The 72,089-nt window shown below is 42.1% G+C and overlaps 2 protein-coding genes across 3 annotated transcripts; one reads left to right on the forward strand and one right to left on the reverse strand.

The window, feature by feature from the left end:
* Window positions 1-2,197: 2,197 nt before the first annotated feature.
* On the reverse strand, window positions 2,198-21,475 carry LOC310870339 (mitochondrial adenyl nucleotide antiporter SLC25A24-like). Its single transcript, XM_083781522.1, has 10 exons — window positions 21,136-21,475; window positions 20,240-20,366; window positions 18,986-19,073; window positions 18,780-18,891; window positions 12,698-12,856; window positions 9,434-9,574; window positions 8,676-8,783; window positions 5,294-5,461; window positions 4,492-4,642; window positions 2,198-3,372 (listed from the first exon to the last, which is right to left on the reverse strand). Exons 1-10 carry the CDS (start codon window positions 21,334-21,336, stop codon window positions 3,191-3,193), a joined length of 1,437 nt encoding a protein of 478 aa, XP_083637648.1. The 5' UTR covers window positions 21,337-21,475; the 3' UTR covers window positions 2,198-3,190.
* Window positions 21,476-23,819: 2,344 nt separating this feature from the next.
* LOC310870065 (EEIG family member 2-like) lies at window positions 23,820-41,705 on the forward strand. Of its 2 annotated transcripts, none has more exons than XM_083781087.1 (11): window positions 23,820-24,041; window positions 26,552-26,672; window positions 27,041-27,070; window positions 28,268-28,384; window positions 29,696-29,742; window positions 33,494-33,591; window positions 34,364-34,468; window positions 36,032-36,227; window positions 36,709-36,848; window positions 39,096-39,159; window positions 40,115-41,705. In XM_083781087.1, exons 1-11 carry the CDS (start codon window positions 23,896-23,898, stop codon window positions 40,155-40,157), a joined length of 1,107 nt encoding a protein of 368 aa, XP_083637213.1. In that variant the 5' UTR covers window positions 23,820-23,895; the 3' UTR covers window positions 40,158-41,705. The 2 variants fall into 2 exon arrangements, with proteins under 2 accessions (XP_083637213.1, XP_083637214.1); XM_083781088.1 differs by lacking the exon at window positions 23,820-24,041 and adding an exon at window positions 24,408-24,497.
* Window positions 41,706-72,089: the final 30,384 nt, after the last annotated feature.

Consider the following 72,089-nt stretch of genomic DNA (forward strand, 5'->3'; position numbering starts at 1 on the left):
AACACATGATCTTGCCTGCCCAAAACGTAATTCCTGGATAATCCACTGGGCATGTGTCATTATTAAATCGTTAATCACAATTATTTGACCGGCAATTAAAGTAAAATGTGATCATGTCTGTGTCTATTCAGAGCTATAAGCTCACAAACAACTGTACGACACAACTGGGCGAAATTAGTTCTCAGGCCGGTGGCCGGCCTCCCAAGTCTCCATAGGGAGGTCCTCACTGCATGTCCCACTGGGAACACTTTCAAACTTCCATCAATATTGTGGGCATGATCAGATAGTCTATCTGATAGACCACAGCATTTAAAGGCAAAAATAATTTATTAGGGAATTCTGAATTTTAGTTCTTTCACATTTCAAAACGCAACAGAACAGTAATAATGACTTCAACCTTTTGCTTCCTTTCGCCACCAGATGGGAGTCAATGAGACTCCCTACTGACCTCAAAGTCAGAGCAGACTGCCACCCATACACATTTCTGAACCTAAATATAACGCAGACAGTTATGTCAAACAGCCATAGTAAAATATAAATATCATAACAGAATAAGAAGACATAATTGAATGACCACATTTTAACGATAAGCATTCGTTCATTCAAGCTTCGTACGAGATTGTTCTCCTTTTGTGTGTGTGCGTGTGTGTGTGTGTGTGTGTAGTAGTGCATGCTGAAATTCAATTACATAAAGCAGTGGTTCTCAAACCTTATTATTTGAAGGACCCTATAACTCTGCGATTGTACAAGAATGATGGGCTTCTGTTTGTACACACTCAGAGTCACAGACCTGTAAGGGTCTATTTAGAACCCTCTCAAGGAACCCTGAGGGTCCCTGGAGTTGACCCCACTTTATGAACCACTGAAATATCGTGAATATATAATACCTGTATATTAGTATTGAAGTCAAATGTTCATAACCAAGCTATACACTGCGCTGCCTGGACAAGATAGCCTGCATAACGACAATGACACACATTTAAAATAGTAAATAACTGTAAACAGAAAATGGAAATAAAAAGACCACATACAACAGTAACGCACCACAGCAGACGATATGGGTCAAATATGTAACATGTGCAATTGTTAATTTTCATATCTCAGCAGGATAAAACATGCACACAGTACAGTACTCATCATGTTAAGCGCTCACTGACACAGTCATGTGTCAGACACCTTACTGTATAATATCGCAGTGGTTCTCAACCTTTTCAGGCCATGAACCCCCCCGCCAAAATAATCATTTGAAATGACATTCACGTAGAATCTGTTAGCCTCACAGCATAATTTTAAACAAATTACTTAAGCAATTATGCCATTAGGCGAATCGTAATAACGTATTGTAGGAGTTTGACTCGGTTCCAAAGCATTTGTTTTTATGTCCGGATACCCCGTAGGTTCCAAAGACAACAGATACATATTTTTAAAATAGCCGCTCTACAAGCACGGCAAGGCCTGGGGATGTACAGTACAGTACCCATTTTCACAATTATAGCCTCTTTCTTGTATTATTTGACAAAAAAAAATTATATACTTTTTATATGTTGATTTCTTTTTTTTTTTTTTTATGCAGTAAAGGTGGTTGCACACTGGGCGCGTTTTGCGGAAAACCGACAGAAAAACGCAGCTAAAAATCCGAAAACGCGTCCAGTGTGCAGGGACCTTAAAGGAGAATGCCATGCTAGAAGGCTTTCTTACCTTTATTTGTAGTTGTTACGTCCCCACCAAAGAGGTCCAGGTGTTATTTTGTGCAAAAGCGCATTATTGGCTATTTCCCCTACCATAAGCCCTCAATGAATTGGGCTATGGGGTGTTATGCTAATTTGCTTATTTCCATTGCTCAAAAAACTATATTTTTTGTATATATCCTCTCTTCATAATGCAAATAGTATCCTGAGCGGCACACTTTACTACTTATTTCGATGGAAATAAGCGAATTAGCACAAAAACCCAACCCCCATTGAGGGCTTATATTAGGGGAATTTGGGGAAATAGCCAATAATGCACTTTTGCACAAAATAACACCTGGACCTCTTTGTTGTGGAAATAAAGGTAAGAAAGCCTTCTAGCATGGAATTCTCCTTTAATAGGTTTTTCCCTTTAAATAAATAAAGCACCCCAAAGTGTGAACTGAGTGGTGGGTGTGTGTGTGTGTGTGTGTGTGTGTGTGTGTGTGTGTGTGTGTGTGTGTGTGTGTGTGTGTGTGTGTGTGTGTGTGTGTGTGTGTGTGTGTGTTTGTGTTTGTGTTTGTGTTTGTGTTTGTGTTTGTGTCCCAATCAGGAGGTTGATGACCTGCAGGTCATGGTACAAACAGACATTCCATACTCAAACAGACAGACATACACGCAAAGCTGTTCCTTGGAGCGGCTATCACTGCTCAAAATAAATCACGTGGGGAGCCCCGTTGGGGTGACTACCCCCCTTTGTGTGGCGACCCACAGGTTGAGAACCAATGTCCTATATGTCCAAGAAGGTATCTTATTTGGAATTCTCATCATTTGGATACAAATGTTTCGTAAATACTGTAAACAGGATATGTCTGAACTTGAGATTAGGTTTACTGGTGTTAATAAATAAATAAAAACACACTCACCGTAACAGCATTAGCCGAAGAAGCGCTAAAACAACGGTTTGGTCACATTCTTAAACAAATAACAAAGCAAGACATTCTAAGAGCCATTCTGTTAACTCTTTTTTTCCCACCGGCGTCCATGTCAGTGTTGCATATGGTAATGTCTTGTCTACGTCACGTGTCAAGTCTTTTCCTTGGACAGATCAAGCTCAGACACTGAAGAGCGTTTTCAGTCGAGATCTAAATATAGAGTATATGCTTGGCTGCATGCTTATTAATTTAGTTCCTACAAATCATTAATATGCGGGCTGGTGAAAGGCAACTCTAATGTATTACGCATTCACATCATAGGCCTTTATAATAACCTATGGGCCATTTAGTTAAATCTGTGCCTGATATGTTTGGTCTCACTTGGCACTATTTAAGTCAATAATAATTCTTGAAAGATGCAAGTAATCACTCTTTTTCGCCCCACTGTCATGACAACTGTATGACAGGGTGCCCGACTATCCGGTTTGGCTGAATCCGTGCCCAACGCAGTCATGTTTGGTGTTGGTCTCGTTTTAAATGCAGAGACATTATTGCTCTTTTTCCTCGACTAACTCGTGGTTGAGGTTGTCACTTGGAGATTCCCAATCTGGTCTTCATGTGCTCGTACACTACGTAGCTGATGCTCACAGCAGGAATGACCTTCATGAAGTTGGGCAGGATGCCCCTGTAGAGTCCAAAGAATCCCTCTTTGGCCACAATGTCCCTGACCATTCCACTCAGCGACGACTTGTCCGAAGCATCCAGAGAGGCTGTGGATACACACATTTTAGATTAACAAAATCATAACATGACGGGGCAGAAACCTCTTATCTCCATATTTTAATTTTTTCATAAATTAACACCCTACTTGATCACACTACAGTGTCACACAAAAGCTTCAAAAGTAGCAGATATAAAAGCTCGAAATGCGGACCGAAGCCACAGTTCTGCTACTTTTGCGGGGGTAATTGTGGGTCTATAATCAAAGATATAAATTTAAAGCATGTTATGGGAGAACAGATCATTCATTTAAGCTGTAGGTCTTTCCAAGTGATTGGGGCATTAAAACAAAAGGCTATGTTCCCCAGTTCTATGTTTACTTTGGGGACCTTTAGTGTGAGCCAGTCACTGGAGCATGTCCTATGGTACAGGCAGGGATGTGCTGTGGATTTATTAACGTGCATGTGTACGTGCTTCCGAGCGACACCGATTGAAATGACCTCTTAAATGTAGACCTATTATTAAGCCACAATATTACTGTATATCAAATTGTATTCTATTTACTTGCATAATAGGCAAACTTTAGTGTTGTCATAATTATGCATTTACCCTGCAAACATCATCTCTGCAATTTAATTACAGTTTGTGAATCCATCAGCCACTGTTATACAACTCTTTTGACTGCTTCAGACAGAACATCTGACTGATGCCTACAGTAGACTACAGAATGAACCGTCACCATTGATATGGTTCCTATTGTTTCAAGCTGTGCCACGGCGATCGCCAGGTTTTATTAGCGAGGTGCGAAAACTGCGAATGACTGTGCGGGCTTGCATGTACACTACAGTATCTTCAAACTACCAGGGCGGCGCCCTGGATAGCCCTACCGTCAACCAATCTAGCAGAGATTTAATATACAACGGTAAAGTCCCATCAATTGCCTTCAAAATAAACAGGTACCAGTGTTTGTTTCGCCTGTCGGCCAAGGAAGGCCTTTGTCGCTGTCGGTTTAATAAAAAAATAAATGTACAATTAAATGTAATCAATCAATCATGCTAGTGACACTGACGGCCCTAGTGATGGTACTCACCATGTGCCTGCATGCATGCGCTTATGAGAGCCAGTGGGTAGCTGGCCAGCTGGCCACAGGTGCTGGACATGGTACTCACCCTGCGCCTGCATGCGTGTGCGTATGAGAGCCAGTGGGTAGCTGGCCAGCTGGCCACAAGTGCTGGACATGGTGCCGCAGCCCAGCAGCACCACCACTCCGGGGTTGGCCGAGTCCGTGGCGTAGCGGGACAGCCACGCGTTCTTCAGCAGCTGAGGCACCATAAACAATAAAGAGTACCACCACATCAGGGAGTTGTTGCACCACAAACCATAAAGAGTACCACCACATCAGGGAGTTGTTGCACCACAAACCATAAAGAGTACCACCACATCAGGGAGTTGTTGTCACACACACACAACAGTGTTCACTCCGTCAAATAAAACTATGGCGGAAAAATGTTGGTCGACTAAATTGATGCAGTAGAACTAAAAGACAAGTAATGTTATGTTTGGTTGCGCTTGGGCATTGCACTCTATGTAGATCGGAAAAGTGTAGATCGGCTATTTTCTAATTTCAAAGCTATATATACACATGGGTCTGAAGTGGTTTCGAAATAATAGAGTAGAGTAATAGAGTAGAAGAAAAAGTATTGACAAAACAGTCCAGTAAAGTAAAAGAAAATACCTCAAAAAGTACTATACAGTACTTCAGGAAATGAACTTAGTTAATTTACACCCCACACACACACACACACACACACACACACACACACACACACACACACACACACACACACACACACACACACACACACACACACACACACACACACACACACACACACACACACACACACACACACACACACACACACACACACACACACACACACACACACACACACACACACACACACACACCTCGTACACGGCCAGGTCTATTCCGGCGTAGGGAATGATGCCGATCAGGTTTGGAACGTAGCCCTTGTAGAAAGCCTTGATCCCCTCGTTCTTCAGGATGTTTTTGGCACAATCAAACATTCCTTTGTACTGGCCAGTCTTTCTCAGGGTCAGCCTGGTCTTCATTACCTGGACACAAAGCGCATAGAAAGGGGCAAAGAGTGTGTACTGTTAACTTAGGCTGCATTGTTTACCAAACTGTGTGGGGCGACTGGGGCGTGGACCCACGGTTGGGTCGCGGTCAGCGAAGAAAGGGGATATTTACTTGCGTCACATACAAATTGGTGCACGACCCATGGACCAACTTGTATGTGTCGCAAGTAAATATCCCATTTATTTTTTCATTTCCTACAAACAAATGTAATTAAACTTAATAAAGTATTTCATGAATAAAAATCGAATAATTTCCATAAAAATAAAAGAAAGTTTAAGACGTAGTAAACGATAGTCTGTACAATCATCTGGGTTCAAATAGGTTCCATAAGCACTCATGCCTGTGGTGCACGGATTAAGGTGGGTTTAATATCAGATATTGGGTATATTACTGTACATTTATGGTATTCCCATTTAGTGCGTTTCCTATTTAATATTGGATAGGAAATACACTAAATAGGAAATTGTACAATGTATTGTATTTAGATCAAAAAGAGAGATTGATTGTTGACGTAAATTACGTTTTTATTTTTTTTTCTATTTCCAGAGTTGAAGAAATGTCAACTGAACAGTCATCTTTCTGTGCAAAAGCAGGATATTTAATTGAAGTTAGTCCAACCAAGAGTTGCAGAAGAACTGCATCACTTCCCTTTAAAATAAAAAGATAATATATCTGCATTACCCAGTGCTGGAAATGGGCAGAATGTAAAGGGATAAGGGAAGACACTCAAATATGTAAAGACATTAGTATGTAAAGACATTAGTACCCATTTGTAGTCCATATGTTAGCTTTATCATGACTTATTTTTGGTGAAATATTTAAATAGTATATTAGTAAAAAATTCCCAATAAACATTTCTCATTTCCACATTGGGTTTTACAATAGGAAATCTGGCCAAAGATTGCTTGGGCTCCCTCTGCCTGATTCAATAACTAACACGGTGGTGTGTCATACGCTGAGAGTGTTGGCCCAGTTCAGGAAAACGTATAATTATAGAGACCTCTCCCTGGTCAGTCCTGTTGCTTCCAACCACCTTTTTGTTCCATCATTGCAAGACATGACCTTTCAGAGTTGGCATGGGAAGGGCATCAAATGGTTTAAAGACCTATTTATAGAAGGGAGCTTTGCATCCTTTGATCAAATTTCAATATAGTCTACCTAGAACACAGACTTTTGCAGGCCCGACATTATGTGAGCTCTATATACCTGGCTTCCCTAATAAGCCTAATGCTAACCCTATTGATGAATTTATGTCTTTTGACCCAACGATTAAGGGCGCCATTTCAATATTATATGATATAATTTCAAATTCGAGGCCAGCGCCCTTAGATAAGATAAAGGCAGACTGGGAACATGATCTGGGGCTCACACTGTCTGATGAAGTGTGGGATTCTATTTTTTCTTCTATACACAAGTCCTCTCTTTGTGCACGACATTGCTTAGTGCAGTTTAAAATAGTCCATAGAGCTCATATGTCTAAGGCTAAACTGGCTAGTATATTTGCCTTGTTGCTCGCTAGGCGTGCCATTCTGCTCAAATGGAAGGATGCTGCCCCGCCCGTGCTCCATCAGTGGCTTCGTGATATAATGTCCTGTCTCGAGTTGGAGAGGTTAAGGTTTTCAATTGCCGGCTCTGAGAAAAAGTTTTACAAGACCTGGGGTCCGTTTATGACATTCTACCACAACACACAAACTGCATAGTGTGCCGTGCCTATGCCTCGGCCAACTCCAAACCACAACAGAAACAAAATCCGCTCTGCTATGAAAAATCTGCTTTTTATTATTATCCTTTTATTTTTTTATAATTATGTATGCATGTATTTTTGTGTATGTGTGTATATAGATTTATTTATTTATTTTATTTCCTCCAGACTGTTTTTCCGACTATCCTTGGGATTGTGGGTGGGGGGAGGGTGGGATAGGGGATTGAGTTTTATTTTTATATTTTATATGTCTGTTTAATACCCCTGGGCTACTGTTACAAAAACCTGAATAAAAAGATTGCTTCGGCAATTCTTTACTTTTAATGTCACAAATTAAAATGAGCAAGTGCACAGCTGAAAATAAAGCGTCTGCTCCCTGCTTTCTAATGCATTATGTGCATGTTATGAGCGCATCTGGATGTTTGCGATGTTGAACTGTGCATTAGTGTGCAATTGAACTGGCAGCAGGAGTGAAGAAAATGTATGTGAACAGCATGGCCCCATTCCACATTAGCTTAGCTCTCCTCTACCACGTGGTAATGAATGACTGTGTTAGTGGCGCTCATATCTCGACCAACTAAACATTTGATTTTGGGACGCTGCCCCAGAAGTTCTTCTTATATTATAGAAACTAAGAACCTTTCCTCGCTCGCGTTGTGTAACATGTGTAACTCCTGACAGACTTCTCTGTAGCAATCTATAAGGGTCTTCATTTGCGTTTTGTCAGCATTAACAACGTTAAAATAAATGTGTTTATTTCCTGTAAATCCATTTTAACATTCAGAAAATCTCTTCAAATGGACTGTACTTGTGTACTGTTTATGGTGAGAGGTGCTAGTGGGTTGGGAGTCGGGACACATTTTTATGGGTCCCTTGGTTTGCTACATTTTTAATTATTATTATTTCAAAACATTTTCAAAAAACATTCCCCCCACAAAAGGAAAATCATTCATGAATTAAAAATAAAATTCAATGATGATTCTTCAGTAATTTCATAAATAAACTAGATAAAGTGCCCCTCGGGGCACAGGTCTCCACCAGGGCAGGTGAGGTTGTAGCCTCCTGGTGGCGCTATAATAGGCCAATGTGAAAAGGGTGCCATTTCTTCTTACGCCTTGGATGGCATTTGACTTTTGAGGCATTTTGTTCCAAAAATGTGTTTTGCAAAAATCCACCTGTTGGATTGGTGCTAAAACAGGCCAATGTGAAAAGGGTGGGATATATTCCTCAGCCTAGTAGAAAGGTCTGTGAAAGATTTCATGTAAGTTACATGCTGCAATCTGTACCATAATATATATTTTTATTTTTTTTACAAAAGTCGGCCTCCTGGTGGCGCTATAACAGGCCGTTCTCAAAAATTCGGGGCATCCAGGGAGTGTGCGTGCAAAATTTGGCATCGACCGGGTTAACGGTGACTGTCACAGACTTTTTGAGAACCACTGGTCTAGATGGACTGTACTGTACGGTGAGAGGCATGCTTACTGTACCTCCATGGGGTAGATGGCGGTCTGTGCTGTGGCTCCAGCCAGAGATCCAGCCATAAACCTTGTGTGTGTCTCCACTACCTGGCCCTCTGTTGTTAGCAGCTTCTTGTACTGTAAAGCACATTTACCGTACATTTAATAATGTAGTGACTTCAAATGTCCCCGGCAAAATTTGTTAATATACTTAACCGTATCACTGGCACCTGGTGGACGAAAGTGCCAGTGATTGGTTTTAGTATGACGCACGTCCACTTTGGCCCATTTTAGATGCTAAATATTTAGCGTCAATGTTAGCGAGCTAAAATGAGGCCATCCTTGCTCTAGGTCTAGAAAATGCCAATGTTCCGATCGGGATCACCGGACAATCAGAAAAGACCTCCAAACATCGGGCGTTTTGTCAAAACCATGGAGAGCTCCGTAGATTTAGAGTTATTCAGCTTTTCAGTCCACCTGTATACAAGAAATTAACAGCAGTGCGCATGAGGAAAACCGGTCTAGGATCGCTGAAGAAGCAAAGGCCAAGCAAAGAAAAACAGCAATCACGTTTGATATCAATAATAAAGCTTATACGACGGAGCGTTCCATCAGAAGCAGTTGACAGCATCACACTTATTTTCTAGGGGTCCCTGGCACAAAACAATTTCAGATGGGGGCTCCGTGGCCGAATACACCGCAGAATATACAGTATATATCAAGTTGTTACCTGTTTATAGGCAAATACACTGCAGTACTGTACAGTACAGTATATATCAAGTGGTTACCTGTTCATAGGCAAAGAATTTGATTGCAGTCTCTGGCGCGATCTTGAATATGTTGATGCCGTTGCCTCTCCACAGCGACCTTAATCCCCCTTCTCTGATCATCTGTTTGTAGCCTCCTAGCAGGGTGATTTTGGTGTTAACCTGGCAACCCATCAGTCTAACGATTAGTCCTTTCATATTTCGTCGCTGTCCGAGCAGAAACCTCTTATATACACATTGTGTTCTTTTTAAATAAAACCGTAAAATTTACACCCTACTTGATCATACTACAGCATCACACCAAAGCATCAAAAGTAGCAGGTCCGCAAGCTCGAAATGCGGCCCCGAAGCAACGCGTTTTGAGCGGTGTGTTTTTCAATTTGAATCATCCTGAAAAGTAAGCGTTTTGGACACCCCGTGTTAAAGGCTGAAGCTATAGCTATAGAGTTGCTATAGACTGTTTGTTCAGTAACAGGGGTCTCCCCGTCCCCCTCCAGCTCTTCGATAAACAGAAAATACAGTTTCAGGTACAGTAGCTGACAAACGTCCAGCCAGCCATAGTATCCATTTATCAACTTCATTTTTGTGTTCCAGTTCCAATTTTGCCTTATAATTTCTTTGTGTCATCACTTCCAATTGCACTTGTTACTTGCGCAAGCAGAGCGCGCAAGTACTAGTTTTGCCCGGGACGCATATGCACCGTCCCAGCACTTTTGATGCGTATGCAACGTCCAAGCACTTTTGATGTGTATGCACCGTCCCAGCAAATGACGTAATGACTACTTGTGCTTGATACGGCAGTGGTGCCAGATTACATACATGTATACATAGGAGCATTACCTTTAATCCTCCTGACACTAAAACATATCGTCATTACGTCACCACCATCGAAAACCATTGGTTTTATCAGGCACAACTAGTCATTATGTAATTTGATGGGACATCGAAAATGCTGGGACAGTGCATACGCATCGACAATGCTGGGACGGTGCATACGGCGCAAAGTAACCACAGTATACCGCTAATCAACTTACAAAGTACATATATAGAGGCAGTTCCTTTAATCCACCCGGCACTGGTATAACTAACTGCTATAACTAGCTCTCAATGATGACGTAGTAAAGAGGTGGATTAAAGGACCCAATGCCAGAGTGTAATTGGTTTTCGATGGTGACGTAAAGAAACATAATAACCTTACTTTTAAATTAAGAACAATGAACATGAATTACAATACATTCAGGAATGACAGAGAATATGATATAGGTGGGGGAGTGATGTTTGTTATATTTCAATTAAAATAATTCAAAATGAAATCAGGATATTAGAAAGAGTAGTAGATCTATACAGTATTCTTATGTACAGATCACCTAAAACTTGATAAAGTATCTATCCTCTTCGACTTCTTCCATTATGATACTAGGAGATTTAAATGATGACCATTATAGTGAGACAGATGGAAGTATAAAGACCTTCATGTCCAGATTAGGCTTTAAACAATTAATCACAAAGTTAGAGACACATACTCTGATCATGATTTAGGATTAATAACACTATAGTCCAAGATTAAGTAAATTTAAAACAATTGACAATTTATAATAAATAATAATACTGTATACGGGATGACATATTTAATTTCAGTATATATAACTTTTTTTTCATCGGATATCGATGATTTATTTTTCTTTGAGAAACTAAAAAGGGATCCAGAATAGTTCTAAATCGATAAAACTGTATAATAATACTACTTTTTTACATGCATAAAGTAGGTAGGTAGTAAATAGTTAAACCTAATAATTCAACATTTCAAACGTTCCTTCACAGAGAAACTGAGATTTGACCGTTTGTAGCGGTCGAAAGTACTTGCACGCTCTGCTTGCGCACTAGTAGGTCATTTATGGCCTACTAGTGTGCAACAAGCAAGTATGCACTCGACAGAGTGCAGTTCTAGTTGAATCTGTATCCTGACTGAGTACTCTATCCTGATTGGAAAAAATTGGTATCCTGACCTGAAAATACATTCTCTGTTTAATAAAGAGCTGGAGAGACAGGGAGACTGTTATTTAAACACTATAGCTATATAGCAATGAGTTTTATCAGAATATAGAGCACTTATTTTAAGTGAAAAAGTGTGCACTTTTTGCAATAAACACAACTCATAGTGCTGACTTGTGACTTTTCATTACACATTCATTTGCTAGATGTATTGTTGTTGATATTAGATATTTAGTATTACATCGTCAATATTTAGTTTTTGTTGTTACCAATTGGTTTGAACTTGGTACAGGGATGTTTCCCTGTATTACTATTTGCAGGCCTGGAACACAGGCTAAGGAATGTAATAGTCAGCATGTCAGGATAGAGCAGAGGAGTCTCAGCTGGGTATCTTTAGCCAAAGATATCATGTTGAAGTGAGAAACGAAATAAGATGCTGCCATAGATCAACTTGACTTAGCCTGGCTGCAAAACTGTGTATGTGATTGCAATGGCAGGAGAAAATTTGTGTAATAACAATGCATTGCTAACAATAAGCTAATCTTGATTCGTCAAACATAATAATAATAATATGTTTGATATATTAGGACCATATTATGGTCTGGTTTTAAGGAAAGACTTGGGTGTATACAAGCTCATGGGCTGAGGAGATGACCCTCTGCTCATAATATCAGCATAGGCCTACTATATATCCACATGGATGCTTCGCTTTGCTGTGGTTCAACTGCTTCCACTTTTTAAAGGGATTGTGTAGATTCAGTAGATTTTCTGTGGTCTTGCGTTTTCTGGCTCAAACAAGTGCTCTGATTTTCCTGATGTTTGTAATGTCACAGCCTGCAAAAACTAAATTCAAAATATGAAAAGGAAACATTTAAGAAAAGGTTTGGGCCTCTCAAGAAGCACAATAGGGTATATGCACAGCATCCATTTTGGATTATCCATGGTGTTACCGATGATACTAATTAAGGCTTGGGTCCATTTAGTGTCCAGTGGTTCTCAAACTATTACATTTTAAGGACCCCCATAACTCTGAGAGTGTACAATCTATGTTTCTTTTTTGGGGAGGGGGGGGTCGATTTGTATAAAAGATACTTCTCGATTATTCAACTGTTCGATTAAGATCAAGAATATTATCGATAGTTGCAGCTACAGTGTAGCTCCAATAGTATCTAGTACAGAGCTATGAGCCATGAATGAACCACGCCTTGGCACGCACAGTATGAAGGAGGCTTTTAGCGTCACTGGTGTCTACACAGTACAACCCAAGGTTTTGCTAATGATGAGCATACACACCTGCATGAAGACTTTGACCCTGTCCAGAGGTGCAGTGCCGGTACGGGAGATGGCCCCTGCCACGGCCCCAGCAACAAGCTGCTTCCACCAGCCTCCAGAGCTCTTCTCCTCTTCTGTGAACTCGTCTGGGATGGCAAGACTGTCCCCTATGTCCACCACCTAGTGACACATTCACTCTTTATCAGTGGTGGTAAAAGTACTTTTCACTTGAGTAAAAGTATCAATACTGCAATGTAGAATTGAAGTAAATGTCTGACTCTGGAATTACATTTTTTGTTGACTGAAAGTGCAAAAAGTATTAGCATCAAAATGTACTCATTATGCAGAATGTCCCATTTCATATAGGGCTGACGAGGGTAATCTACAAAGTAACTAGTAGTAACTAAAGTTTTCAAATAATTGTAGTGGAGTAAAAGTATAGATGAAATCAGGAACAGTTGAACCTCTTTTAACCCTATTTTATACTCGAATAGTCGATCTACAAGCTAGTTTTGTAAGTGTACAGACAATTGTTTTGATGGTCACAGTGGGTAGCTGTTATTATGGGCCATAGCACAGTGATTATAATAATCAACACATTAACAACTTCCAACCTGGCATCCCTGTTTTGGGAATGTCACTATAGGCTGATGTGCTTATTAATAATAATAATAATAATAATAATCTTTATTGTCCCGACCAAGATAAAAAACAACACATAGCACGTGACCTAGGTCTCTTCTCGCCCCCAGGCGTCTTACTGGTCCTGGAGGGATATGTTACTTGTTACTGTGACTATAGCGACATCAGTAAATGCATCCATGATGATGTACCAATCTCTGAGACCTGTACCAAACAGAAGCTGGTTGATCCTGGAGGTGTGTGAGCGCTCTGGGGAAAAACAGCCCTCAGAACAGTGAGAAAAAGAAAGAAAAACAAGGACTGACTGGGGAACAGAACTGATATGCACGAGGGCTGATTACAAATGAGATACAGCTAAACAAACATAGAACCAAGAAAACTAGACCAGGGAACATGCATAGAAAACACAAGACCTAGACTAGAATACAATCAATGACTGTGACACGCTGCGAGTGGCAAGGCCGCCAGTCCAACAACAACCTGCCCCACAAGCCTGTCGATGGTGACGTCCCCCCTCGCGAATACATTTAACTTCTACCACTAGCTACACACGATTCCATGTGACAGAAAGCATGATATACAACAATATTAACTACATTACTATAAAAGGTCATCAAGATGTGTGCGTGCGGTATAACTGCACTGTGTGTGTGTGTGTGCGCACGTGGGTGCGTGGCGTGCGTGGCGTGTGTGCGTGCGTGCCAGAAATGCTAGTAAAACAAAATGCTGTGCTAGCTGGCCACGTCCTTGAATGCGAGGACATTTAGTTAATTAAAAAAGATAACATTTTATCTGGCGCGACAGGCATACTCCTTTTTGAACAGAGACAAACAAGAGCTCTTTCATAAAAACAGGACCTCTTTGATTGCTCAAGCTCTCTTCAGAGAGAAACAGGGCTGTATTTTGCGTGTCTTAAGTACCAGGTCTTATTCCCTAACTTGAGTAAACTAAAGACCTGGAGGCGTGATCAATGCCATTTGGCCACTCAGAATAGCCAAATGGCATTGATCACGCCTCCAGGTCTTTAGTTTACTCAAGTTAGGGAATAAGACCTGGTACTTAAGACACGCAAAATACAGCTCGCAGTGTATTGTTTAACCAAAGGCATGTGAAACACAGTTGTGTGTTTAAAAACAAATAAAAAAGTCACCCAAAAGTCTAAATAGGAAAGTAGCAATTTTCCCGCTGCTCTATTCATGTGGCTGTCGTTTACTAGTCTTAACATGGATAAAACCAAACCATAATACGGTAACAATTCTTCCAGTAGTGAGTAGTCTCTCTATTTCACTGGTTGTCAAAACCTTTTTGACTCAGGGCACCCCTGAAAATACCTTTTTTTCCACGGCACCCATGAATTACAATTGAAATTTAGACATTTGCAGAAGCTCTTAAGCCAGAGCGATTTACAGTAACCAAGAACAACATAAGGTAATACATAAAATGCATAGAAATAGTCATCTAGGACAGTGGTTTTTTACCATTTTCATATCAAGGCCCATTATTGTCTCCACCAGGCCAAAGGCATGGGGAGAAAGTATGTTTTGCAGTCCGTGTGTGAGTCTGTCTGTGTGTCCATCCATTTGTTACCAGCTAATCTCCGGCACCGTTAACCCGGGCGATGGCAAATATTCTACACACACACTCCCTGGATGCCGACGATGAACCGCTGACCCAAATATTCCAGAACTGCCTCTTATAGAGCCACCAGGAGGCTGACTTTTGTAAAACACATTTTTGGATATTACTCCTCCAGATTCTGTCCAAAAATCCCGCAAATTGTTACACAGTATCTAGAGTCATGTGTTATATTTCATATTCCATCCTAATTGGCTAACATTGGCTTTCAAAGTTTGCAGGATTGTGTGTGCGTCCGTCTGTCCGTCTGTTACCAGCTAATTACCGGCACCATTTTTATATTACTCCTCCAGATTGCAGCATGTAATTTACGTGAAATCTTTCACTTTCACTTTTCTACTAGGCTGAGGAATATATCCCACCCTTTTCACATTGGCCTGTTATAGCGCCACTAACGGGTGGATTTTTGCAAAACACATTTTTGGAACAAAATGCCTCAAATCATCCAATTGCCATCCAAGGCGTAAGAAGAAATGCTCTGTCACTAAAGTAAATGCTGTAATTAGGGAATGTACATATGCCACTTTTAATACCCTGAAACAGTGGCTTAAGGCTAACCGAAACTGAAATTCTGATTTGGGGATTTTTACCTTTTAAGTACCTATGATGCTGTTTGAACTCCAAGTCTGCACTGCCTAATAAATATATCAGTAATATATATTTTGTTCATTCAAGTTGCTTCCTATTTAATACTTTTGGCCAGTTTTTGTGGCAACTGAGCCACGCGGTTGCCCCAGTTTGCTTCAGCACCACTAACATCATCCCTGTACCCAAGAAACCCACAATAGCCTTTCTGATCACCACTTGATTGTGCTCAAGCCAGACTTGTTGCCACAATAGACCCATACCAGTTTGTTTCTATAGGGCTCAAACAGGCGGAGCAGCTGGCAAGTTGGTTTGCAGACAACAACCTTCTGCTCAGAATAATTGAATCCAAAATCCATCATTGACATCAGAATAGCCCATGCATGTTGAACACTCAACCCTGCTCATCCACGGCCAAGTTCCTCTGCATTCAGAAGAAAAACACAGAGGCCAACTGGGTGCTCAAAGGAGCTTTTTAAAGGCTAAAAAGTATACAGAATTCTGGGTTTTTAGGTTTTGTTTAAACTTTACATCCTCTCCTCCACATTTGTGGGTGCTCGGCTCTCCATTCCTCCGTGTTCGGTTCCCATGACCTCAGCTCAACACTCAACACCACTGTCAGTCAAGAAAGACTTTGATGCTTTAAGAATGCAAAACTCCTACCCCAATAACCCCATCCTCACCATATTCTCCACAGAGAACCATCATAATAGAGTGTCCTCACCAGCTGCATCACTGCTTGGTGACGGGAAACTGCTCCACCTCTGACCGAGATCCTGCGACAGGTAGTGTGAACGGTAAACCACAGGATGCTCCCTGTGGTTTGCTACATGGACATCTACCACTCCCACTGCATACGCAGTGCCCCCAGCATCGTGGAAGTCTCCTCCTACCCTTCCCGATGACCATTCACATTCTGCCTTCCAGGAAAGGAGGAAACCCACTTGTCCACAATACTATGTTGTTTCCCCCCAGGCAGTGAGGCTACTGAACTCCCTAACATAGTACCAACCCTCCCTCAGTAACATCTGAAGTGCATCGTCTAAACTAAAATACTTGCACTATTGTTATTTGCACTGCCTTGTCTACAGGAGAGGAGAGGAATTGTGAAAGTGTAGTAAGCCTTGCCGATGCCGAGCCATGATGCCCATCTCCTGTTTCCTTAGCATGAGGCAGCTTGAAGTACAAGTACACCCCCTGGACATGACGCTGGTATGTCGCAGGGACTTACCCCAATCCAACCCTTGATGCCGAGTGTCAAGCAGGGAGGCACTGGGTCCCCTTTTTCACAGTCTTTGGTATGACCCGGCCGGGGATGAAACCCTGACCTCCCAGTACCAGGGTGGACACTCTAAAAGTGAAAGTGTGCACGCAGCAAATCAGCAAGTCGTTGCTTGCTAACGTTGGATTGTGAGAGTTGAAATAGGTAGGATTGACTAAAACTAAGTGTTAACACTGTGAAGCACGGCTCCAGAACAATATGACTGGATGCGATCACCATTTACTGTAACAGCCTTACGACACCTGTCACTGACCGGGACGACACACTGGTTGAACTGTCAAGCCATCAAATCTTAAAGCCAGGAGAGCATTTTATTCCATGATGCTTGCTGGGTTTGGGATTTCAGTCGGAGAGGGGATACCCACTGCTGTACAAGCCTGCAATGGATGTACTGATGCAGTTTGGATCTATATACAGGCCCGGATTAACAATGGAAGTTAGTGGCGCTTAAACCCCACAGCCCTGTGCGAGAGACTATTTCAACTAGGTACAGCTGCTGCTTCTGTCAAAACCGTATTCATAGGTCACCAATTTCAATGTAACGCAACAAAGGAACTCCTGCTATTGTTTTTGGTCGTCCAACAGTGTCTTAACCACTCGGTGGGAGCCTGGGAGGAGACTCGAAAATATCAGATCCTGTCGGGAACGCATCAGGGAGCAGTGGCGATCGTGCTGGCAGTGGCCATGTGCACAGTGGCGGTGCGCTGTAACACACGCACGTTCATTCACTGGGCTCGCGAACGCAAAAAGTGTCTTTCTCGATTGCGCTATCCTTTGGATTTGGTGTAGCGCCAGGGCCATAGGAGGGGTTTATCAGTCCCAGTCTATGTATGTACCATATAAAAAATATGGACAAAGCGTTCTCCGGGTCTGATATGGACGTAAGATGAAGCCTGTCAGTCCTTGAATTGTAAATCGCAATCTTTCTAGATCTGTTTGGGCCCAGCTGGCCATTGGCTGGCCCAGACAACGAGGCGGGACTTCCCTTCTTCTTCGTTGGTTTTTATTTTGACTCGAACGGGGGGTGGCTCCCGATCATAGACTGTAGCGGTAGCCACGCCCCTCAGAACATATGCGACTTAATGGTAATTCTTTTAATAAATGGGACCATAATTTTCCAAAAAGAATATAATTTATAACATGAGAAATGAGACGTTAAACTAGTGACTGGAAGCAGAAAGTATTCATGACCATGTTTATTACGGTAATACAGTCTAGGTGAAGTTATTTATGTTATTTATTAATATTTTGCCACTAAGGAAATCGGGACTTCCTGAAAGTAAAAAAAAAAATCCATAGCTCCATAGAGCTCCATGTATTTGGGCCCAATGACAGCGCCACAACAGGCCATTATATGAACTTTCAGGAAGTAACGATTTCCTTAGTGGCTTCACAAAATATCTGTCTGACTGCCCCCCTGGTATGTGAAAAGACTTTCTCCGAATGTACGTACATTAGTACAGGTTGAGACTGAACGTGGAGGATGATTACCAAGTCCGTTTCCAAAATTCAAGGCAGACCGACTTGTTGTGCTCCAAGCATAGTGCTTACACATCTCATTAGGTTACAGGTTACTAAATTAAATTACTATATTTATATTATGCTATGCTATTTTGTATTATTTTGTGCTTGCGTCATTGTGGCCCATTCATTTGAATAGCCTAGGGTATAGTACCATAAATTCTGTGCATGTGCGCACAAACGTTTGTATGCATAAATCACTTCCAAGGATAGTGGGGGTTGCAAGCCTTTGTCAGCATTATTTTGAGTGGTGGGGGCTGAAAGGTTTGGGATCCTATGAGTTAACCTAAGCCACATACAATAACATGGCCACAGTTCTAGTTAAACAGCTGATCTGAACAAAAGGTTCAAGATGGCCTGTCAGTGTACATCAATGCATTCCACTGCTGGTTTTCTACGTGTGTTTATGTACAGTGTCAGTGTGTCCCTGTCCCTCACCGACGAGTGTTTCCAGTAGTATAGGATCTCTTCCAGATTGTGCACTGGGTTGAATAGGAAGTGCTCCCTCCACTCATTCCAGTCCACCATCATGGTTCCGTCAATGTCCATGCTGAGAAGACAGGGAGGAACAAGTCGTCATCAGCTATGGCCCTATGGGCTAATGTTTAACATACAGAATTAGAGCAGCAAACAACATTTCAAACCTCTGTAAGATCTTCAGGGCGTCCTCTTTAGATATGTCCATGCCCAGCTCTGAAAGGGACTGCCGGATCTCAGAGGCATCAATGCGTCCTGCGGTGATGGGGGAGACACAGCTATCAGTGGTGGGAAAAGTACTCACATTTTTCACTTAAGTAAAAGTATCAATACTGCAATGTGGAAATACTCTGTTACAAGTAAAAGTCTGGAATTAAATTTGTACTTGTGTAGTGTTTTGTAATAATAATCAAAAAAAGTAATTGTAAAAAATTTCAAATAACTTTAGTGGAGTACAACATTTGCCTCAGATGTAGTGCAGTGGATGTTGTAAAAGTACAGACATTTTTAAATGCTCTAGTAAAATAAAAAATAAAAACTCAAATGTGTATGTGCTTAGTTACTTTACACCACTGGAGACAACAGCTATGTGTTGCACTATGACCAGTCAATTGTCTTGTCGATATACAGTGATAAAGAGAACACTCACACTCGGACTAGAACTGAGCCTTACTAGGTCCGTAGGTCGGTCACGATTATGTCATTTTACACTACGATTTATTGTCACACAAATAATTAAGATTAACAATCTAACTGTGTTTTGGTTGTTGGACACCGGAACAGAAATTACATTTCTGTTTTTTGGCTTTGAAGTCGCACAAGTCAGATATGACAAATAACCGTAATATACAAAGAAATTACTGGCATAATTTAATAACTTTATACTTAGAAAAAAGTAAAAAACATGTAATAGTGGAAATAGCAATCTCACAACACATTGCAACGTGTTGTGAGCTTGTAGATCTGCTATTTCCACTACTATTGAAAATGTTTGAAAATATATGATCATTTGTCAACATGGAAACGATTATGACGATTATGCAAAACATAATTGCGATTATCTCAAATAATTGTGATGGGCGATTATGTATAATTGTGACATTGACAGACCTAAGCCTTACCGTCGTTTTATTATGTATAATTATGTATAATTGTGACATTGACAGACCTAAGCCTTACCGTCGTTGTTTATTATGTATATGTATAATTGTGACATTGACAGACCTAAGCCTTACCGTCGTTGTTTTATTATGTATAATTATGTATAATTGTGACATTGACAGACCTAAGCCTTACCGTCGTTGTTTATTATGTATAATTATGTATAATTGTGACATTGACAGACCTAAGCCTTACCGTCGTTGTTTTATTATGTATAATTAATTATGTATAATTGTGACATTGACAGACCTAAGCCTTACCGTCGTTGTTTTTATCCAGACTCTTGAACGTCAGTTGCAGCTTCTTCTCATGCTCCTTCAGATATCTGGTGAACTCGCTGAAGTCAAGGCACCCATCTTTATTTTTGTCACCAAACGATACTATTTTCTGTGGAGAGAATAAATGACCTGGTTAGTTCAGCTGTTCCATTGGGAGGGAGGGAGGGACTGAAAATCCCCAGAAAGTGTATGTCTGTGCAGGTGTAGCCTACATATCTATTCCACATCACTGCTCTAAATTAAGCTCTAAGTCTACCTGTTAATATTACCGATTTTCACTAGCCCCGCCATCCCAGATCCCACACGCACACGCACACAAACTCTAAAAAGTGAAAGTCAGCTTTTAGGAGCAATCAATGAATCATTAACCTCACAGTTAAGTCACCAATCAGCCAGATGCACACATTGCTCCCTCTCAAACTTGATACTTGGGATATGCACGCACACACACACACACACACACACACACACACACACACACACACACACACATATATAAATAATGCAGAGTTAATTGGATTAGTTACTGTACTATTTAGCCTACTGTTTTGTACTTTACCACTCTTACTGGGTAAAGTAAGCTAAGCTAATGCAGAAATTACTTTAATTATAGTGTAATGCAGCTATACTGCCCATTCTGGCCCGGCACTACTACGCACGCGCACACACACGACAGAAGTTGACGTGCCATGTTGCAGGGAAAAACAACCTCCTGAACCCTAGCCTGGCTCGGCTGGCTGCATGATGATCCCGTGATCCCCGATTGAACCCCGGATTGCGCTGTGCATGATGATGATGGCGGTGGGGTCTGTTTAAAGGGCACATTGGCATTGCACAACATTATATTATTAGGTTGTGTGGTGTTTTTTTTTTTTTACCTGTGCAGCACCCTGGCGGAATATACCCATTGCAGTGAGACCAGCCCTCAGCTCAGCCACATCGATCTTCCCATCTCTATTGGCGTCCAGCTTCTCGAACAGGTCCTGGTAGAATCTCTCGCTGCTATCGGCGTCCCAGGACTGGGAGTGGGAACACCGGGCGTCCGATAGCAACGTCTGTAGTAGAGTCCCAATATGCATTGTGATGTGGCAGCCGGCCGGCAGGGCAAGCGAGACGTCGAGGCTGGCAGAAGGAGGCGTCCTCCACTCCAGTCCTCTCCTGCTGCGGATGCAGCTTGGATAGCCCGGGTTTTAGAGATAGTAATCCATCAATAGGAAACGTAGCGCGTGCGGAAACAATCAATACACGCCTGTGTGGGTGACTGTGTCGGCGTCACGCTGCAATCATGATCGAAAGGTATTCGAACACCGGCTGGTGCATCTAGGGACACAGTCAGGAACTACAGCGCTGCTGCCAGGGTTGCCAGTGTTGCGAGAGAAATAAGCAATCAGTTGTATTGTGAAAACAAGAACAAAAAGCGACTATAGGCCACATGAACACTGCCATTTAATTACTGGTTGAAAAGGCCCTCAGCTCTGAACTCGGTATAATCTGCACCTGGCTCGCTGACAACAAACTAGCATTACACCAGGTCTCGTGACATCACTACATCATCATCCCCATACATACGGTAACATGGGGAAAGCCCCCATTGTGCGTAACCCTGTACATTCAAGACACTGCCCTTAGATCTCCATATATGGAGCTGACTGAGCTCTTCTGACATTCCATATGTTGATCTGATATCATCACATAACACCCTGTACACTCAATACACTGTCCATATATGTATGGCCAGTGCTTCTCGCCCTCAGACGTCTTACTGGTATACAGTGACGTAGAGTCTGTGGGGGCCAGGGGACCACGGCCCCCATGAGGAATTGGACCTGGCTGAATATATATATATATTCGCCTCGGTTCGTCCCGTTTGTGCCGCGCCCGTTCGCGCTTCGTGCTTAGGCTACAATGAAACCACCACCAGCAAGAACACCCTGGCTGGCAACAGCGATGCCAGCCTGCTGTTGAAACCTTTCGCCGTCCCAGCGACAGAACACAGAACCGGTTAACCATGTTAAACCCAGATTCGGCTCAAACAAGGGGTTAAATTAATTTCGCTCCTATGCCACTAAAATGTGTAACAATGTTAATCCCTAGACTCCTTCAAAACCGCTCTCAAAGAACACTTAATACGGGCGTCTGCAATTCAAAACTGCCCCCTGATTATTCTTTTTGCATAAAAGTGTCTAAATGTTATGACTTATGATGAATTGAAAATGGAGGACCCTATGTAAACAAATGCTTTTTCTGGTTTTATTAGCAGATTTTGTATTGACCTGTAGGCCTACTTTCATTGAACTTTACCCATTCTGCAAACTGTTAATATATTTTCACTCACTCACTCACTCACTCACTCACTCACTCAATCAAAAGAAGCTCAAAGTCGCTTACAATAAGCGGACATGGCAACACTGACTGCTGCTGCTGCAGTCGAAGGCGGGGCAAACTACCGTAGACGTCGCCTAGGCCAACAAGAACAGATCTACAAGCTTTTTTGCTGGCGACACCGTTGTACGGGAGCACGACAAGGCTAGTTTGTGGCATTCATCGGTCAAGCAGGAAAGGAAGACTGTATTAATAAAGGATTAATTATATATGGCGTAACAGTTCAACACTTTAAATGTCAATTGTTTCATCTGTTTAATGACTTGATGAATTTCCATTATTGTCAATCATGGAGGAAATCGTCATCCGTCCGGCAACACAAATAACACATTTCACTTTGTGACAATGGTGTTCAGGTGTTATATTTCTTGATCCGAGGGGAAGTAATTTTCATCATCGGTAGATGGCGTTATTGCACCACACACGAAAAAATCATAATGCAACTAACTATGTAATAACCTCGCCTCACCAGGCTTGCCACAACTATGTAATATCGTCTAATATGCAACGTGTGTGTGTGTGTGTGTGTGTGTGTGTGTGTGTGTGTGTGTGTGTGTGTGTGTGTGTGTGTGTGTGTGTGTGTGTGTGTGTGTGTGTGTGTGTGTGTGTGTGTGTGTGTGTGTGTGTGTGTGTGTGTGTGTGTGTGTGTGTGTGTGTGTGTGTGTGTGTGCGTGCGTGCGTGCGCGCGCGCGTGCGTGCGCGCGTGTGTGTGTGTGTGTGTGTGTGTGTGTGTGTGTGTGTGTGTCGTTGGTCGATTGATTGATTGATTGATTGATTGATTGATTGAAAACTTTAACAGTGTAGAATAAGCACAGGAAACAGTTATGATCTTCCTCCATTTCAATTCATCAGTTCAGAACATTAATGACATACAATATAAAACATTCAACTTTTACGCTACAGTAAAAATAAATAAAATAAGTATAGCCTCGTTTACATGGTAATTCCATTGTGCTGTTTATTTTCTCTTCTCGTGTTACTGTTACATCGTTGCTATAACGCCCAATGCCCCAATCAAATGAGGGGTTTTCCTTCACGTCACGGTTTGTTTTAAGGCCATCATCATGGGGGTGTGCGTAATATTTTTGAACTGTCGCTGCGTGCGTGTTGCAGCAGCGAGCCAGGCAGAGAGGACCCGAGAGTCGAGTAGAGACTAGAGAGAGTGAGGCTCAGACAGGGGGACAGTCACCACCAGACGACTCGAGAAAAAGTGGACAAGCTCTGCCGTAATAATAACATAAGAGTTTTCTGAAACTATGTCTTTCATTCTGATGAAGAAGAAGAAGTTTAAATTCAAGGTAGACTTCGACTTGGACGAGCTGTCTTCCATTCCCTTTGTCAACGGAGTTTTATTCTGTAAAGTTCGACTCCTAGACGGCGGCTTCGCCGAGGTGTCCTCTCGGTAAGAAACGGCAACTATTTATAGTAGCAAAGCAAAGCAAATTCCACAGCACCGCCACGCTGCTGTACTGTGCTTTTACACATCAGCTGTCCGTCCGAAGCAATGTGCAACGATTTGACCAATTTATTTTAAGTAGCTTGAGTGTTTTTAGGACATCCGATAATCTTGAGTTTATTTGTTAATGGATATTCCTTTTAAATCCTGCATGGAAACATCCCAGGATTCCCAGCCTATAACCACGGTATCATAATGATACACTGTGTGTGCAAACAAGGAACTGCTACTCTTTGACAGAACAATTATGAATGCATGTTTTCTTTACTCCCTGGAGTCCCTCCCTGGCCCTGCTCATGCAGTGCTGGTCAGTGGCTCTCGAAGTTAGTGGCTGCATGGGACCCTGCAGGGGTCCTTGAGGTGGTTCCAGTGGGTCCTCGCACCCAGCGAAATTAGTTACCGGTAATTATCTAAATCAGTTTAACTTTAACCCCTTCATTAGCCCTGTAAACATGACCCTCGTATTCATACGAGGGTCATGACGTAACTTCACCCTGGTCTTTGCAGACGCTACATTTACAAATAATTAAAATATATAAACATTCGCATTTCAAATATAAAGTACTCACAAAGTTTCCCACGGGTGTTAGTTAGTAGCAGCGCTAGCGATTAGAATTTCTGCATCCCGCGTTGTTTAATAAAAAGCATTTTTATCCGAGGTGTTATTTTGCCATTGGCTTTCAACTACGCGCCCCTATCGGTCGGGAGGAGGGTGGCACTCGGTGTGTTCGATATAGGTACGCTGACCGCCCTGCCAATACAGACTAATAGGCGAGTGCGCTCTCGGTGTGCAACTGTGGATTTCCCAAACGAACCCCGTTTGAAAAAAGTAGCCGGAGAGCTCGGACAAAAATGCTTTTTATTAAAGAACGCGGGACGCAGCAATTCTAATCGCTCGCGCTGCTACTAACTAACACCCGTGGGAAACTTTGTGAGTACTTTATATTTGAAATCTGAATGTTTAAATATACGGAAATCTTGTAAATGCAGCGGCTGCAAAAAACAGGGCAAAGTTACTGCATGACTGTCATGATAATTATCATGGCAGTCATGTTCCAGGGCTACCCCTTCATCAGCTATTTGAGAATAGCCAATCTACAAACCTCACTCTTGATAAACATGAACATTTTGGGAGAAAAATAATAATAAGTCAATTAACGTGTGTGTGTGTGTGTGTGTGTGTGTGTGTGTGTGTGTGTGTGTGTGTGTGTGTGAGAGAGAGAGAGAGTTGGGGGGGGGGGGGGGGGGGGTATAAAGGCCAAATAAGATCCATATAAGATTTTGAGAATGGTGGGGGTCTTTGACAAGAAAAAAGTTTGAGAACCAGTGACAGACAGTGGGCTATATGTTGGATGGTTTTCTATTTCTAACTATAACCACAATTGTTTCAACAATTACCATTGAGGTTAAATCAATGCACATATTTTCTATTGTCTATGTGGCATGTTATCTCTTCATGTTGCCATAGCAACGGAGCAAAGAGGAATCTAAACAGTGCAAACCCACCACCAGGGCTTTGGCTAAACCGTTTGTTTAAGATTGAGACCAGACAGCGTCCTGACCAACCACTGACAGAGTACAAGACCGGGACACTTAAATGAGTCACTGGAAAGAAACGGACATAAGCATAGCACATGCCAACCACCAATGGTTGTGTGTGTGTGTGTGTGTGTGTGTGTGTGTGTGTGTGTGTGTGTGTGTGTGTGTGTGTGTGTGTGTGTGTGTGTGTGTGTGTGTGTGTGTGTGTGTGTGTGTGTGTGTTTGTTTGTTTTCTATGGCAACTGCCAGCATGAATGTTCTGTATGCGTTGTTTTATCCATTGCTCAAACAACCTCTATAGTTTGTCCAGAATCTAGGCTTTATTGTCTGATGCGTTGTCTGTATGTAATGTATTATATTATTAGCCAATTAAACCCATCTAGTATTTACCAAATCTACACCAAATTTAATTGACAAAATAGTAGATCTACAAGCTCACAAACAGTATCAAGTTGTTGGGAGCTTGTAGATCTCTTATTGTCTCAGAATGTTCACCCCAGGATTGGGACGCTAGGGTCGTCCTCTTGTGGTCCGTTTCCGTTAACCCATTTGAGCAAAGTTTAGAGGAGGCGGTCTCTCCATTTACTGAAGCTAGCTGTTCCCAGTAGGGTTGAAATCCCAAATTACAATTCGTTCTTAAGAGTAAGACTTAATGGTCCAATTCCATAAAGGTTCCCTTTAATGATTCCCTGTAGGGTGTGTGTGTGTGTGTGTGTGTGTGTGTGTGTGTGTGTGTGTGTGTGACGTGTGTATATGTGTGACGTGTGTGTGTGTGTGTGTGTGTGTGTGTGTGTGTGTGTGTGTGTGTGTGTGTGTGTGTGTGTGTGTGTGTGTGTGTGTGTGTGTGTGTGTGTGTGTGTGTGTGTGTGTGTGTTAGTGTACGTACTTGAATAGTGCTTGGCCTCTCTCCCATGCAGGGAACCGGTCCAGGCTAACTGTGTTCAGTGGAAGAAGAGGTTCTCCTTTGTGTGCAAGATGAGTGCCAATGCGGGGACAGGAGTCCTGGATCCTTGTATGTGCCGGGTGTCTGTGCGCAAGGTACATTTGTATGGATGGCAACTTAAGCACTGCTTTGTTTACACTGCAAACATACATACACAGTCCCTATAAGAGCCTCCTTTCCACAGCTGAGTCACTGTTCGCAAGTGTGGTTTGCCTGGGCTAGTACACACCGTGAAATCCTCACTGTAACCAAATGGACCCACAAAGGTTTATTTGGTGACATTTGTAGGCTACATTACAAATGGATACATTAACAGAGGAACTAACTAGTGTGTACCTAGTTCATAGCAAATAGTCTAAATTTGTATTTTCAAATATTTAATTTATAAACTAGCCAGACATAACGACAAAGCATAAAAATGTGAGCTCACTAATATGTTTGCTGTCTCTTTTTGTCCTTTTAGGAAATGAAGGGAGGGAAGACGTATACAAAGGTGAAGTAGCTCTCTTGAAAAGGAGCAGCCAGCCAGCCAGGCTGGCATTTATATAACTCAAGTGTTATGTGATTCATATTAGAACATTCTTATCACAAAGTTAATATGATAATGAGTACTATAGCTTCCAAGGGCATTGGGGGCATCTTTGTTAAGGGAGTGTTTGTTTGTAATTGCTCAGACTCAGTTTCCGCCTTTGGTTACTGATTATTGTGAAGCGAACCTTTCTGTGTTATACAGTAACACTCACTGAAAAGCAGACAAGCAACAATAACAAAAAAAGGTTCTCTCTACCTTGGGTTATTATGGGTCCATGTTTTAGTTTTTAAAAATGTGGCTTTCCCGCAAATGTAGTTATAGTTTTGAAATATTAATTAGTTTGGTGTTGGATTTCAGTTTAGGTTTAGTTAATGTTATGAGTGCATAAATAGTTCTATTCTTGTTATTTAAAGAGAAGTCTTGATTTAGAGAAGCTAAAGGTATATAAAATAATGCATGACATCATATAAAAATGTGATTTTACGTGCAATTATTTAGTATTAGTTTGTTTCGCATGGTTAATTTAGTTTTTTCATTTCATTTTCTGGGGGGGTTTAAACTTAAGTTTTCATTTTAGTCTCAGTTAAAGTTATTTTTTACCTTCTAGTTTTAGTTTTAGTGAACTAAAGTAACCCTATAGTATGTAGGCCATATAGATATTCTAGAATTCTAGGCTTACTATACTATAACTCAGTCAGTGGTTCTCTACGCTTTCAGGCTGTGACCCTCAAAATAATCATATTTGAACTGGGGACCCCCATATAACCTGATACGCACTTGGAATGGAGTTGAGGCATTACATGTTCGGCTCCACAAATAAAATACATATTGGGAAAATAGCAGATCTAGAAGCTCACAATAAGTGAGGCGTTGTGAGCATGTAGATATATGCTCTTTTCACAAATTCTGCCTATTTTTTGGCAATTTGGCCAATGTTTGACCAGTTTTTATTGTAGTTTGTTGATTACTGTTGTTGCAGTAATGGTCTTTACTCTTTTTTCTTTTCTTCCTTTTTGAGGTATTAAAACGGTCTTAAATGTCCTTTAACTTCGCACTTCACTGTCATCTGGGGACCCCTCCCAAAATCATGTAGTGTTCCAGGAGGCTGATGGAACAGAAACGATTCTAATATGATTTGTCTACTTTAACTTTATCCAGCTGGGCTTTGCTGACCTGAACCTCTCGGAGTTCGCTGGATCGGGCAGTACCACGCGCCGATGTCTCCTGGAGGGATACGACACCAAGCACACTAGACAGGACAACTCCATCCTCAAGGCAAGCATAAATCCTCAGTTATACTTAGTTGCATGCCGGTGTCGTGCTCAGACAATTTAGCAGATCTACAAGCTCACAATGCCATCACGAATGTGACATTTGAGCTTGTATATCTGCTATTTACGGCAAGCAACACCAGCATGCAACTATGTATAAATCAGGCTCGACTCCTTTCTCAGGAGTTGTGGGAAATGTTTGGTTTATCCCAAAGTGTTTCCCAATGGTTCTTTCCTGATACAGTCCAATGATTCTACCTCCTTATCACCAGGTTTTCTAGAGGAGTAGAGGGGTATAGAGGCTAAACGAGAACACAATCTAGCTTGTAGATCTGCTATTTTTGGAACTGTGGTAAGTTTTGGGAAATGTGAGGATATGTTTTGAATTGAGAGACAACAGGTTGAAAGTGGTTAACCCCAAAAGGGACGTCATGGTTCTTCAGTAGCCACGAGAAGGGACAGCAGTAAAGGCAAACAGAAATATAGAAAATTAAACGTCAAGCAAAACAAAGAAATTGAAAAATGACGGTCGCCAATGAAATCTCACGGTACAGTTGGTAGGTACCCTATCAGTACAGGGAAATACAGAGGCTACTGTATACTCTGCACTGCCATGCCCTCAACCAAGTGAAGTTTACCTGTACAATAAACAGTCTGTAACTAGGGGAGTGAATACCAGGAAATGCAGAATGATGCATTTAGCTGTAATGCTCTGGCACGTCAGTAATGAAAGGCATGCTTGAACCTGTGATGATATACCGTAGGAGAGCATCTAAAGTTCTGAACTACCCTGGTAAACCCCTCCCCCTTTGTCTTCTACAGACTAGATCAAGGGGGAGGGGTTTAACAGGCTAGTTCTGAACTGCCTGGGTCCAAGAAATTAACTGCCATATGACATTGTATGTCATAATAGGTAAACTTCTTCTTTCAGCTAGTTCCCGTTCCCATTATTCATATTGTGAATTTGTGACCAGCATGTCATATTAGGTGAAAATAGCCCACGCTACAAGCTCACAACCCGCCATGTGAGCTTATAGTTGGGGCTATTTTCGGTGAAGAGATTCATTGTAGAGGGTAAAAAGGAGAGAGCCAAGCATAGACCCCTGGGGAACCCAAGTATTTAGGGTTTATGTGTTAACCACTTGTTGAGGCTTCCCTAAAACCGGTTTTCATGCCACAAGATTCGACCCCCTAAGGGCCTAAACATTACAAGGCAAACTGTATCACTAAGCACATTCAGTGTAGTGTACACAGAGGTACCGCGTCTTGTGCTGCCCAAGCTAACATTGGTTTGTATCTTCTTATTATCACACAGGTTGTTATCACCACACAGCTCATGTCTGGAGACCCCTGTTTCAAAACGTAAGAATATGTCTTTTCATACCCACACTGTTGGCATGTCTCTCACACTGAAACCACAAGCTGTGGTTTCAGTGTTTCAGCTCTGTATCTGAGCACAATCTGCATACAGACAAACCTACACAGGAAACTGTCATATCCTGTATGTCAGCAAACTGAAAAACCCACTCAGAGTTAAAAAAGATCACACCTGTGTGAAGTGAGCGGTGCTACTGTACCGTGTCGGGGTCCCCGCAACATCCAGACCCCCAGGAACGTCTGGAGACCCCTGAAGAAGTAACAGAGTTACCGTGTTGCAACTTTCTGTGCTCAGACAGTCAGACAGACAGATGTACGTAGGACAGACAGACAGACAGACAGAGCTGCGTAATTACTTTATTAAACCAACATGTTTCACCCTAAATGGTTTTGACATTTCTACTGTTGAGCTATAACAGAGAGCTTCCCCAGCAGCCCTCATAGCAGAGCTGAGCCCATAAGCATAAGCTTTTACGCTATTCGCTGCATTCATATATGTTTTTCTTTCCCCCATCAATCTGTTATTAGCTGTCATTACACAATACACACACACATCCATGCCTTGTTTATCCAACACGAGCCAAGTCATTTGGGATCAAGATAAGTAGGAAAATGCCCCTATAAATTATGTTATTTAGTCTGGAGTTGTCCTTTAAGACAATGCCCCATGCAGCACCAATGCACCATGATTAAGACAATGCCTCACACAGCACCAGGGTCAAAGGCCAGTCCACACCAATGCAACCCCAAGTTGCAACATGCAACTACTTGCAACCAACTGCCATTGGAGATATGTTTGCAACTAAGTAATTGCATGTTTATAATATCTCAAACTTATACAGTGCTTTTCTGAGTACCCAAAGATGCTTTATGGGGGGCAACAGGAAGCAACAAAAATAACTAACTTTATTAGGGGGGAAAAAACACTAAAAGCTAAGGAATAAAAACATTAAAACAGTGAAAAGAGTTAGCTAGGGAAAGCAATATTGAAGAGGTGGGTTTTGAAGGTTTGGAGGGTGGAGGCATCCCTGAGCGTTTTAGGTAGTGCATTCCACAGGGTTGGGGCAGCAAAGCCAAAAGCTCTGTCAAATGGTCTTGGGGAAGTCGAGGAGGTTTGCATCACCAGACCTGAGGGGGCAGGGACATGAGGGGACATGGCGTTTGAGGAGATCGCAGAGGTAATGTTGCAAAGAGTTGCATTGGTGTGTGGACTGGCCTTGAAGCTGTTTTGTTGCAAGGTGTTGCGAGTGACTGGTTGTATTGGTACGGTCTGGCCTTTAGACAATGCCCCATGCAGAACTTGTCCACTGTTGAAAGAGTGAGCAACAAGGAGCAGCACGGGACCAGCTCAGCACTCACTAGTCATGTTCAGACAAACAAGGGCCAGTCAACCACGGTCATGACGTAATAAACACACTCCTGGCAGAGCTTAGACCATGTGCACTTGATCACGCCCTCAATCTGCCTTTGTTACACGCATGCAGACATGCACATACACGCACCCACACACACAGTCACCAAGGAGGTGTCTAATGTCTAAACTGCATAGAATTGCCCAGTCATTATTCCTCCCACAGAAAGTGACTCATTGCGCGTGCGTGTGTGTGTGTGTGGGTGGGTGGGTAGGTGGGTGTGTGGGCTACAACAGCTCAGTGGGAAAACCTCAGATCGTATGTCTGTCCCTCTTCTCACTGTCGTCTCGTCTGTCGCATTGACTCTTTTCCTTCCTACCACACTATACCGTCTCATGTAACTCAGTAGCTCACATTCGGTGGGGTTTCCTGTCCTTTCGCTATGTCTGCCAAAGCGCAGAGGATGTTATGAATAAAGCCTAATTTATGTCCCGACTGTCGTACAAGGATGGCGCGTTCTGAAAATAGCAGAGCTAAAAGTTTACAATGCGTGGCAGATGCAATGCTTTGTGAGCTTGTAGGTCGGCTATTTCCAGCATGCAAAACTGTCGTACAGCAAAGTATAAATTAGGCTAAAGAGTTCACAGTCATTTCTGGCAAACAGATTGTTAGTTCTGGTAGAACTTTCCACTTATAGATGGCGTTTTAGGGCCAGGGTCAGACAGGATGCGTTTTAGAAGCTGAGGCCGTCTGATTTTTTAGTTTGTATTCATTTTTTTAGTGGAGCTAGCCCCTCCTATGCACAGCTTTGTGTGTTTCTGTGTATGAGCACAGAATGTTTTTGTAGCATGGAATTTGATGATCTGATTGGCTGATGTATGATAATGATGATAAGAGCACCCCTCACTTCACACAAGGGTAATTATTTTCTTTTTTACAATTTTTTGGGTGGCTTTTGTGCCTTTATCGATAGGACAGTAGGCTGACAGGAACTAATACTGGACAACTCACCCCGGTGTGTGCCCGTTTTTCCTCCCAGGAATTTTCACCAGTGAGGGGGATAACTTTGTAATATGCTATTGGCTGTTTGTATTCTTTTTGGAAAAATATAAAAAGATACTCCTGTGGAAAGGCTATATTATTTTACTCCTATAAACAATTTAGTATATGTAAGGTTTTGCCCACTCAAATGGTACAGATGGTCAGATAATCCCCACATATCCTACAACAACTTCTGTGAACAGACTTCACTGTAGTAGCTTTTCATAAATTATATTTGTACTGCTGTCATGAAAGTTTATAGTTTATAGTTTTATAGTTTATAGAAATTCAAAGTCCAGCAGTCTGCTGTCCAGCCTCTCCCACCCCTCACTGGGGAAAATTATGGGAGGAAAACAGAAACGGGGTGAGTTGTCTTGTTACCACAGGAACTGGGGAGAGAGAGATGGTGAGTGACATGCAGCAAAAGCCATTGGGAACGGGACTCGAACCCACAGCGCACTGTTAGGCTACATTGCAGTAGCCTAGGTGCCAGCGGTCTGGGGCGAGGCCGTACTTTTATAATCGCTATCAGAGAGAGTGAAGCTTGTATAATCAAACTAAATGTAATGCCTAGAATTCCAAGTCAGGTTGGGCCGTTGGGGGTCACCATACAGGTTCTGGGGGCCTGTTTCAAGAGCTATGGTTAGCCTTTAAGGTTTGTGAACCCTTGCCCTAGGCGGATTGTTTTCCTGTAAAAAGGTAAAAAAAAAAAAACTTTCAGGTCAGCAAGCAACAGTACAATCAGCTGCAGTAACTACTATTAATAAATGGGTGTGTTCGATGTAGGTGTGCCCAGAGCCGTGGGTGTGCCAATGTGCAATTGACAGTATAAGTATAGTCAACGTTATCTATGCTTTCACAGTGGTACACCTAAAGCCATCATGAATTGCATTAGCTCCATTGCTTACATCACGACCCGAGGTACGATAAGATCAGCCTTATGCAGCCTGCCTGCCAAGCAAGTGACGGGTGATAATGTGGTTGCTTTGCAAAAAAGCCGCTGCAAGCTGCTCTGTATTGCAGACTGCACAAAAACGGCAGAGCAGCACACACTGCAAAATGCATCCTGTCTGATCGGGGCCTTATGGCAACCTTTATTTTCATTAGCAGACGTACCTAAACACACATCGACAATGTGTGCTGGGTTAAAAGTACGTTTAAAAAGTTTAACCCAAGCAACAAAGATTGCTTTTTTAAACCTTGAGGTCCCTAATATGTTGGGCATGTCATTATATGCAAACATTATCAAACATTTTCTCACGCAAAACGGCTCAGGTTGCTAAAGAACACCGAAACACTGCTTATTGATTTATAGTACTGTATGTTGTGTGTTCCCTGTGCAGGCCTCCTTCTACTGCTATGACTCTGGGAATCCCACAGGCTGAGGCAGATTGTCTTAACGAGGACACCAAGGGGGGAGACAACCACCTATCTGTCATTAGTATGTATTTGTACTGTACTGTACTGTACTGTAGATTATTATTATTATTATTATATATATATATTTTTTTAATCTTAAAATGTTTTGTCCGTCCCAGCCAGGGTACAAATTTGCAGCTGTGAGCTTGTATATCTGCTATTTATTTTAAATAGCCAACGTATAAAATATGGATAAAGTGGTTGAAATGATTGTGATGCTCTATTAACAAATTTAGCTGGGGACCCCCTGGAATTTGCCGGTGACCGACAAATAGGTCCCGACCCACTGTTTGGGAAACAGTCCTGTACTCATGTACTGTACTGTACTGTACTGTACTGTAGCCTTCATCTAGTGAACTCTACTCTATAACCCAAATAACATCCACATCTTCTTCTTCGCCTTCCAAGAACTGGTGTGAGAACCCTAACCTTATAGAAATATCTTCTAAAAGGGTTACACACATGAAATAAGGGGCCACCTAGTACTGTATAGAGCCATGGGGGATTCCGGTCAACAAAAGTATAGAGGATTTAAGTGGTTAAAACTTAAAGTCTTACTGACATTTATAAGTTTATATATCAGTATAAATGAATGCCTGTCTTTGTTCCATATAAAATTAAATGTTTCTTACTGCTGTGTTAACACACAGCACGTTCAATTATTACACACAAAATCAAGATGTATGGTTGAGTTCATTTTAGCATAATTTCAGTGAGAGATGAAGATACTGCAGTGGTCAGTTTCAGTCCTTATCACGCTAACTAATGCTGACGTTTCGTTTGATTCTCTTTAGATTCTACAAGGAAGTCTGCATCCGTCCCTGATGAACTGGCAGCTTACGGCCACTCCAGGACCTCTAGCTATGCTAGCCAGGCAAGCCAGCTGTCAAAAATCTCAGGTATAAATGTAGCATGCATGACCACACACACACATGCAAGTACACACACGCACGCACAGGGGAGGATTAACGGGCCTGTTGGGCCAAGGCCCAGGGGCCTCTGAGCTAGGGGGGCCCTCGAGCTTCAGTCTCCGTGTGACCGCGTTGCTGTCACATGGAGGCTCAAGCTTAGGGGCCCCCAAAAAGTGCAACGCTAATAACAGTTATTACCTTCAAACTTTTTGCCAGTAATGGGCTTATGTCAATAAAATAACCCCAAATGTCCTAAACCAGTGGTTTTCAACTGATTGTGAATGAGGGACCGCCACCCTGACATAGAATCAACCTGGGGACCACTGTTGTGTTGGGTGGGGATATGGGCTAAGATTAATGCTCTTGTATCACTTGCTATATGCATCCCATGTTTATACAACATCCCACTGTGTCTCAAATCTCAACCAATGGTCCATTGATTGACTAATAATTTCCTAATAATAATGACAAATCCAGACATTCTGGTGAACTTCCCCGTCTTGAGATTTTAACTCCCTTTTTCTGTTGAATTTCTTGACTTCCCACTTGTCAGTAAATTACTGCGGTGTTGCACGGTCATCAAGCTCACCAGGTCATTCCGTTCACTGTTTCTCAACTAGTAGAAAGAAAATGAAAAAAAAAGATCTACAAATCCTACATTTATTTATTTAATTACTAAATGCATGGTCAGGGACCACATGCAATACCTCCACGGACGACCTGTTGAAAACCCATGTCCTAAACCATCATATGATACATGTTACTACAAGTGTTTAAACCCTCAGTTTATCCATAAGGCTTCCAGAGGGAGGTATTTGCATGTGTGTGGCCCAGGGGCCCTTTATCTCTAGATCCTCCTGTGCGCACGCATGCACACACACACACACACACAAGAAGACTATGCGCACAACATCAGCATCTCTAGCCCTCTTCTCTCCTTCTTTAGTTCTCTCTCACACATACGCTCTCTATCTCTCTTTCTCATACACAAAAAACACATGCTGTAAACACAGGGAAAAGCACCACAGATACATCAGCATCTCTCTCTCTCTTTCTCCCTCCAGTTCCTCGTGCACAGAAATAGACACATACTGTAATCACAGAGAAACGCAACACACATACCACATCAGCATCTCTATCACTCTCGTTCTCTCTCGTTCTCTCTCTCTCTCTCTCTCGTTCTCTCACTCCTCCCCTTTCTCTATCTGTCTCAAACGCACAGGCACACGCACATACACAGAGACCCAAATCAAACGTCTCATATCTCGCAGCAACAACTGCATAAGCTGTGGAGTCCTTGTGTCCTTACCTACAGCATATGAAGTATATAGCCTACTGTTTCTTGTGTCCTTCCCTAACAGGTTACACAGCATATGAAGTATATAGCCTACTGTTTCTTGTGTCCTTCCCTAACAGGTTACACAGCATATGAAGTATATAGCCTACTGTTTCTTAACAGCAGATGTAGTACAGTATATACTGTTCCTGTGTCCTTTAGCTAATAGCTTAGCCTCACACAGCACACATAGTATGTTGTGTCCTTACCTGCAGGTTACAGCACCAACCACTCGCGCTCGTCCAGCCTGACAGAGCTGAGTCACCGGAGGAATCCCTCAGGAAGCTCCGCCTCCACCGGCATCGGCAGCATCCTGGAGCCCAGCGAGCAGGGGGGGGGAAAGAACACGCCCCCGATGCCAGCCAGCTGCTACCACCACGTCCCCGAACGACCCTCCACCCCGGCAAAGAGGTAGAATAGACCTTACTCATGATCATAGAGCTACTGTGCATTCCAGATGTATTATTAAAGCTGGTGTAAGTGTTGGTTTCTTTGTTAAAATATGTGTCATATAGCTCTATATTCTGATAGCAGTCATTGATTGTATACATTATATACAGTGTTACAGGGGTCTCCCTGTCTGTCCTGCTCTTTAGTAATACATTTTCAGGTCGGGATACCAATTGTATCCAATCAAGAGAGAGAACTCACTCAAGTGATGAAACAAAACCAAATAATGGGTGTAGACAAAATTGAAGATGATTGGGGTTCTCTCCTGAACGGATACAATTAGTATCCCGACCCCCAAATATATTTTACACTGCGGCACTAGCGACACAATGTGTTTATGTTTGCCTTAAGCATGCCCCCGTGATGTCATGTGGTGGGTGGTAAAAGGGTGATAAAGGCACCCCTCACTTTGTTTGTAACCTCTTCCACGTCTTTCCATCAGACCTCCCATGAAGCAGCAGTGCTCTGTAGAGCACATGCTGAAGAGAGTGGACGCCACCAGGGTGGATGCTGACGACATCATCGAGAAGATCCTTCAGAGCCAGGATTTCAGCCACAGTCTGCTGGACTCCAGCGCAGAGGGTAACTACCTACCTACCTGCTGTACGCCTCACCTACGCAGTAGTCCTTCATTTAGCAGACGGGCATGGGTGGAACATCAGTTGATTGGATTGGATGATGTGTTTCTACTAGAATAGACAGACCTTTTATCGATACCCGAGGGACCTTCAGTTGTCATAGCAGCAGCACAGCAGTGAGGAGGATGAGACAAAGATAGAGTTATGGGCAGAGAAGAGAAGATCGAGGCTCAGAATAGGTCATAGCCGTCGTCACAAATGTGATGAGATCAGCTCATTTGGGCAAGAGGCTATGGCCAAATTTAGCCCAAGGAGTATTTTTCGTGCAAAACTAATGCTTGCAATGGATTCAGAATTATGAAAACCCCTTAGTTTGACCCGTCACATATGCTACTTAAAGCATAATTAAAATGTGAAATTTTTGCCTTATGTAGGATGGTAAAGGTACCCCAGCTTATTATGCTAATTATGAAAATAGACCTGTACGTGCCCGTCGGCCACCGGTCTACTTGAGAATGATACAACTTGGGAACCTAATAATACCCGTTAACTATCTGCCTGTGTCCCAGATCTCTGTATCTGCCAGTCTGCCTATGTCTGAAGAGTGCAAACTGACTGTGAAAAGTGGAGTGGTTAAGTAATCAATTTGCAGAGCCTTTTGTGGTGGTTCTGGAGAACCGTGGGTCCGACCGACTCGATACCTGGCACTGCACTCCCTGCGGGGGTGTGGAACACGTGTGTCGAATTTGAAGTCGGTGGGACAAACGGTTCTCGAGTTACGTGCATCACAACCGTACACACACACACACGCAGACACACAGAGACGTGGCACATTTATAGTAGGATTGCCCAACATATGCAAGTTAGCATCCGGCAGTTTCTAAATGCTGGGGACCCATACTCAACATTTCTAACATAAAACCTTAGGGTTCTCACATTCTGGCAAGTCATGAGGCCCACAGGCAACTAACCTGTGGGCCAGGGCCCTGTCTGCATGGCCCTCTGCGTCTGCATGGGCAGGTCACGTATGCATAATGTATAAGTAGACAGAAATAGATGCAGCGGTATGTGCGTTCTTCCTGTCACCAATAAAAATAGACCCAAAAGGGGGCACGGTGGCACAGTTGGTAGTGCTGTCGCCTCACAGCTAGAAGGTCCTGGGTTCGATTCCCACTCGGGGTGCTGTGGTGTGGGTGCTGGCGGCGTGTTTCCTCCTCCACGTCATCAGTGCCCATACCCGAAGGTGGGGTTGGCGAAAGGGCCTTTCTGTGTGGAATTTGCATGTTCTCCCCGTGTCCCCTAGGGTAGGTACCCTCACAAAAAACATGCAGTAATCCTGGTCTCTAAACTGCCTCCCCCTGGCCAGTCTGGGCGCCTGATGGAGGGGAAAGGAACTGGTTGGAATAACGTGTTCCTTCCACTACGCTACGTCCAACCAGGGAAACTCCCACCTGTCAGGTGTAAAGGAGCAACTTTGACACTAAAGCATGAAGGCAGCATGAGTTAAGTCCATTGCTCTCCCCAGGTTGGCGGAGGGTGTGTATAGCACAGGATCACATTAGTAGATTGACACAGGGGTGAAAAATGGGTTACAAAATATATTAAAAAAAAAATAGACCCAAAGATTTAAAGACTGACCTGGCCGTCTGTACTAATCGAGTTAGCACATAGGCCATAGGGTATGAACCAGTTGCAGACATAAATATCTTGTGCTATCTATCACCAGTAAAAATGGCATGATATATAATATGTACTGCATAACAGTAGTATGGATCAATATGTACATAATAGGCATGTTAGATATAATTAAATAATAAATAGAGGCATCGTTATAATGTAGAATAAAATAAAGTAATGTAGAATGAATCATATGCAGAATACATTATGCAGTACTATATGTAGTTAATATGTGCATATAGATATACTAGTATGTACAGTACAGCTTTAAACAAAAGAATGAACTGTATGGATCAGTTACTTAATATACAAAATACATTCCATTATAGGCCTACTATACAAAGCCCAGCGAATGCTATCTATAGAGAGAGGAATCTGATCTGATCCAATGGTTTCTTGTCTGACTCCTCTAAAGTTTACAGTAAGCCTCTCAATGGACATCCATTTTATATTGCCTTACTGTAAGTGCGAGTCATATTCATAGCATGACCTTGTACTGTACATTGATTGAGTGTACCGTGTGTGTGTGTGTGTGTGTGTGTGTGTGTGTGTGTGTGTGTGTGTGTGTGTGTAGAAGAGGGGCTCAGGCTGTTTGTTGGACCGGGTGGAAGCACAGCGCTGGGAAACCAACACACCAGGTACCAATAATACAATATAGAAATACTTGATGCCAAAGTATTGGAATCAAAATGTATTTAAAGTAAATGTATAAACATATTTTTAAAAAGTTTCCAAATAAATGTAGTGGAGTAAAGGTACAGTATTTGAATCTGAGATGTAGTGGAGTAGAAGTAAAAGTATTGGAAATAATCCACTAACTAAAGTAAAAGTAGCCTACCTCAAAAAGTACAGTACTTGAGTATACTTCCACCAGTACCACTATGACTTGCTATGTTCCACCACTGGTGTGATGTTATTGTTATGTAAGTTTGCAACTCACGATGTGTGTGGGCGCTACACTGTACACAACACCACCACCACCACCAATTCATGTGTTGACAATAACTAACTGTGGTAACAATCAATGAGTTTCTTTGACAACATTGCTTTATGGTTCTCAAATGTTTTACTTTCAAAGGCCCCCAATAACTCTTGAGAGTGGATATTATAGGTCCATTTGTATGCAGACTAAGGTCCAATCCACTTTATTTATGAAGCACATTTTACAACTAAAGGTTTACAAGTGCCGTACAGAAGAATAAAACTAAATACACTAGCTTTTCAGAGAACAACAGCAAACACAATAAAAAACGGAGATGCAAAACATGGACCATAGAAACTCAACAGGGTTGAAACTGGGGTTAAAAGCCAAGGTATAAAGGTGGGTCTTTAGGCGAGATTTAAAAGTCTCAATGGAGGGGGCCAGTTTGACATAGTTGATCTACAAGCGTGTCGCTTTGAGCTTGTTGTGAGCTTGTAGATTTGCTATTTTCGAATTAATTTTTTTTATTAATAAAATAAAATAGGCTTAAGTGATTAAATATCTCCATATGGAAAGAAACTCTTCAATTTGTGTATTTGTTGAGGCCTTTTAGAACAGATACCCACACTTGTCTCCTGTCAGCTAAAATCACACTTTTCTCTCTCTTTCAGGGTTGGAGCCGGGGCCTACGAGCAGGTGGTCATTAAGCGCTAGGCTCAGGGACGCGTGTGTCTGTCAGTAAAGGGTGCCACACTACTCTGATGTAATCGAGGGGTCCACAAGAAGGGGTGCAGGATGACCAGGGGAGATGAGGGTGCCATATTGGCAGTTGTCGGCTGCCTCGTTCCTGGAAAAGCTCATAGTCACACAACCCAACTCCATCTGACCCACTGCATCTGTGGAACACCAGCGCTCTCTAGTGTTCAAAGAGTGAAATTGAAGGCAACATTTCCAAATCTGCTTTGACAAGCGAGGTAACTGGTCCATTATAGGGACATTTACATGCGTCTCCTCGCCCTTTATAGCTCACTGACATGGGAGGAATATCAGTGAATCACAGTGCTACGTACTGTCCACCTATAAAGACTTTAAACCACTTTTCAAGATTCCAAAGATTCAGATCTTACATACGAGTGCACAACTAGTGTAAACTTTGTTCGATTTGGTTCCTCAACATTGTAGTGGCAGTAAAAAATAACAAAGAATGATAAACAATAGCAACAATTACTTAACATCTATACAATTAAAAAACATAGGCAAATCAAAATCTGTTTAACAATATGTGGCCTGAGCCATGAATGTTGTTTTTAATCTTTACTTTGTGACAGTGGACACATGTAGGCGGTAGCAGGTGCTAAACGGAGCGAGGGCTCTGCCTGCATCATTCTTCAATAAGCACAGAGTCCAACATTCTCTGTTGTCCCACTAAGATCAACAAAAGTTAAAGAGGACTCAGCAGGATGCAAGGGAAGTCACTTATACCCATTTCACACCGAATCAATGACCTGGGAAAGACCAGGCGTTGCTGTTGATGTCCGAGGGACGGTCAAGGCCGGTTATCCCATTCGTCTAGGGCGTGAAAGGGAAACAGGTTTCAGTTAAAAAATGGTTATGAATTGTTTATGATTCAGAGGCATACTAGTACAGTAGGCCTATATATGCGCACAGTAGATTTTGGGAGAACACCTTTACATGAAAGGAACACTGCATAGAATCAGAATCAGCCTGATGTGACATCACAATAGGGAATAGAGGAAGTCTTTAGTCAGGACTAAAGCCTGACTTAAGCTTCTTTCTCATATGAACTCTGGAAAATGTCCAGGTCAGGACACCTAAACTGGTAATTTAATGTTGAGGCCTGAGGGGCACCGGACATGACGTAGAAATGATGCCGCGGAAATCGCTACGATTAGTAGAAAGAGAACCACTTAGTTGTCCGCCGGTATCACATCCCGGAAATAGCCATCTGCAAGCTCACAGCGCATGGCATTGTGAGCTTGCAGACTTGTAGATCGGTATTTTCGGTGTTGACGCTATTTGAAAACGAGAAGAAGCAGCAAGAATGTGGACATCAGACGTGTTGTTGTTTTGTACTGTATGTTGATATCTTAGCACCTATGCGCACACATGAACGTGTGTGTGTGTGTGGGGGGGGGGGTTGTCTCTACTTATAACTGTATAATTAAGTGTAAATAATATTTCATCCCGCTACGGGCAAATATTTATGTTACTGAGACAAGTCACATGTGGTTTTCATGTCAGTTGCTGCTTCTTATGTTCTTTTTAATATGGAAAGATTGTACATTTCATGTAGCATATTTCTAATTAAATCATTGTTGGTACTGTAAATAAATATTCCACATCCTGGATCATTTAATATGTTGTTGGTTTTTTTTGGTTTTTCAATTTACTAGACCTGTACGTGCTCGTCAGCCACCGGTCTACTTGAGAACGATACAACTTAATAATACCCGTTGTCAACTTGTCATAGCACCCGTTTTAACTATCTGTCTGTGTCCCACCTGGAGATCTCTGTATCTGCCAGTCTGCCTGAGTCTGAAGAGTGCAAACTGACTGTGAAAAGTGGAGTGGTTAAGTAATCAATTTGCAGGTGTGGGGTTAGACTAGTGACGATGGACCCAAAAATTGGAGATACCCACCGGAGGTAGAACCAAACACAACATAGTTGTTCCTCATCTCTAAGGCCTCCCATACATGAAATGGATTCTTGTGTAAAAATATTTTACTGCAAAAGCGGTGAAATTGATATATAAAGTTATACACCCCAAACTAAAAATAAAGCCCGTCCGTCTGGGGGTTGAGGCACTTACAGTCATGTAGATTCACAATGGAAGCTCTGGGAGGTTCGAAACTTGGCATACTTGAAGCCAGGACATACCTCTACATTCTAGAAAAGAATGAATGTCAATATGAGATAGTCATTTGAACACATACCTACAATAGGCGAAAATGTAAATCTATGTAGAATGTCTTCTGTACTTTGTAGTGACTGATATGGATTGTCATAGCAACACATATGAGGGCTTGTATGAATGGTGAGGTTCTACTGAATCCAGCAATACCAACTGTGGAGTTATGCCACTAAACGTATATGTTGTGCCAAATGGGGGGAATAAAACAATCCTAACTCCTAATGAAATCTACAGTATCACACAGATTGGCTTCACTTATCAAGGGTGGAAAAATAATAACAAATTCACTTGAGTATAAGTCCCTACATTACAATGTATGAAATGTCTCAAACTTGAGAAATGAGAATCTGTGGAAAAAAATTATGCAGCTTCAACAATAGTACAGTAGAACTACTAACTAACTAGTATTAAGTTGCAGCACACCTGACCTGGATGAGGGAAACCAAGCTCAATATTATCCTCATACAGCATACAGCAAGTTATTCATTTCTTTAGAGTTATTTGGTTACAGTCGAGTTATACTCGAGATATTTGTTCTGTAACAGAAGCCTTCTGCCTGTCCAGTAGTCTACACTGACAATAGCAGAACCCTGCCCTGACACTATTTCACCAGAATGGAAAATCAACTTAATTAGTATCACTTGTAGTTGTAACACATATACTGTAGCCTAAAAATAGTGTGCTCAATGCACAACATAGATACTGTACAAGTTCTGAAGTGTATCTTTAACATTTTACCAAAATGGAATATTGGATCCAAATCTTTGTATCATCTTTGGTAAACAGTTAGAAAAAGGCAAGAAACAAGATCCATAATGTATAAAGCTAAACGTATATGGTGTGCCAAATGGGGGGAATAAAACAGTCCTAACTCCTAATGAAATCTACAGTATCACACAGATTAGTTCTGTTTTGGCTTCACTTATCAAGGGTGGAAAAATAATAACAAATTCACTTGAGTATAAGTCCCTACATTACAATGTATGAAATGTCTTAAACTTGAGAAAAAATGTATGCAGCTTCAACAATAGTACAGTAGAACTACTAGTATTAAGTTTCAGCACATTCTGACCTGCATGAGGGAAACCAAGCTCAATATTATCCTCATAACAGCAAGTTATTATATTTCTGTAGAGTTATTTGGTTACAGCCATTTGGTTACAGTCAAGTTATACTACAGTATTTGTACACCTAAATTGTACACTGACAATAGCAGAAACCTGCCCTGACACTATTTCACCAGAATGGAAAATCAACTTAATTAGTATCACTTGTAACATGGTTACTGCACATATACTGTAGCCTAAAAATAGTGTGCTCAATGCACAACATAGATACTGTACGAATTCTGAAGTGTATCTTTAACATTTTACCAAAATGTAATATTGGATCCAAATCTTTGTATCATCTTTGGTGAACAGTTAGAAAAAGGCACGAAACAAGATCCATAATGTATAAAGCCCACAGACCTTCAACACATACTAACTGTTGCTCAACAGACAGATGATGTTCATCTGTTCATCCGTTATCTTTTTCTGTATTTTACCTGTAGCACTTTGAGATTCCGAGGAATGTAAAGTGCATTATAAATAAAATCCATTATTATTATTATTATAAAACCCTGGCTCCAAATACAATATACTATCCTCATTTCATCATGTATCATGTTGAGAAAACTACTCGAGTAAGACCAGAGTGAGAGCATGCAGTCTCGTCAAGAAGACTGAATGGTATGCGCGTGACATCATCATCAAACCAGGAAGTTATGCAGGAACGCCTACTGAGTGGCAAAAAACTACTTTCCTGGCCTTGACAGCCCATACATCCACACAGAAAAGTCCTATCTGATTGCATTAAACAACATTAAACAATGTTAAACTCACTTTGCCTGTTGCTTTGCCACTCGATGTGCCATTCACTTTGCGCATATAGGCTACAACACAGTTGTATCCTATTCAACAAAGAGATTGTTTCATTTGTGGGAAGGCCAGTACAATTGATTGATTGATTGATGGATTTAATAGTTTATTAGACATAAATGTAAAAACAGCAACAGAGTACAGTCATACAATCAGTCCAAAAGGGATAGCACAAAAAAGTCCTTGCGGTCTTGTTGCAATCAGTTCATAGACAAGACCAGGACATCTGATCTGGTACTGGTCAGAGTACCAGAGACAAGGCCTTCACATGCAGCATCAGAAAGATTGATGAAGTTGTACATTGGCTGCTCTCGTACCCAGATCTTTGCGTATGATGACAAATATTATAAATGCTGCCTAAAACACTAAATCTCTAAACGAAATATAGCATCTGCCAGACAAAACAAAGAATCAGAACAGCAGACCAGTATCTATGTCAAAGCTTTTATTAATCTCACTGAAGTAGTTAACATTTTTTGAGTGGTTCAACCACTCCCTTACGGACTTATGTGTGTGTGTGGGTGGCTGGCTGGCTGGCTGGTTGACTGGGTGCCTGCCTGCCTGCCTGGCTGGGTATGAGCATGAAAACAGCATGGTTGTTTTTCACCACCTGTGCGCAACCTAACACACACAAACACACACGCACATATTAACTGTATATACTGTATGATGATTTCGGGTGTGCCAGTGCAGTACAGTGACAGTACAGTACAGTAGAGGGTACAGTAGAGGGACCGGCACACGGTAACTCTGTCATTTCTCAACCGTTTCGGACACGGGGCGGCATGCCGGAACCGGCCTGGCCCCCTGGGCGCGTTCCTGGGGGTCTGGAACTATGTTGTATCAACCCTATTCAGTCTACTTGATGAGACTGGTGCAGGCATGCTCTCACTCAATATTTGCAAATTGCGCATTACTGCAGCAGTTTGCTCAGCATGATAAAATACCTTTATTTTGAAGTTAAGCATATTGTCTATATATAGAGCCATGGTTTTATGAGCATCATCTCTGTTGAGCAACATTTAGTAAGAGTTGAAGGTCTTCTGCCTTGGGCTTTTCAACATTATGGATAGAGATGTCCTGATCACGTTTTTTTGCTCCCGATCCGATTCTGATCATTTGATTTTGAGTATCTGCCGATTTTTCCCCATCCGATAATTGTATTTTTTATGGAACTCCTATGCCATATCACAATAGTACAATAACCTAAATCACAGACAATATCCAGTCTAATATCATGATATGGATATCATATTGATACTAGGGATGTTCAAGTATAAGATGCACATAGGTAGAGCCAAATACTGTAGTATAACTTGACTAACCAAATGGCTGTAACCAAATAACTCTACAGAAATGAATAACTTGCTGTTATGAGATAATATTGAGCTTGGTTTCCCTCATCCAGGTCAGGATGTGCTGCAACTTAATACTATAGTTAGTACTTAGTAGTTCTACTGTACCATTGTTGAAGCTGCATATATTTGTTCACAATTTCTCATTTCTTAAGTTTGAGACATTTCAAACATTTTAGGGACTTCTACTCAAGTGATTTTTGTTTTCCCACCCTTGATAAGTGAAGTAAAAAATAAAACTAATCTGTGTTATACTGTAACTGTAGATTTAATTAGTTTTATTTCCCCCGTTTGGGACACCATATATGTTTTGTGGCATAACTCCACAATTATGCAAGCTACATTTACACAATTGGTATTGCTGGATTCAGTAGAACCTCACCATTCATACAATTCAATATATGTGTTGCTATGACAATCCATATCAGAGTCACTACAAAGTATAGAAGTGTAACTTTAAATATCAATTTCACCACTTTTACAGTAAAATATTAAAAAGTAAATGTAAAAGTAAAAATAATCCATTTCATGTATGGCCTTAGAGAAGAGGAAAAACTATGTTGTGTTTGGTTCTACCTCTGGTAGGGGTATCTCAAAAACTAAAGCACTTATTGCCCATTTGTCACAGGACTACTTGTCCTGCCACTTGATGTTGAGTAGCCTCCCGAGGCATCTCATGTGGAAAGCATTGAGCTGCTTCGCATGCCGGCTACAGTCCATGTCTCACAGGCGTACAGCAGGGACGGGAGGACAACGGGTAGACTTTTAATTTAGTCTGTAGGCTGATCCCTCTAAGCTCCCACACAGAGGTGCAGAGTCTACCGAAGGCAGCACTTCCATGGGCTATCCTGTGCAGTACCTCCTCATCAATGGTGGCCGCGCATGGTAGGGTGCAACCTAGGTAGACAAACTTTTCAGCAGCCTTGAGATGTTCACCATTTACACTGATGAGGGGCTCAGTGTAAGGGCACAAGGAGCAGGTTGGTGCATCACTTCTGTCTTCTTGGTACTGATGGTAAGGCCAAAGTGTACATGCTGTGGCAAGGTTATCAATGCTCTGTTGCATTTCCAGCTGGTATGAGGCATCTAATGCACAGTCGTCCGCAAAGAGGGAATCGTGGATGGTGGTTAGAAACTTTTGTCTTCGCCTGGAGTCTTCGCAGATTGAATAGTTTTCCATCAGTGCGGTAGCGCAGGTCGATCCCAAAATCCTTTGACCGGAAGGCATCTGTCAGCATGGCTGAGAACATCATGCTGAAAAGAGTGGGTGCCAGAACACAGCCTTGTTTGACTCCATTTCCTACTTGGAAGGGCTCAGAGGATGTGACATTATCTTTGACTCGTTCCTGCATTCCATCATGGAATTCACGGACCATTTAAATAAAGATGTTAGAGCAGCCGAACTTTGACATGATCTTCCAAAGGCCCTCAAGGCTTAAAGTGTCAAAAGCCTTCGTCAGATTTACAGGATGGAGTCTGAGAAATCTGAAAGACCCGTTTCGTTGAATGGCTCTAGAGAGACTGTGTACCAATTTGCATGATGTTTGGACAAAATCTGTAGGTGTACTGTCCAAAAACTTGTTTTGCACAAAGCGGCCTCCTGGTGGCGCTATAACAGGCCGTTCTGGACATTTTGGGGCAGAGGTTCATCTTTGGCATCCAGGGAGTGTGTGTGCAAAATGTGGCATCGACCGGGTTAACGGTGCCGGAGATTAGCTGTTCACAGACGGAAGAACGGACGGACACACGGACGGACGGACGGATTGCAAAACATACTCTCTCCCCATGCCTTTGGCCTGGTGGAGACAACAAACAGCAGTGTAAACATAGACAACAAGAAAGTGCAATGTAAAGTGTCAGTGCATACAGTGTAAGCCTGCAAGATCACCTGTTCAGCCGCCTGACTGCCTGGGGGAAAAAACTCACACCGCCCGTGAGGTGGTGTGAGATTTTTGGAACGGGGTAAAGTTTTTTGGTTCAGCCGCCTGACTGCCTGGGGGAAAGAACACACACCACCCGTGAGGTGGTGTGAGATTTTTGGAACGGGGTAAAGTTTTTTGGTTCAGCCGCCTGACTGCCTGGGGGAAAGAACACACACCACCCGTGAGGTGGTGTGAGATTTTTGGAACGGGGTGAGGTGACGTTTTTTTGGAACAGGGGCGGGATGGCTGGTGTCTTTAATGATGTTATCGGCTTTTTTCTTCCCCCTGACTGCCTGGGGGAAAAAACTCACACCATCCGTGAGGTGGTGTGAGATTTTTGGAACGTGGTGACCTGTTCAGCCGCCTTTTGGAACGGGGTGAGGTGACGTTTTTTTGGGAACAGGGGCGTGATGGCTGGTGTCTTTAATTATGTTATCGGCTTCTTTCTTCCCCCTGACTGCCTGGGGGAAAAAACTCACACCATCCGTGAGGTGGTGCGAGATTTTTGGAACGTGGTGACCTGTTCAGCCGCCTTTTGGAACGGGGTGAGGTGACGTTTTTTTGGGAACAGGGGCGTGATGGCTGGTGTCTTTAATTATGTTATCGGCTTCTTTCTTCCCCCTGACTGCCTGGGGGAAAAAACTCACACCACCCGTGAGGTGGTGTGAGATTTTTGGAACGTGGTGAGGTGACGTTTTTTTGGAACGTCACCTCACCCGTCTCACACCACCTCAGACCACCCGTGAGACGGGTGGTGTGAGATTTTTGGAACGTGGTGAATTTTTTTGGAACAGGGGCGGGATGGCTGGTGTCTTTAATAATGTTATCGGCCATTTCCTACTTGGAAGGGCTCAGATGATGTGACATTATCTTCGACTCGTGCCTGCATTCCATCATGGAATTCATGGACCATTTAAATAAAGATGTTAGAGAAGCCGAACTTTGACATGATCTTCCAAAGGCCCTCACGGCTTAAAGTGTCAAAAGCCTTCGTCAGATTTACAAAAGTGGAGCATAGACTGACGTTCTGTTCTCTGCATTTCTCTTGGAGTTGGCTAGCTGTTCCGTCAGGTTCAGGTTTATTTTTGTCATATGTATAAAATAAATACTGCTTACAATGAAATATTTTTTTCTCCAAGCATTCTCAGTCTTAAGACAATATACACAAGAACACAACAACTGTAGTGCAAACAAACAGTAGTTCAAACATAGACAACAAGAAAGTGCAATGTAAAGTGTCAGTGCATACAGTGCAAGCCTGCAAGGTCACATGTTCAGCCGCCTGACTGCCTGGGGGAAAAACTCACACCACCCGTGAGGTGGTGTGAGATTTTTGGAACGGGGTAAAGTTTTTTGGTTCAGCCGCCTGACTGCCTGGGGGAAAGAACACACACCACCCGTGAGGTGGTGTGAGATTTTTGGAACGGGGTAAAGTTTTTTGGTTCAGCCGCCTGACTGCCTGGGGGAAAGAACACACACCACCCGTGAGGTGGTGTGATATTTATGGAACGTGGTGAGGCGACGTTTTTTTGGAACAGGGGCGGGATGGCTGGTGTCTTTAATGATGTTATCGGCTTTTTTCTTACAGCGAGTGCTGTAGATGTTGTGGAGACTACAGTAGGTAATGCTCACATGACCCGTGAGACGGGTGGTGTGAGATTTTGGGAACGTGGTGAAGTTTTTTGGAACAGGGGCGGGATGGCTGGTGTCTTTTTTCTTACAGCGAGTGGTGTAGATGTTGTGGAGACTAGGTAATGCTCACACCTGCCGTGAGACGGGTGGTGTGAGCATTTGAAATGATCTTCCAATTAAAGGCCCTCGCGGGATAAAGTGTCAAAAGCCTTCGTCAGATTTACAAAAGTGGAGCATAGACTGACGTTCTGTTCTCTGCATTTCTCTTGGAGTTGGCTAGCTGTTCCGTCAGGCAGTTCAGGTTCAGGTTTATTTTTGTCATATGTATAAAATAAATACCTCTTATAAATACAATGAAATTCATTTTTCTCCAAGCATTCTCAGTCTTAAGACAATATACACAATAACACAACAACTGTGAAAAAGGCCAGCTCAAATATACTCAAGTACTGAGCTGAGGTCATGATGACCTCCTCAATTAAGAACTGATTGACCCTAGCCTATCCCTGCTGTATTCTCAATTGGTGAACACCTGTATCCACCCTGCAATCAGCACAGCACACTCTAGAGTTTGTCAAGCCTAGTTTTCTGCTCATTCTGTACAGACCACAGCAGCGTGTGCGTCTCCTTGTTGTGAGCACTGATTTCTTTATGTGCTGTTGCAAAAGTGTTTGGAAATGTTGTTCTTGACCGAACCACCTGGAACGGTGTAAAGCTTCCAAACCGCACTACAAAATAACAACTATAGTGCAAACAAACAGTAGTGCAAACATAGACAACAAGAAAGTGCAATGTAAAGTGTCAGTGCATACAGTGCAAGCCTGCAAGGTCACCTGTTCAGCCGCCTGACTGCCTGGGGGAAAAAACTCACACCACCCGTGAGGTGGTGTGAGATTTTTGGAACGGGGTAAAGTTTTTTGGTTCAGCCGCCTGACTGCCTGGGGGAAAGAACACACCACCCGTGAGGTGGTGTGAGATTTTTGGAACGGGGTAAAGTTTTTTGGTTCAGTCGCCTGACTGCCTGGGGGAAAGAACGTGGGGCGGGATGGCTTGTGTCTTTAATGATGTTATCGGCTTTTTTCTTACAGCGAGTGTTGTAGATGTTGTGGTGACTAGGTAATGCTCACACCACCCGTGAGACGGGTCGTGTGAGATTTTTGGAACGTGGTGAAGTTTTTTGGAACAGGGGAGCGATGGCTGGTGTCTTTTTTCTTACAGCGAGTGGTGTAGATGTTGTGGAGACTAGGTAATGCTCACACCTCCCGTGAGACGGGTGGTGTGAGCATTTGAAATGATCTTCCAAAGGCCCTCACGGCTTAAAGTGTCAAAAGCCTTCGTCAGATTTACAAAAGTGGAGACTGACTTTCTGTTCTCTGCATTTCTCTTGGAGTTGGCTAGCTGTTCCGTCAGGCGGTTCAGGTTCAGGTTTATTTTTGTATAAATACAATGAAATTCATTGTTCTCCAAGCATTCTCAGTCTTAAGACAATATACACAAGAACACAACAACTATAGTGCAAACAAACACTATTGCAAACATAGACAACAAGAAAGTGCAATGTAAAGTGTAGGTGCATGCAGTGCAAGCCTGTTCAGCCGCCTGACTGCCTGGGGGAAAAACCTCACACCACCTCACGGGTGGATTTTTGGAACGTGGAAAGTTTTTTGGAACAGGGGCGGGATGGCTGGTGTCTTTTTTCTAACAGCGAGTGGTGTAGATGTTGTGGAGACTATAGGTAATGCTGTGCCGAGGATTTTAGCTGCTGTTTTAACAGTCCATCTCTGTTGCAATCCTGTGTGTGTGTGTGTGTGTGTGTGTGTGTGTGTGTGTGTGTGTGTGTGTGTGTGTGTGTGTGTGTGTGTGTGTGTGTGTGTGTGTGTGTGTTCGCACCCGTGCGTGCGTGTGTGGGCAGGTGGATTACAGTAGTTATTGTAGGCCTGGGCATTCATAAAGTGTTATACTAAACTATCCTATCTGTGAAATGTATCCTTGGTGTCAAGTAGCTTGTTGTTCTCCCTCAACCTATACGATTCAATATCTCCTGAAGAGACAATGTTTCAGATTTTCGAGCTTTGGTCACTTCCTAGACATCCATGCAGACATGGTTAAAGAAAGTAAAGAAGAAATATTATTTGTCAGGTGAAACAAACATGCTAGCTCCGTTGTGCATCTTTCTTGCTCTCCAGTTTGCTCGTAACATTAGGCGGTATTATCAGGCACTCCGCTGAGTCCGCTCCGCTGCGGTGTTTATATACTGTATGTTTATGGTCGAGAGTGTGGTCTGTGCATTGCAGATTTGCCGACTTCCGACTTTGTGCCTGTGTCATAGCTTAGGTCTAGGATGCAGCCAATCATGACTAGGTCACTACTACGTGATTGGCTGGCGGCGTTTAGGTGGCTCCCATTGGCTTAGGCGGTGTTTAGGCGACTCCCATTGGCTTAAGAGTCGAACGTAATCGACGCAGAAAGGGCTAAGCAACTGAGGGTGAGAACCCCAATCCAACGCAGCGCAAGCAGTGGTCCTCGACGCAAGCAGAAACATTTTTTAGAAAATAACCTCTGGTGACCTTTGGCAGCAGAGAGCAAGAAGGCTTTTCCTCCTCTGCTCGAGCCCCTCTTTCCGTTTCTGAAAGAGGATGACACTTCTGCCGGCACCTTGAGTTGTAAACGATCGGCATGGATAGATCATATTGAAAGTTAAACAGGACAACATGACATCATCGTTGGAAGCACAGCTTTGCAAACTCGTCTGTGATTATCAGGCTTGGACTGGCCACTTGACGTAATTTATTGTCTCCTAATCCTATGCTTCCATTTGCTGACAATTTGGCTGTTTACAGACGCGGCCAACAAACCGTGTTTTCCATTGCAGATGATCATCCAATGAATGTCATGAACATACAAGAAAGCCATAAGAAGAAAAATCCTATGTTATTTTACACAGCTGGTGCAAATGATTAATTGATTACATCACTAGCAAAAGACGCACAACTGGGTGAATTCAGTTAGATTAAACAAGTCTCAAGCTTGCAAAGCGTTGCGGTGTGAGCTTGTATTTTGGCCAGCACAGGCAGTGGTATATACTTCAATTATATAGTGTAAAACTCATATACAGTTATAACTACATCTCAACTCATAACAAAAATAAAGTGGCACATGTGTCACTGTCAGTTGTTTTTGTACTACAATCTAAGCTGTTATAGCTTAGATTGCACATTATAGACCAACACAAGCCTACAATAGCGACGCAGGGACTATAAGGACTAAATACCCTTGCGTTTTTTGTGTGCGTTTGACTCACCTCTCAGCAAGGCAAAATGGACTCTGTCGAGGCCTTTAGGTCGCATGGGGGCGACTCCCATTAAAAACAGGCCTGTTGTATGTCAGGTTTCACATGACAAAAAGGGCAAAACATGTAATGTAGGTGTGACTTGTCCGTCACACATTTTAGATTTTCTGTTTTATACACACCATTAAAATGTTCTTATTTTGATCATAAAACCCAATTACTAAATGTCAGTCTTGAGTCTTGACTCTCCAGGTTTTCTTCAGTATAATGTATGGCACTGATTTACTATGACACTATGGCACATTAGAAGTACTGGTTCATAGAGACGTTCCTACACTGGATGATTGGTACAAGGAGGTAATGACTGTGGTTCCTTTGGAGAAACTGACTTATCTCCTCCTTGATAACATGGAAGGGTTCACGAAGGTATGGGAACCAGACTTAGATACAGTGGACCCTTCTAGACTGCGCTTCAATGTACCCTATTGAACGGTAGTGAATAACAAAGACTCTGGTTACCTGTAATGTACAATCATGTCAAGACTGTGGTGTACTCGTTTTGTCTTTTTTTTGTGTGTGTGTTTGTTTGTTCTTTGTCTGTGCATTGTAATGTCCGTATTGTACGTTTTCCTATGTTATGTTGAAAAATTGAAATTGAATTGTGATTGAACGGTTGTGAAATTTCAATAAAAATATATTGAAAAAAAAAGAAGTACTGGTTCGCAATATTTTCAAGGACGCCCCCCCCCCCCCCCAAACATTAGCTTGGCATCCTGGCCACGGCATAACGTACTATTTAATTCTCAGTATGTCTGCTTTGGACTGGAGACTTGCTGTTCTTTCTGGGCAGTGGTGGCTCAGGGGTATTGGCTGGATGGCAACCACAAGGTTGCCCTCCCGGCCTCCCCCAGAGTGTTGAAGTATCCTTGAGCAAGACACCGAATGAACCCCTAATTGCTCCTGATGTGCTGGTTGGTGCCTTGCATGGTTTCCGCCGCCATCAGTGTATGAATGTGTGGGTGAATGTAATGCACAATCTATGTAAAGTGCCTTGGATAAAGGCGCTATATAAATGCACCATTTACCATTTATTTCTTCACTAGCCGCAATGGAAACTGCACTTCACATGTACTGTACACTGTTCTGCTCTCTCATTTGTCTATAAAATGTTTATTAAAAGTGTATAGGGTTAGTACAGTAGTTAATCAGTTAAAACAGTCTTTACTGTTACTTTACTGTAGAGGTTTGGTTTGGCACACAAGGATAGTGAGAAGTAGGCAAGCCATTCCGGCAATGAGAAGACAAAGGAGAATACCAGGTAAGTGAAGCTGAGAAGGAGGAAAAGGCTGGAACGCTTTAACCTGGGTAATAAGCCAGACCGAATCAGCCGTTGGCAAAAAAAGAATTGCAGTGTTGTGTGATATTAGTTTGGCTAGCCAGGCTAGTACGCTTGACACTGGGTACAAAGACACACTTAGAGAGAGAGAGAGAGAGAAAGAGAGAGAGAGAGAGCGAGAGAGAGAGAGAGGCAGGCACACATTAAATACACTAGGGATACCTAATCGAGGCGGAGTGGACACGAGCAGGAAGCAAAGTCTCTGAAATTATCTGAGGAAGGGAGTCTTATCAAAACTAACCAGGAAACGTGAAAGGATGAAATTAAATCATGGGGAAAAAGTAAAAAACGTAACTTAGAAGTAGGGTGGGATGTTACAGTCTAGCATTGGAGTCACATCTATTGTAAACTACAGGCTTTGTCACGGGCTATACAAACAAACACGGAAAAGCCTATCATATTCACTTACATAACTAACACATTTGACACAAAACACGTGTTGAATACTGCATAGTTGCAGGGACATGCACAGCACAGACACAGACTGCATAGTCCCTGTTGTCATTTGGGAATAAAATAATTGTTATCATAGAATACCCATACATAAATATTTAGTTACTGTTAGATAGCATGTTATGTAATATGTAGACAGGTCACAGCTGCCAGGTCATTTAGACCTGGCATCCTAGTCTGTATAGTTTCAATGTACATATTGATTTGTTTTACATTATAGCTGTTTAGACTGATGATGATAGGTTCTTGGTTTACCTATGAATATGATCCTAGGTGACCATGTCCATGCATTTGATATATTGCATTGTGCCTTCCTTGCTTACATATAAATCGCTCTGGATTAGAGCATCTGCCAAATGCCTAAATTGTAAATTGTTTATATTGACTTATTTCTTATGAGGTTTCATAATAAATTGAGATGGGAAATTATCAGGAAATGTAGCCTATCAATATATTTACAATACAACTCGTACAGATTAATATATTCATTTAAAATTTAGTGTGTCATAATAGGGTTTAGGCCAAGCATGTGTCAGTTTTGAAAGAGTGTAGAGACCAAGGTGACAAGGGACCTCTCCAGTCGGAGACAAGGAAGCAGCAGAGCATCTCCAGGAATGGAGAGCTTGCAGATGAAAGAAAAACTAGATGCCCCTAGTGCCCCTCGGTGCACAGTTCTCCACCAGGCCAGGTCAGGTTGTGGCCTCCTGGTGGCGCTATAATAGGCCAATGTGAAAAGGGTGCCATTTCTTCTTACGCCTTGGATGGCAATTGGATGATTTGAGGCAATTTGTTTAAAAAATCCACCTGTTGGTGGCACTATAACTGGCCAATGTGAAAAGTGTGGGATATACAGTATTCCTCAGCCTAGTAGGAATGTCCGTGAAAGATTTCACTATTGCACGCTGCGTTCATGATTTGAGGCTTTTTGTTCAAAACGGGCCAATCCTGCAAACAAAAAAATAGGATGGAATATGAAACATCGGACAGATCCGGCTTGAACACATGACTATAGAGATAGTGTGTAGCGATTAGCGGGATTTTTGGACAGAATCTGAAGGAGTAATATTAAAAAGAAAATTAAAAGTCGGCCTCCTGGTGGCGCTATAACAGGCCGTTCTGGAAAATTTGGGGCAGAGGTTCATCGTTGGCATCCAGGGAGTGTGTGTGCAAAATGTGGCATCGACCGGGTTAACGGTGCCGCCGGAGATTAGCTAGTAACAGACGGACGGACGCACACACTCACACACGGACGGAGTGCAAAACATACTCTCTCACCATGCCTTCGGCCTGGTGGAGACAAAAAGAGTCACATGGAGAGGGTTTGTTATCCCGTGTGCATCTCTACCCCGCATGACTAATTTCATTATATAAGCAGCACAGTAGCATGTCTTGCGTTTCACTGATGGAGTAGCATTATTTACCGTTACATAACGCTGTATTTCTGAGGCACGCAGGAACAATGGACACATAATCTCAAGTCATCTATTCTAAACAGACGTGCATAGATAGAGATGAGTGCACACCAGGAGGTCACCCGAAGTCAGTGTTTTCAAAATGAAAGGCTCCTTATGTAAATCACAGGTTCTGAAGCTACTGTGGGCCGTTTACATAACGCTGTATTTCTGAGGCACGCAGGAACAATGGACACATAATCTCAAGTCATCTATTCTAAACAGACGTGCATAGATAGAGATGAGTGAACACCAGGAGGTCACCCGAAGTCAGTGTTTTCAACATGAAAGGCTCCTTATGTAAATCACAGGTTCTGAAGCTACTGTGGGCAGTTTTGTTTTGTTTGTTTTTTGTACACCCAGACCTGAAAATGGCTCAATGATATCCAGGAATTTATTTAATAATTTATCCTAATTCTATAGATCAAATTAATTAAATCAAAGAATACTTTATATAGTTGGATACTATCTTGTGTTTTGTGGTATTATATTGATACAACTTAGTTTCAACAGTTTTTGAGAGACAAAGTATGATATTGTATCAGTGAAAAAAAATGTTTTCTTTTTTATCAAGTCAGAAACTGTCAGTTATTAAGTGTTAGCTAATAATGCTGATGAAGATATAAATAGATATATCATACATATTGAGCAATAGAAGGAATATTTACTGTATGCCTCACAGCATTCCTTCTATTCTATTTTCACAAAAATCTGAGAATTCCTGTATGAGGAATACATGTGGGAAACAAATGTTCCACAAGACCTGCTGATAGATCTGTTTTATGAATCAATTGTTTATTATGATCAGAATTGTGTATCATTTTGTATAGTGATGTGAATTTACAGGCGCCTCTCTAAACAATATCAAAAACCAAGCCTCAATAAATTGTTAATCTGTCTTCACGTTATTGGCAAAGCCCTTTGGCATAGAACGCCTGTATCTGACAATGGTCAGGGTCCAGGGCAGGGACAGCTGCAGCTCCAGAACTCATTTCAATTGACTAACATGACCCTTGTCACTGGTCAATCGGATACACATGAACCTGATAAATAACACAGCGCTTCCAAGATGAACTTTTGAAAATAGCAGATCCACAAGCTCACAAGGCTTTGCGACACATTGTGAGCTTGTTGATTTTCAAATGGACGCTAACTGTGTATAGGGTGGTGTAAAGTGGTTAACTCTACAAAGTAACTAGTAACAAATATATGTAGTGAGTGAGTAAAAGTGCAACAATTTTATCTGAGATGTAGTGAAGTAGAAATAAAAGTATTGAAAATACTCGTAAAGTAGACCTACTGTACATACATACATTTAAAAACTTAAATAAATGTACTTAGTTACTATTATTGAACCATGCCATGCATGAGTCTTATTCTATTTGTAAAATTTTGACATTGACATTGAGTAAAAACAACTTGTATCGGGTTTCATACTCATTCTTCCTTCTTTCCTTCCTCAGGAAAAGAGCCATTATCTCCTTTCAGGAGGATATTATCCAACGTACAGTAACAGTAAACCATTGGGTGGGGTGGTGGTGATGTTTGTTGGGTGTATGGCACATGTTCTCCATTGGGACGTCCTGATTGGCTAACAGGTGGTGATCAGTAAGTTCACAGCGTTTAAAAGTAGCAGCTAAGCGTGAAATTGAATCAAACGCATTGACTACCAGACAGTCATCAACATGGACAAGCAATGGATATTATGTCTCTCTGTTATACTTCTATCTCTGGCACAGGTAATACATTATGGATTTGTTTTATTTGCCTTTTAAAAAGGTGCCGACTGTATTTAAAACTATAATGTTTTAAAAAGTTAATATGAATGGAATATTCAGTAATATAGAGTGTCTGTTCAGCTACAGGAGACCCCTGTAATTCAACAAACACACAATGATTGCTATGGGAATATAGTAGTATAATGTTAAAATAAACAAACAAAAGCTTCATTGAAATACTCAAACATAAATGCTGTGATTTTACTCAGACATAAAATGAGATATTTGTTTGCACTAAGTACATGTGATGTTTTCTCATTTATACTTGCTTTTGCCCCCAGACTCAGTATGCCTCGGCCACAGGTGAGTGATCCTCTTATTTTGTTGTTATTCCAATTATTTGTTGCAATTACATGTGCACTCTGCTGTGATATATTACTTGAACCATTTAGACTTGAGTCTGATACTAAAAACTCCTTAGTTGTAATAAGCTGTATACTTATTTCCCTTTCCCAGGTTGTGTTATTACTTCAATATCATCTCCCTCTGCATCGTCATTGCAAGTTGTTTGGGACCCTACCACTGGTGCGACACAATATTTATTGGACGTCAGAGTTGTCAACTCAACAAGCAGCGCTCCGGTTGTGCTGACTTCGGTTTTAAATAACAGAAAGGTCCAGGGTCTGAGACCAGGACGTTTATATAAAGTGACAGTAAATGCTTTCCGGTCTTTCACTGTACTGTGTCACAGCATGAAGATGTCATGGACAGGTAAAATTCATATTTCAAACTTAACATAAAAATGTATTACAATTTTAAATGGAATGAAAGAGAACTTGCTGCACAACTTACTAACTATAAATTGTTGGTATTACTTTCCTACAGTGCCGGCTAGGTCCAAGTTAACCCTTTCTGAAGCCATTTCCAGTACCTCCATGAAGTTGGAATGGACCGCAATGACAGGGGCGAATGAGTATTATGTGGTTGTGTTGGACTATAAGACCACAGTACAGATCTTCAACCAGAGCTTCACAGCCACCAGTGGACAGGTGGATGGTCTGACTCCATCTACAACCTACAGATGCTATGTTTACTCCTCTAATAGTGCTGGCATGGGAGCCAGGAGTGGACCTAAGATAATCACAACACGTAAGTCATGCAGCAGCATCAGGGTTTTAATGACTAGTTTCCCAAATACAAAATTGGTTATTAATGTCAGAGTGCAAACTATTCTACAAATGACCTTGTAGTTGTACAGACTGAGGCATTTGCATATCTACTAATCTAACAACATATCTACTATTCTTCCCTCACAGTGGTACAGCCACCTACAGATGTGAATATTATACAAACGTCGAAAAGCACAGCCAGGGTCACCTGGGCTGCTGTGAACAATGTCCTGAAGTATCAAGTCACCATCAGTGACAACGAAGACTCCAGCATCGCCCCGGTCGTCACAGAAACCACAGCCACAACTATGGAGATCACTGATCTGCAGCCTTGTTCAAATTACGTAGTTGACGTGTCATCAGTCAACAACTTCCTGAAGGCCGGCGAGCCTGCTACCATCTCACACACAACCAGCAGTGAGTATTTATTGATCATCTGATTATCAGCATGGTTTCCACCATCTGCATTGGTGTACTGAGATTTTAATCAAAACTCTTTAAAAAGCTGTTTATCTTTCTCCTTCTCTCCCAGTCATAAACAAAGTGAGTTCGATCTCAGTGAACTACGACTGTACTGCGAGCACTGTGACGGTGACATGGGGTGCAGTGTTTGGGGCTAACTCATACAAGGCCACGGTCATCGACGGCACGGCCACAGAACTCAACTGCACCTCCGCCTCCACTAGCTGTACCATCAGCAGTCTGAAGTGTGGTGAGAGGTACCAGGTCCGCGTCACAGCCATCTCCGACGACTGCCAGAGCGTCTCCAACACCTCCACCTTCTTCGACACAGGTGTGTGTGTGTGTCCTATGCTGTTCCCTCTTTCTTAACATGAGGAACACACTGTCACCGGGGACCAGGAGCCCATCTAGAACAGACATTATTCTAGTGTGTAACCTAGATATGAATGTGACATAATCTTATGTTTTAAGAAGACAAAGAGATAAAGGATCCTGCTCTCTGTAGGCTGTATTAGATAACATACACGGACAATGTGTTTCTCTACTGGGATTTTCACTGGATACTGTAAAGCTTGTAAAACATGTAGCCTATTTGTCATCAGTGGTTATATTTTCTATATTGAGAACGGACTAGCCTACTTTAGAAGTGGATTAACCAAACCATGCATTTCTAAGTGTCCGAACAATAATTCAACATGGAATGTTGTCTTAATTTTCCCCACCACAATACACAACCCAATGATTCTAACTAATCTGTCTCTTCCCCATTCTCTGTAGTTCCATGTGTGCCTGCTAATGTCTCAGCATTCCGGGAGTGTGACAGTAACATGGTGGTCTTCAGCTGGGAGGCCACCCACAACAGTGACAACACTATCCACTACTTGGCCAAATCTGTGAGCAGCGATGGGGTGGAAGTTAAATGCATGACCACCGAAACGTCATGCTACTTCACAGACACTCACTGTGGTCTGTCCTACAACTACACTGTGTACGCCATCAGTACAGAGTGTAACAGTGAAGTCAGCCCCCCTACAATAGTACGCGCCTGTGAGTACTAATTTATTGTCTTTTTGATAGATTTGTGTGACTATACAGAACACGGAAACAATTGACAAAGTACATTAGCTGAAAACTACATCTAAACAAGACAGAAGATAATACAGACGAAAGAAAACAGGGAAAGGGTGTCTTTTTTATTGATTAATTGAATACTGTATTAGTCAAAACTGTATGTAAACAGCAAGTACAGTCAGACATTAATATTAAAAGGATTTGAAACACAAAAATGTCATAGGGACTACTTTCCATTGTGGTCCTATCTCCTATGTCATCATCAGACATCACTGAGCATCCCTATTTACACGCACCTCGACAGTGGGTGCAGGGCCAATAAAGCAATCATGGAAGGCGTCCCCAGGTTGTTATGCTGCATTGCCTAATTTTCCATTGTCCTTTCTCCCTCTCTTTCTTCTAGCTCCATGTAGAGCAGAAAATGTGTTGACGTTGTCAGACTGCCAGTCTGACAATCTGACCACGACCTGGGATGTTGCGGCCGGTGCTGAATCCTACCTGGTGGAGGTTTATGGGAACAACGGAGACAAATATCATTGTACCAATACCTCCAACAGCTGTGTTGTGGCTGGTCTTTCATGTGGTGAACACCTCAGCGTGTGGGTCACTGCCATTGCCGGTGAATGTGCCAACAGGGTGCTGGGACAAGCGGCTGTGACTGGTAGGCACTGGAAAATGTCTAATATGTCCCCTATTAACATCTATTACAGCATTAGTTCCCCCAAAATAATAGCGTTTAGACTCAAAATAAGTTTAGGGGTAAGGCACTGATGAAAATAGGGCCCACTATCATATGATGATTGATGATAATTGATGAAAATCTTTTCTTCTCACCCTTGCAGCACCATGCAGTCCCAGCGTGTATACTGTAGCGGTAGACTGCAACCCACATTCTGCCATTGTCAACTGGACATCGAGCAACGGAGCCGTGTTCTACATTGCTACAGCTCAGCACGCCAACGGCATGGTGCACAGCTGCATGTCATTACAAACAAATTGCATCATCGACGGCCTCGACTGTGGCAAAAGTTACAATGGCACCGTCGTCGCCAATAACCTGAAGTACAACAGCACCATCACTGAACATGTGGAGTTTACAACAGGTAAATTAGTCTGTCATCTCCTCTGTCACTGTGTCTCTTTAGTTTTCCCTCATTGGAAGGTCATGCCAACTGCAATAATAGCATAACATAAATCGAATCATGTGGATCTCGGGATCAAACAGCATGAAGTTTGGGTTTCAGCCTTATCCAAGCCCCATTGACTTCCATTATAAAGTAAAGTTACATATTTCATAAAGTATGTCAGTCAGACACATAACACACACCCTAATTTATTTTCCTGCCTCTTTTCCAGGACCCTGCGCTCCAAGCCACATTCAAGCGGTCGCAAACTGCACATCCAATAACGTTGCTATAAGCTGGGAGCACCATCAGCCCACAGGCAGCTACACTGCAGTCATACAGGACCACAACAACTCTCAACTCAGCTGCACCTCCGACACACTCAACACATGTGAAATCCTCTCAGTGCCCTGTGGGAAGACGTATGACGTCACTGTCACCTACAGTGATGGAGTGTGTTCCCCCGCCTCAACACTCATCAACCTGAACTCAGGTAGAGCCTGAATGCTTATGGATGGGTGTCATGTTCTTGAGCAGTTACACTGCAAAGAAAAACTCATTAGTGAATTATGTTAGTTATCATTTTCTTTTTTCATCACATAAACTTTTATGAAAACTCTTTTGCATGGCGTCTCAATGTCTGAATTCATAAAATTGATAAATGCAAGCACGCATCTCACAATGGAATATTTAGTTAAAAGATAAATGAGACTGTAAATGCCATTGATTGCAGAACTTTATAAGGATCACAGACTGTTGTATGTTTAAATTTACAAATAGAACTAATGTGTAGTAGATTCTTAGGATGTAGTAGTCCGGTCATGTTGTACAGGAATTACTGTATGCTAGAAGTATTCAATTTCAAATAACACATTTCTGCTTTTTCTCTTGACAGGCTCGTGTGCCCCAGAGAATGTCAGTGCCAGTCTGACATGTCCCAATACAGCCCTTGTGACCTGGGTAGGAAGCGCCACTGCCTCATCTTACAATGTGACAGCAGTGGGAGAGGATGGTCACATACATTATTACCCCACCAACAGTACCAACTGTCAGATACTCAACATGCACTGTGGCCAGAACTATACCATCACAGTGACACCATATGCTGATTCGTGTGCTGGGAATCCAAGTATTCCTCAACACTTCATTGCAGGTACACAGAGAGAACAATACATACAATCTTAAAGCTGTACTGATCTGTCTCCAATCAGTCTCCAACAGACTAATTTGGTTAGACCATTTAAGATTTGATCAGTTCTATGAAACATGAAAGAGAATAATATTTATTTCTCTCCACTTCTTCCCTCCATCTCTCTAGGTCCCTGCCCCCCCAGTAATGTTTCTGTGTCTACAGAATGTGGGGGTAGCACAGTGTCCTGGTTCCCTGTTTCAGGAGCAGACATGTACATAGCAACAGCAACTGCACATGATGGACACAACCACACCTGTAACTCAAGCTCTGCAAACTCCTGCTCTTTCACTGATCTACACTGTGGTGAAACCTACTCTGTCAGTGTTGTAGCTGTTGACAGAGGTTGTCACAGTGAAACAAGTCCAGCTGTGGAATTCGAAACAGGTGAGAAGATCTTCACTAAAGACAGACACTGTAAAGCGGGATTCAAACTAGGCGCTTTAAAAAAGAAACAGGCAGCACCTTTTTCCATAATGAGACATGACCAAAAGGGACCACATAGTGGCTGTTCTCATAAGGTGCTGGAGTGAATTCTAAATCGTGATCAGTGATGCTGATTTTGACCTATTGGTTATGTCCCTGGGAGAGAGCTTAATTAGATTAGATTAGATTGAAAATTATTGAGAATTACTATGAACAACACATCATGTTTCCACTCGGCATATAAACTGATTTCTTTAAGACACCTTGCTCTGAGTCTCTCCCCAGAATCAAATTGTGTAAATGTTTTACTTCATGACATCTCATTATTGTCGTGTTAGTTCATCATATTTTTGCTGTGCAATGTTTAACTCTGTTTCCATCCTCTCTTTGTAGTGCCATGTGTTCCTACCAACGTCCAGGTATATCGTGACTCCATCAGCAACACTGCTGTTGTGTCCTGGTCTGCCAGCAAGGGGGCAGTACAGTACTCTGTTTCTGCCTGGAGTAGTCGAGGCAATTCCACCTGCCAGTCCTCTGATCTCAACTGTACTCTTACACACATCACCTGTGGCTCCGACTACACTGTAGATATCAAGGCTATTAATGGAAACTGCTCCAGCAACCTGAGTCAGGCCCTGGTATTCAGCTCAGGTAAGAGATGAATATATATACACATGGACATGGTTGGACACAAAGAAAACACTTACACTGTATACTTTTCACCCTGCCACCTCCAGATTGTCGTCTAATGAAAACAATCCATTCTTTTCCCCAGTCCCTTGCCCACCACAGAATGTACGTTCCTGGGTCAACTGTTCCTCTGACACCATGGTGATTTCCTGGGATCCCAACACAGATGACCTCAACTACACAGCTCAGGCCACTGGTGACGGAAGAGTTCTTTCATGCACGTCTTGCAACAATACATGTTCCATCGAGCATCTGCCCTGTGGGAATACTTTCTCTCTACAAGTCATGGCTCACACAGAATACTGTGACAGCCAGCTCAGTCTACCAGTCAACGCCTCTTCAGGTATGTAACTATAAATACTTGATTCATTCTTTGTAATAATAATGGTGATGAATCCAGCTTGCATGTCTGACTCCTCAATCATTCATTGAACTAAATGTCCTCCCATGTGCATTCTCCAGCTCCGATGCAGCCCCAGGGCATCTCCGGGTTCTTGGACTGTATGACCAACACAGCCACCATATCATGGGACTCGGCCTTAGGGGCAGAGATGTACACAGTGACTGCGGTGGGTGGAGACCACACCACAAACTGCACTACCACCAGCACCACCTGCATGGTGGATGACCTGGAATGTGGTGTCCTCTATACGTTCTCTATCTGTGCAGCCAACGGCCTGTGTGACAGCCGTCCCAGCACCACCTTGGAGTTGAAGACAGGTAACATAACATGCCCACAAAACTCTGCTTTCTCTGCACACACACATGAACATGTACACACACGCAAACACCAATGTATAGTTTATATAAAAGTGTTTCTCTTAGAAAAGCTAACTTCAAACCCCTGAATCTCCCTTCCCTTTAGCCCCATGCCAACCATTCAACCTCTCAGTTGAGTACAACTGTGCCAGCCTGTCGGCACTACTGTCCTGGACTCCCGTCACTGATGATGATGTGGAATACTTCGGCTGTGCCCAGGATGACAGCGACAACATGGTGTGCTGTGACAGCTTGGACGCAAACTGCACCATAGAGGGTCTTCAGTGTGGAGTCCATTACAACTTCACTGTACTGGCCTCAGACGGGACATGCAACAGTTCTGTCAGTGACACAGTACGGATTGGAGCAGGTATGATCTAGATCTACTGTAACAGTTGTACTTCACACTTGCATGCTGAGCCATTCAATATGTTTCTTGTGGGAAAATCTACAGTCATTCCATAAGATGGTTTCTGTATTCACATTTCACCTTGTGACAACTAATGTATTAATTCCCACTCTCTCCTTTAGGTCCCTGTCCTCCAGACAGTGTACAGGTACGGCTGATGCCACAGCAAGTGCAGCGCCAGGTGCTGCGCTTCAGCTGGACAGAGGTCCCCTGTTCGGATGTCCAGTACCTGTTGACCGTGACAGGAAGTCTCCTTGGGGACAACCAGACCTTGTTCGACCTCAAGTCCCATTCCACAACCTCGACTGCCTATGAGATGCCCCTGCCCTGCGGTTCATCTTTCCTCGCCAGTGTAGGAAGCAGTAACTTTGGTGTCAACAGTGGTCTATCAAGGACCATCAGTGGAATAACAGGTACACTGAGACTTTTACATATTGCTCAGAATTGTGATTGTGCTGCTCAGATGAGGCAGAGTTATCACAAAAACAAAATTACTAAACCACAACCCCCCCTCCCCTCCACCCCACAGCTCCTTGTCCTCCAACAGGAGTGACGTACAGCGGTGACATCTCCTCTGCCACAGTCTCATGGAATGCTTCTGTACATGCCGTCACATACATGGTGTATGATGACAGCGTCTCGCCAAAGTCCCTGCTGTGCAGCACAGGCAGCCTGACCTGCTCCGTAAGCAATATCCAGTCCAGTCACCTGGTCGTCACAGCCAACAACGAAACAGGGGAGAGTGGAGGAACACATGTCACATCTGGTACGCACCTTTGTTCACATTCATGTTAAGAATGCTCCATATAGCACTGGCCCTCTATGCTGGTAGAGGGCCCTGACAGAATATCAAGTAAACAAAAGTCATAGATGGCAAATCTGTTATGTTAAGTGATGCCTTTTTCATTATTCAGGAGGACGACGGAGGAGAAGAAGATCTTTCTCACTTTAAATGACTGCTACATCATGGACATGATCACCTCGGGACAGGTACCGACTGTGGAAGGAAAGCTTCATCCTCACAAACCTGAACTCACTTAATAAATGACTATCTGCTACATCATAGACATGATCACCTCGGGACAGATACTGATCACCTTAATAAATGACTGTCTGCTACATCATGGACATGATCACCTCGGGACAGGTACTAAATGACTGTCTGCTATATCATGGACATGATCACCTCAGGACAGGTACTGATCACCTTAATAAATGACTGTCTGCTACATCATGAACATGATCACCTCGGGACAGGTACTGATCACCTTAATAAATGACTGTCTGCTACATCATGGACATGATCACCTTGGGACAGGTACTGACTGTGGAAGGAAAGCTTCATCCTCACTGACCTGAACTCAGATAAAACCTACTTCAATGCTGCACGTGTGTGCATGCATTGCATAGTGTGTATAGTTTCAGTCAGGGCCAAATTAGCAGTTCGGATGTGGAGGCCCTTGGCTCTCAAGGGCCCTTCAGGGAAACTGGACTGCGCTGTACTGGATTTGAGGCCCTGAAAAGAGCTCCTGGGGACCTTCATTGGCTGTTGTTACAGTTAGGTCAAAAAGATGATAATAAAAAAAGAAAAAAGATTTGCGCTTTGGGGCCCAGTGGCCCTCGTATGGGGTTAATATAATACGTCCCTGGTTTCAGTGTATATATATTGAATGATTTGTTTGTTGTTGTTGGTGTGTGTGTGTGTGTGTGTGTGTGTGTGTGTGTGTGTGTGTGTGTGTGTGTGTGTGTGTGCAGTGCTCCAACAACCAGAATGTAATTTGTTTGCGAAGAAGCCAAATGTTGACGTCCCAAAGCCAAGACTTTAGAATAAAGACACTTGTCACTTTTCCATAGCATTCCTTGAGGGTATAAATGAAGCATATAGCCTATCTCAGGCTTTATTAGCCACTACATAATTTAACCCCAGGGTATAAACATTTAATGGCTTCTTAAGAAATGGCTACAGTAGCATCTGTTGATTTGCACTTTTCATTTGCTGTGCTATCCTTGTAAAAATTGTATATTTTCTGTATAATGTGCGTAATGTTTTATATTTGACGACTTTTTTACGATTTCATATTTTTATATCCATATTCACTTTTGTAAAGTGTAATAAACTATACATAAAAGGTACAGTTGTACAGAGAATGTTTATATTCAGCCTCATGAATGTATATGCAATATTCTCAAATAAAACTGAAAATGAACAGATACAAAATGTTGTATTTTTTCCTCCCATCAATTTAACATTTACACACTAGTTTAGTGTGTGAAATAAGAATTTGAAGGTGAACTGAGTGGTGCAACTCCCCTCTCTCTGTGCCTTCCTTGCTTACATATTAATCGCTCTGGATTAGAGCATCTGCCAAATGCCTAAATTGTAAATTGTTTATATTGACTTATTTCTTATGAGGTTTCATATTAAATTGAGATGGGAAATTATCAGGAAATGTAGTCTATCAATACATTTGCAATACATTTGCAGTACAGATTAATATATTAATTTAAAGTTTAATGTGTCATAATAGGGTTTAGGCCAAGCATGTGTCAGTTTTGAAAGAGTGTTATGTAGAGACCAAGGTGACAAGGGACCTCTCCAGTCGGAGACAAGGAAGCAGCAGAGCATCTCCAGGAATGGAGAGCTTGCAGATGAAAGAAAAACTAGATAAAGTGCCCCTCGGGGCACAGGTCTCCACCAGGGCCTATCAGTTTGTGGCCTCCTGGTGGCGCTATAATAGGCCAATGTGAAAAGGGTGCCATTTCTTCTTACGCCTTGGATGGCAATTGGATGATTTGAGGCAATTTGTTTCAAAAATGGGTTTTGCAAAAATCCACCTGTTGGTGGCACTATAACAGGCCAAAGTGAAAAGTGTGGGATATATTCCTCAGCCTAGTAGGAATGTCCGTGAAAGATTTCACGTAAATTGCACCTGCGTTCATGATTTGAGGCTTTTTGTTCAAAACGGGTCAATCCTGCAAACTTTGAAAGCCAATGTTAGCCAATTAGGATGGAATATGAAACATCGGACAGATCCGGCTTGAACACATGACTATAGAGATAGTGTGTAACGATTAGCGGGATTTTTGGACAGAATCTGAAGGAGTAATATTATTAAAAAGGAAAATTTGGGGCTTAGGTTCATCGTTGGCATCCAGGGAGTGTGTGCAAAATGTGGCCTCGACCGGGTTAACGGTGCCGGAGATTAGGTGGTAACAGACGGACGGACGGACGCACAAACTCACACAAACACGAAAAACATACTCTCCACCAAGCCTTCGGCCTGGTGGAGACAAAAAGAGTCACATGGAGTGAGTTTGTTATCCCGTGTGCAGTCTACCCCTCATGACTAATTTCCTTATATAAGCAGCACAGTAGCATGTCTTGCGTTTCACTGATGGAGTAGCATTATTTACCGTTATATAACGCTGTATTGTATGAGGCACGCAGGAACAACGGACACATAATCTCAAGTCATCTATTCAAAACATCTATTCTAAACAGACGTGCATAGATAGAGATCATCTATTCTAACCAGACGTGCATAGATAGAGATGAGTGAACACCAGGAGGTCACCCGAAGTCAGCCTCTCCCAAGGGCCAAGGCCATTCTTTGGCAGAAATCTGTGTCTAAAATCTGTGTGTTTTCAACATGAAAGGCTCTTTATGTAAATCACAGGTTCTGAAGCTACTGTGGGCCGTTTTTTAATTTTGTTTGTTTTTTGTACACCCAGACCTGAAAATGGCTCAATGATATCCAGGAATTTATTTAATGATTAATCCCAATTCTATAAATCAAATTAATTAAATCAAAGAATACTTTATATAGTTGGATACCATCTTGTGTTTTGTGGTCTTTAATATTGATACAATTTAGTTTCAACCGAGTCAGAGTATGATATTGTTCAGTGAAAAAAAAAGTTATTTTTTAATCAAGTCAGAAACTGTCAGTGTTAGCTAATAATGCTGATGAAGATAAGCAAAATATATATCGTACATATTGAGCAATAGAAGGAATATTTACTGTATGCCTCACAGCATGTCTATTCAATTTTCACAAAAATCAGAGAATTCCTGTATGAGGAATACATGTGGGAAACAAATTTTATGAATCAATAGTTTATTATGAACAGAATTGTGTATAATTTTGTATAGTGATGTTAAATCAATGTCGCATTAGCCTCAAGATGTGGATAAAATGTCTTTATGCAGGTCAAATAACAAACCTTGAAAGATAGCTGACAGCATTAGGGCCAGAATAATATTTTTAATTTACAGGTGCCTCTCTAAACAATAACAAAAACCAAGCCTCAATAAATTGTTAATCTGTCTTCACGTTATTGGCAAAGCCCTTTGGCATAGAACGCCTGTATCTGACAATGGTCAGGGTCCAGGGCAGGGACAGCTGCAGCTCCAGAACTCATTTCAATGGACTAACATGACCCTTGTCACTGGTCAATCGGATACACATGGACCTGATAAATAACACAGCGCTTCCAAGATGATCTTTTGAAAATAGCAGATCTACAAGCTCACAAGGCTTTTGCGACACATTGTGAGCTTGTTGATTTTCAAATGGCTGCTAACTGTGTAGTGTAAAGTGGTTAATGTTGTTTTGTAATAATAATCTAAATCTACAAAGTAACTAGTAACAAATATATGTAGTGAGTGAGTAAAAGTGCAACAATTTTATCTTAGATGTAGTGACGTATTGAAAATACTCGTAAAGTAGGCCTACATATACATAAATTTAAAAACTTAAATAAATGTACTTAGTTACTATTATTGAACCATGCCATGCATAAGTCTTATTCTATTCGTCAAATTTTGACATTGACATTGAGTAAAAACAACTTGTATCGGGTTTCATACTCTTTCTTCTTTCCGTCCTTCCTTTCCATCACATGCTTTCAGCATTATCTCCTTTCAGGAGGATATTATCCTGTAACAGTTAACCATTGGGTGGGGGGGTGGTGATGTTTATTGGGTGTATGGCACATTGGGAGTCGGGACGTCCTGATTGGCTAACAGGTGGTGATCAGTAAGTTCACGGCCTTTAAAAGTAGCAGCTAAGCGTGAAATTGAATCAAACGCATTGACTACCAGACAGTCATCAACATGGACAAGCAATGGATATTATGTCTCTCGGTTATACTTCTATCTCTGGCACAGGTAATACATTATGGATTTGTTTTATTTGCCTTTGCTGACTGTATTTAAAACTATAATGTTTTAAAAAGTTAATATTAATGGAATATTCAGAAATTTATAGTGTCTGTTCAGTTACAGGGCTTTCCCCATCTCTCCAACTCTTTGGTAAACAGAAAATACATTTCAGTTGTTGGGTTACACATTTCATCCAATCAGGAGAGAGAACACAGCAGAGATAATTTATCAACTTGCATTGCAGTTCCAATTTTGTCTGCTCATAATTTAATTTCCAAGTACTTCCAAGTCCACTTGATTAGACTGTATCCTGCATAAGTTCTCTCTCCTGATTGGATGAAATTGATATTCCGACTATGGAAATGTATGTTTTGTCTACAACATAGCTGGAAAGATGTGCAGGAGACCCCTGTAATTCAACAAACACACAATGATTGCTATGGGAATATAGTAGTATAATGTTAAAATAAACAAAAACAAGCTTCATTGAAATACTCAAACATAAATGCTGTGATTTTACTCAGACATAAAATGAGATCTTTGTTTGCACTAAGTACATGTGATGTTTTCTCATTTACACTTGCTTTTGCCCCCAGGCTCAGTATGCCTCGGCCACAGGTGAGTGATCCTCTTATTTTGTTGTTATTCCAATTATTTGTTGCAATTACATGTGCACTCTGCTGTGATATATTACTTGAACCATTTAGACCTGAGTCTGATTCTAAAAACTCCTTAGTTGTAATAAGCTGTATACTTATTTCCCTTTCCCAGGTTGTGTTATTACTTCAATATCATCTCCCTCTGCATCGTCATTGCAAGTTGTTTGGGACCCTACCACTGGTGCGACAAAATATTTATTGGACGTCAGAGTTGTCAACTCAACAAGCAGCGCTCCAGTTGTGCTGAATTCTGTTTTAAATAACAGAAAGGTCCAGGGTCTGAGACCAGGAAGTTTATATAAAGTTACAGTAAACGCTTTCCAGTCTTTCACGGTACTGTGTCACAGCATGAAGATGTCATGGATAGGTACAATTCAATTTTCAAACTTAACATAAAAATAAATTACAATTTTAAATGGAATGAAAGAGAACTTACTGCACAACTTACTAATTTGGTATTACTTTCCTACAGTGCCGGCTAGGTCCAAGTTAACCCTTTCTGAAGCCATTTCCAGTACCTCCATAAAGTTGGAATGGACCGCCGTGACAGGGGCGAATGAGTATTATGTGGTTGTGTTGGACTATAAGACCACAGTACAGATCTTCAAACAGAGCTTCACAGCCACCAGTGGACAGGTGGATGGTCTGACTCCATCTACAACCTACAGATGCTATGTTTACTCCTCTAATAGTGCTGGCATGGGAGCCAGGAGTGGACCTAAGATAATCACAACACGTAAGTCATGCAGCAGCATCAGGGTTTTAATGACTAGTTGCCCAAATACAAAATTGGTTAATAATGTCAGTGTGCAAACTATTCTACAAATGACCTTGTAGTTGTACAGACTGAGGCATTTGCATAACAAGTTTTTGCACAGTACACCTACAGATTTTGTCCAAACATCACGCGAATTGGTACACAGTCTCTCTAGAGCCATTCAATGAAACCGGTCTTTCAGATTTCTCAGACTCCATCCTGATTGGTTAAGATTGGCTTCCAAAGTTCACAGGAGTGCTCAGTTTCAAACAAAATGCTGCAAATCATGAACACATCGCGTGATTTCCGTGAAATTGTGCACCCACATTCCCACTAGGCCGAGGACGAAATGCCACATGAACAATTTCAACTCAGCCTCAAGGTGGCGCTATAACTGGCCGAAAAGTGTTTTTACCTCTAACTGCACGGATCTGCGGATAACTTTGTATGCCAACTCCCTAGAGGCCAAGGAAAAACCTTTGCCTGGAATTTTTCACATCTGCTCTTTATAGCGCCACCAGGAGGCCGACATATGTAAAACACATTTTCTATTATTACTCCTTCAGATTTTATCCAAATTTCACGCAAATCGGTACACATGATCTCCATAGTCATGTGATCAAGACAGGTTTGTTTGATTTATCATATTCCATCCTGATTGGCCACGATTGGCTCCTACAGTTTTCAGGAGTAGCCCGC

The sequence above is a fragment of the Protomyctophum parallelum genome (genome assembly GCF_964188405.1).
Source record: "Protomyctophum parallelum genome assembly, chromosome: 14".
Lineage (NCBI taxonomy): Eukaryota > Metazoa > Chordata > Actinopteri > Myctophiformes > Myctophidae > Protomyctophum > Protomyctophum parallelum.

Coding starts and splice junctions, on each gene's coding strand:
- LOC310870339 (XM_083781522.1), bottom strand. CDS start 21,336: ATGCATATTGGGACTCTACTACAGACGTTGCTATCGGACGCCCGGTGT. Junction 12,857..18,779: donor ACTACTGGAAACACTCGTCG/GTGAGGGACAGG, acceptor ATGTGTCACTAG/GTGGTGGACATAGGGGACAG. Junction 9,575..12,697: donor GGGTCAAAGTCTTCATGCAG/GTGTGTATGCTC, acceptor ATGGGTTGCCAG/GTTAACACCAAAATCACCCT.
- LOC310870065 (XM_083781087.1), top strand. CDS start 23,896: ATGTCTTTCATTCTGATGAAGAAGAAGAAGTTTAAATTCAAGGTAGAC. Junction 27,071..28,267: donor GAGGGAAGACGTATACAAAG/GTGAAGTAGCTC, acceptor AACTTTATCCAG/CTGGGCTTTGCTGACCTGAA. Junction 28,385..29,695: donor AGGACAACTCCATCCTCAAG/GCAAGCATAAAT, acceptor ATTATCACACAG/GTTGTTATCACCACACAGCT.